At 45.2% G+C, this 52,918-nt stretch overlaps 2 long non-coding RNA genes across 3 annotated transcripts; both read right to left on the bottom strand.

Moving 5' to 3' along the window:
• Window positions 1–1,248: 1,248 nt before the first annotated feature.
• On the bottom strand, window positions 1,249–7,960 carry LOC130151795 (uncharacterized). The gene is made up of 3 exons (XR_008822716.1): window positions 7,792–7,960; window positions 6,483–6,571; window positions 1,249–5,678 (listed from the first exon to the last, which is right to left on the bottom strand). It is a non-coding gene; the product is annotated as an uncharacterized LOC130151795 (long non-coding RNA).
• Window positions 7,961–8,354: 394 nt separating this feature from the next.
• LOC130151881 (uncharacterized) lies at window positions 8,355–27,316 on the bottom strand. Of its 2 annotated transcripts, none has more exons than XR_008822785.1 (4): window positions 27,196–27,316; window positions 26,303–26,454; window positions 9,233–10,169; window positions 8,355–8,571 (listed from the first exon to the last, which is right to left on the bottom strand). It is a non-coding gene; the product is annotated as an uncharacterized LOC130151881 (long non-coding RNA). The 2 variants fall into 2 exon arrangements; XR_008822784.1 differs by having other exon boundaries at window positions 27,227–27,316.
• Window positions 27,317–52,918: the final 25,602 nt, after the last annotated feature.

The raw sequence follows: 52,918 nt of genomic DNA, 5'->3' as shown, positions 1-52,918 counted from the left end.
AGTGCAATAAATTAACTATCTGCTGGTGGAGAGAGCCTCACACTGAAACTGAAATTGGCCCTATAGGTCTGGGAAGGATCCTCTAGCTTGTTTCTCTCCTGCCCAAACAACAAAAAAAGAACCTTTGGGGGCATTTATCATCAAACTTTTGAAAGCTTGTCTGCCATTTGGTTTTAGGTTGGTGAAAGTATTTTGAAAAGAAAACACAGGCTCACCTGTCAGTTAAGTGTTACTGAAAATGCTACACCCTGGACTTCTGAGGGGGTTCTGGCATCGTGGTGCACAGAAGTGTCCTGGGCAGCTAGCGACACCTCATTCTGGTCCGAGCCTGTGACTAGCTGTCAGTGCAAGGTGAGTAAACTTGAGCCTCACACATAGTGACATTGTTGCAGATCAACAGGCCCCTCTGCATGGGCTGAGCAGTGGCACTTGCCCTATGTATATCTGCAGGAATTGTAAGGTGACAACATTTATCCTAGACAATTTCCTCCTGGAACTATATAAAGATGCCTTACTTTGTCTGCCATGCTCTAAGAGCACCTGCATGAACAGCTACCATGACACAGTGGGTAGGTGAGTACCCTGCATGTATTTTAAGTGAACTGGTTGTTCATAGAAGACTTATCTGATCCATTTTTCCAAGCAACTGCATTCACTGAAGAGTGAAATGAATAACCTGGTTAATCTGTTGCTGCTGTCATAGCTATTATCACTGCTTTTATTACCATTATTGCTATTATTTTTTATTTATCAAATTACTGCCAAGCAAGAAGGTCTCCTTGTTCCAGTCATTGATCCCAGAGAGGATACTGTCCAAATAGAGAACACAGAAGAGAAGAGATGAATTAAATGCACAAGCAGATTGTGTGGCATGGTGGCAGCCAGCATCACATCAACTGCACAGCACGATGGCTGTCGGGTTTCTGGAGGGAAGGCAGGGCGCTGCCTGCAAGGGGTTGAGCTGAAGAGGAGGAAAGGTGGTGGGAGAGGGAAGTCGCTGAGATTTGCATTGGTAGGCTTTTACTCATATAGCCTGTCTTTCCAAGGTGATGAATGCCAATTCAATGTGAGAAAATGTAGAAGTCCCTCTTCCAATCCAAACAAAACTCATTGAACCAAAGTTTGTCAAATGATGGTGTCAGAGCAGATAAAACTAAGCTCCTTGTATGAAAAAAAAGCATCACTAAAAATAAAACCAGATCATTTCTTATCCTTGTTTGTCACCCATTCTTCAGCTATCAGGCACTGTGTTAGAGAAATTACTGGGAGCATCTGGAAACACCATCTGCTTGCATTTACTAGCTGGTTCTTTTGTCCAGGTTCATTATCACTGATCCTTTATAAATAAGTAGCGTTCCAAAAATACTTCTGTGTAGCAAACCTCACCATTTCCTCATGGCTTGGCTTTGCAGCACTTGATTGTGCATGTTCCCTCCTTGCCCCTGCTGGGACAAGCTCAGTGACAGTCATTCGAGGGCAGGGCCTTTAGTTAACAGACAAAACTTTTTTTTTTTTTTCAGACAGACAGGAATGTGATCCTTCATCAGGGCGTTCTTCAATACCAAGAGGGCAACCCAGTCTTATGTGTCAAGCTCCAATGGATCAGATAAAACCCTAGCCAAATGCATGTCAGCACCAGCTCAAGACATTTTAACATGCCTTTATACTCAGTGGGCTATGACCTCATTAGGGTTATTCAACAGCAATCACAGCTACAGCTTCGTGGTGGGTCACAATGGTATTATGCAGACATACCCCCCAGTAAGTGGAAATCAGCTCAGTTTCACTAGCAGAGTAGCTGTCTGCAAAACCCACCTGGAAAACAGCCAGTTGCATCTCTGCTCTGCTGTGCCTTCTTGACTTCTTTAAATCCAAATATGAGCATAGGCTATAATTATCTCAGAGGCTTGCCTAGTGACAGACAGTGCAATCACCCAGCAGCAGCAGCAGAACATGGGATGGATCCCACAGCAGACATCAAGAGAAGATTGTCAATGATTTCAGTTGGCCCATTAGAAACACCCCTGAAGTCCATGGGATTCTTTCCATAGAAGCTTCTTGCTGTTTGGTGGAGCCCAAGTAGAGAGGGGATGGTTGTATAGACAATTAACTTTTCCTGTATATGTCAAAGGGCAGAGGAGAGGAGGTGCTGTGCTTCTATACTTCTTGAATTCTTTCTACCTACCAGGTCTTGAGCTCAAGCCTAGGTTTTTTCCCAGCACTTCAAGTGCCTAAAGCAATGCCCAGAAAGACAAAGCTAAAGGATATGAGGGACAGAGAGATCAACTTTACATTTCTGTAATTCCCCCTGGATAGAGCACTTGTTTATTTAGGAGAAGAGTTGCCTTTGCTTAGTTTCCCATATGACAATTCTCTGCTCAGTCTTATCTTGGAGTGACTCACAGGATGGGTCAAAAGGTGAAGAGAAACTTTATGGTAACCTCCTCATAACCCTCTCATAAAGTCTGTTTTCTTTGGACTCTTTGTTTGTATTTGTAATCAGTGGGCAATTTCCCCTCATGTCTGTTTTCCACCCTTCTTTTTTTTTAATTGAAAACTTGGTGAAGTTAATGTTCCTTTTGTACCGAAAGCCCTCCCCCTTCCTGCCTCGCATGTCGTGTGCATTCATTCAATTCCCCTCAGGCCATATCTTCAGCTACTGAAAAATGGCAAAACTCCATTGCCTCCATAGGGATGTCCATCAGTGCTCCAGGAGGGCTGCTGACCTGCCCCAAGGAAGAGCAGTGTCCTAGCATGGCTGGTGGTGGCTGGCTGGAGTCCCCAGGGGCTCTTACCCTACCTGTGGATGGATGTTTCCTGACTGCCTCCAAACATAAAATTACTCCTGCTTGAGGTAATATATTCTGATACCCTGAAATACTTCTCAGTCTGGCATTGGGCTGGAGAGGTTTGTAGTTAACAGCAGGGCCTCTCAAGCAGTGTTCTTGGGAAAGATGCCAAAAGCATCCCAGCAATGCATTTCCTCTTCAATCACAAGTCAGGTCTCCCCCTGGCCATCCAGCCACTAAATACAGGTCTCAGAAGCAAAGTGCTCACCCACTCCACTTTGCACATCCTTTCGCTACGTGGGTTTGACCACCAGCCTGTCCGAGTTAACAGTCATGACTCTGAATCATTGCTGCTGCCAGGAGAAGACTGACTACCTGGCAAGTGGGTCACCCCCAGCTCCCAGGCTCCTGAGTACCTAGCAAAGCCAATGCTCTTCAGGACATCCTTCAGTGTGCATCTGATTTTCAATGTAGGTTTAAAGACCATTAAAGCTAATAGAACTGAGCATGTGGATATCATTAAACATGCTTCAGTTCCTTGCTGGTAGATTTAAGCAGATATACAAGTATTTTGTTGAACAGAGACTTGTGAACACCAACCTAGCAGGACGTTTTTATTTATTGTTCAAATACTAAGAGTTGATCTTAGTCCTACAGAAGCATACCTATCTGCTGCAATGGACACATACCAAATTGAGACAGAAGAGCAAAGTGTTTTTCCTAGCTTTTTTCATTTATCAGTGACCAAGCATGTGCAGATGCCTGGGGGATGAGTCTGGAAAGTGCAGAGAAAACAAATGCACAGAGCAAAATGGAAACAGTCCTTGCTTTTACAGTTACACAGAGCAGTATCACCTCAGTGTTAGCAGCAGCAAACTTTTCCACTCCCCATCTGCTAGCATTCATTTTAATTCCTGCAGTAGTGTACTATGGAAAATATGGAGTCAGGGAGTCCTCAGTTTTTTAACTCATTTGTTTCTCTTCACCCATAGAGGAAATGTTTCTGTTTCTACAGTATGTCCATTTTCAATGGCTTGGTTTTCATCACCAAAGGAAAAGAAGTGGGAAAAAAAGCAGCAGATGTTTTTCTACAGACCTAATGTCTGAGTCACAGTCAGGAAGAGGGTAATGAACCTTGTTCCAAATGGCACCAGTGTTGTGTCTTTCCTGACAGGTTTTTTCTTGCAGCCAGATATAGGAAAAGTAGGTTGTCAGTTAAAAATGAACAGATTTTATGCTCTCCATACTTAACCGCTCACTTCAAGCTACAGACAAACCTCCCAGCAAGCTGCCCCTCTCTGAAGCTGCTATAAAATTCCAAAGTAATTCATAGCAACTCAACCATTGCTTGTAAATTGGTCGGGCCTTTGACATTTTAGGCCTTGATTCAAGAAATATGGTTAATCGGGACTTAGCAGGACAAAGCAAAAATCTTTATATCAAGCACATGCTTTTAGAATGTTTCAGGAGTGAAACCAAAGTTTCTGTCTAGTCAGGAAATATTTATGAATAGAAACTGATTTGGAGGACTCTTTCTCAAATGTTGACTTCTTAAGAAGACCCTCCTTTTGTAATCCCTTTTCAGAAGAACGTCAGCACATTTCTCAGGCACTGGCTGCCATCAGAACAAATGTTTTTCTCAGAAGTATGAAAAAGTACAGCATCTGTTCAAAGTCTGCTGAACAAATGAAGTTAAAGACCATGAGAGGTCATCAAATGGAAAACAAGAGTTTCTTCCCTGCAATCATTAACTTTGCCTTCATTGTTGCTGCTCTCTCCATCAGGAATAATGTGAGATGAGCACCTAATCTGTTACAGAGATCTGGTATCTGAATGCCAAACTTTTTGCTGCTCCTTTGAAAGGTGATTTGAACAAATGGTTAGAGTGGTCTTGCAAAAAATTATGCAAAAATATTCAAGCAGATAAACTAGGGAAGCTCTTGGCATCAACAAATCAAATCAACAAGTCCTGGTAGTTTGGGCCATATGATCTAAAGAGGCTGGCTTGACTATGCAGTGCCCTGTTGTAAAAAGCTAATAGCAAAAATAATGCTATAGATCAGGAATCTCCACCAGGCCTTCCGGCTTTCCAACAGGTAGCAGGTCCCACAGAAGTTATTATCTTTTGTTTTAAAATAATAAACTGTTCTCTCTTGGATAAAGGCAGAGAAGCAGATTAAAAACTAGGTAAGATAGATTTAAAGATCACTGCTTTTTTCAATCAAGAAGGGTTCTGGAACTGTGTATATTGTAAAAGACTAAAAAAAAACAGATCAAAATAAAACCAGCTAGTGCCTTTATTCCTAAGTGGCCTGGTTATTTTGAACTGCATATGCCTACACTGCACTCCGTAAGGAACAAGCTAGGCGTAAGTGGCCAGCGGGTGCAAAAGCACCTATCTCAGACTTGCCACCTCCTGACACACCGCATTTCCATGGTGTGCTGCACATTAAGGAAAACAGAAACAGAAATAAGCAGCAATAAAACATTTTTCAATTAACAAGTGATTACATCTCTGTAATTTTGCTGATTATGTAAGCAAAAACTAAGTATATTTGAACCAGCTGCCTAGTATGCTGGAGGGATGATGCCCATCGATGAGACCGTGCAGAGCCATGCTCCCATCCTGCTGGCATGTCGGCAGCTGCAGGAGCACAGTCCTGCCCTTTCCATCCCTGCAACACCCCATATGAGACTGATACACCTGAAATAACGAGCATCCACTAATTGGTTTACAGCATAGTAGCAGGGAAGAGTGCCATGTCAGCAAATTCAAGGTCTGACTCACCAAGCCTTGCTAGGTGACCAGTGCCACTGGCTATGTCACCCAGGAGCTGCAAAGGGTTCACTGTGCATCCTGCATTTGTGTGCTTGCCGGTCCAGGTCTTTCTGATAGAGAAATAGAAACAAGAGAGGAAACAAACTGGGGTGTCTGTGTTACTCGGAGGAGCAACACATGTGTTCAGGCTGACATGGGATTAATCTCAGAAGATGGCAGGAAGAAGGTCACTGTAAGGGACAGCTTGGGGCTCAGGGGCTAGATGCCGTTTTTAACACCGCTGCTGTTCTGGCGAGAGCAGACTCCCTTTTAACCATATAATACCTCACCCATGCCCACATTCCCACCCTGTTGTCCTTGCTGTCTATTGAAAGGGCAAGTGTTGACGGTGGGATGGCATGCCTGCACACCAGAGCCCCTTTGAGCAATACGCCTGCCGAGGAGGAGCCAGCCCAGGCTTGAGCACAGGCAGGGGTGGCCTGCCTGGTCTTCAGTCCCATCACTGCTGTCTCCCTGCCTGCTGCAGACCATGGCCATGCTGTGCTCAGGGCTGGGCTGCAGCCTGAAGCTGGAAACAAGTTTTGGGGACAGCCAGCTGCAGCCTGTGCGCCCGCTGTCATCCTCTGGTGTGACTTTTAGCTTAGCCTCTTCTCTCATGCAGTTATTGCTCGCAGCACCTGCAGAGCCAGAGCAGGGTGCCAGCACCTATCTCCAGCTGAGGCTCTGGCTAATGGCATTTACAACTAGTTAAGAATAATAGTTAAGAATAACAGAAATTAAACTTTATCTGCTACACATGACTTGCACCTAAAACACGTGCATCACACCACATATGCGGTCATAAACCAAATCATCTGAATGCTTACACACTTCCCAAACTGCTGTGTAAAATCCAAAATGCTGTATAAACATACCTCATACATCACTCGTGGGTGACAAGCAAATTCTCATAACAACGGGCCTGTTGTTTCCTAAGTAACAAATGTATGCCAGAGGGAAGTAGCTAAAAAACAGAGATGTTAGAAAAACCTAAGTGCAAACCAGGGGGCAAAGCATGAAGAAAAAATAAAAGAGGCCAAATTAACAACTTCAGGCATCTACTAACAGGACTATTATTGCAACAGAAGTGAAATTCAACCCAACAAATAGCACTGATAGGCAGTGTTTAGCTAGTGCAGGAATATATCTTGACAGCTGCAGAACGGTTCCTTGAACAGCTAATCATGACGGCACATTTCCAGGAGCCAGGCTTTGGTCCCCCAGCTTTGCACCTGCCTGCACACATCCCAGTGCTGAGCTTTCACTTTGAATTGTAGGTCGGGATGAAACCCCCGACTGATGCTGAATATAGTCCAAGAGCTCAAAGAACAGTGCTGAAAGGGCTGTAACCTCAGCAAGCTACTAAACAAGGGTGATTTCTGTCTTGCTGCAGCAAAAGGTTTTTCATTATTTTGATAATGGTTTCAGTAAGAATACCAGAACAATCTTTCTTGTAAAAATTACCCAAAACCAATCTATAATCTCTCTGATGTGGCTGCCTTATAAAAAACTGTTTTCAGCATCTTTAAATAACTTTTTCCCCTTATTTTTTTGCAAAAATAGATGAAGTTTTTGATCCTCTTTAGAAATGTCATTTTCTATCAAGTGGGAAGAGTGTTCCCAGTTCTGCAAGCACTTGTTACCCGGTGTGCCTTATTACCAAGTCCAGTCCCATAAAATTCCACAAAACTGTTCATAAACCTAAATATTTACAGGACCAAAGTCACAGCTTTTCTGGAAGGGTTCCTAAATGTTTCTGTGTGGATCACAGCTGGTCTAAGGTAACATGGTCCCTCTAGACACATAGGTGTGATTGGTTCTCAAATCTAGCATAACTGTTCAATGAACAGAAATTTCCTGTTTTAGAAGTACTCCAAAGTGAAAAAAAAAGAATTGAAAAAGTATATATCTGTCAGCAAAACAGAGCATGCAGCACTACCTTGGGCCTTCTCATGCATGTGGATTAGGAACACGCTTTTCTGAAACCATATTATGCACAGTCCTGTTTTCCTTTTTGTAATTATTCACCTTGCTATTTGTGCACGCTTGGGAAAAATGTGGGACCCCCAAGGTGGGCAAAATAACAGTGCTAAGCTCTCAGGAATCCCAAGAAACCACTGTGGACTGTAGGGTGAACACCCAGGTCCTCTTCCAAAGGCCTCTTGAGGCTGCATTTGTACTCACTCTTCTTGTTCACTGCCTCCAGGCCAGGGTGACCACTTGACGTGTGGCTGTGACCAAGGAGCAGAAAGGCACCCTTGACTCAAATTAAAGCCATGACTGTGAGGAGCCGCTCGTCTGCAGGCTCAGCCCCTTCCTGCCGTTGCCCAGCTCCATGCCCAGGGTACTGCGGGGCTGGGCAGCCCTTCTCCCTGCAAAGGACAGAACGAGGCTTCAGCCACCCTTGGACCATGAGCTGGAGCTCTGCAACCTGTGCACAGACCCAACTGCTTCGCGGGGAGCTGGGCAGCAGGTGTGCTTAGTGTGGCACCGCAGCATGCGCAGAACGCTGCCACCTGCCCCTGGCCTGTCCCATGTCTGGCACTGCCATGGCCCTTCTGCACTGCCAGAGGAGCCCAGCGTCACCCTCAAGAGGATAAGGACAGAGACCACAAATCACGGTGCACTTTCCATGCATCATGGTGCATTTCCCTGTCCAGTGATTTACAAAACCAGCAGAGCAGAAGAGCTTACAGTATGTGAAACACAAATGACTATAAGATGTAACAGTTTTCAACTTACATTTTTAAGGCTGTGATCTCTTCCTCCAAGTTGCACATCCACAACTGTGACATTTGGATGACTGCCAAGGTAAAAGCTTGACAGACTCTTGACAGAAAAACAACCACTACAACCAAGGGGGAGTGACCGGTACTTAATGATTTAGTACAATTAAGACACAGTCCTGGCTTATTTTTCAGCCTGGTGGACATACTGAGTCCACTTACTAATGGTTTCACATGCCTGAAAAATAGGAAACAATTTATTAGAGATCAGCTTTTGAACCATGTACTTATTTTTCATAACACTGCTAGTATGGAGCCCCAGGTGATTGCTCCAGCTTTAGCTCACATTCCCACACTGGATTCCAATAACTTGTAGGAGTCATGACATGAATTCGTAAAATTTACACAGATGCTAGCAATGCAAAACCTCCAGCTGCGTCACTTTCCAGCCTGGAAAGTCCCTGATGACCAGCAGGGGAGCAATCCACCACCCCAGCCTGCTCAGGAAAACCAGGAATGTTTGAGGACCCACCTATCCCACAGGACATCTCACTGCCCCACTTTTGGAGTCTTCTCAGCCACAGCAAAAATGTTCATGCATCGCCCCGAACGCCGAGCTACACCACTCCCATGGCCCCACTGAAAGGATGGATATTCCCCTAGGCGGGCTGTCGACAGTATGCACCACACAAAAGGGCTGGGAAGGCCCCCCAGACACTGGCCAGTGAGGTCAAGCAAGGACAAGGTGACATGTGGTGGGACTGCACAAATGAGGCAAAAAGCCGTATCTCCATGCTGAAGCTGGTGAGCAGGGATGCTCCCCCAGCCACTGCCCTTCCTCCTGCTCCCCACATGGAGGAAGAGGTGCAAAGGTACTGGGTGCAGGACCCATTTCTTACCTCTGCCGTCAGCTGCAGCAGGTCTTGGAAACTTGGATCTGCCCCGCATGCCTGGAGGCATTCCTAGAAGATCCTTCAACTGTTGGTGGTATTTTCTGGAGTCAAAGGCTTAGTGCCTGGGTGATACAGTGGGAATAGAGGATTGTGGAGCTCTTCTGGTGCACAGATGCAAGCTCCAGTTACCAGCCCAGTGCATGCAGCCATGGCAGTGTCACCGCATCGTGCGCCTCTTATACACCCATCCAGGCAAGCAGCCCACGAGCAGCAGGTAAGGGTGCATGCTGCACAGCAGCCCTCTCTGTCGAGCACAAGGGACCATGGGCAGTGACAGGGCTGGGAGCCTGCTCTCGGTGAGGATGCAGGTGTAACAGCATTAACAGCTTGTTTATTCATGCTGGATCCTCCTAATTTCTCTGGGAGAATCCAGATGTCCCAACAAACCATCAGTGCAGCAGTTCTTATATCAGCCATGGAATTAGCCAGGTCTCTGTTTTAGCAACCTGTATGTAATTGCAATGGACACTCAGATGTTTTGGCAACCAGATGCAAACAGCTAAAACCAGTAAGCAAGTCTCTGCTCTTTTCCTACCTCTTGCATCCACACTGCAGGTGTCCCAGTGGCTTTGCACAGTATAAGGGCTCCTGCCAGCAGGGAAGCAATTTCTCCCCTGGGAACCCAAGGCTGCGCTCACAAGCCTTCCCACCAGCTCCACCACCTAGCCTTGCTTGGTCTGACCTCTGATCCTTGTGAAGGTCCTGCCAGTCTCAGAGATTATTTAGATCACAAAACCTTCATTCACAGAACTCTGCTTTCCAGTGCTTTCCGGCACTGCAGTAGTACTTGTATCTCCTGACATACTCAGGGGCTTGCTCAGGTGCATTGCTCCCTTCCCAGTCTTCTGCAGCAAGGTCAGAGGCTTGTTCTCCACTTTTCAGTCTGAGTGCAGAAACAAGAAGAGGCAAGAAAAAAATAATTGACATATTACCTTCAAACAGTTCAGATCCGAACATCAGTAAAGGAAAGCTGAAAGGTGCTCTTCTGCTCTTTCTGCTGCTGCTTGAAGGACTCAGAACAAGCAATCCCAGCACTCCTTTCAGCTTCAGAAAAAGCCCCAGTTTGAAGACTGCGATGATATGAGATAGTGATGATCCCCAGACAGAATGCAGATTCAGAAGATTAACCCACAAAACTGTTAGACTGTAATGGTAAAGATTTGGCATTGCCATTAGAGCTTTGCAATAGGAGTCCTGTAATGGTGATGGTGTCAAACCAAACCTTGCAGTTAGCAGAGGTGAAGTTACTGGGGTTTACCCTTTATCATCTTGTCCTCGTTGAGAGTAAAGTCCCATGTAACCTTATCAGATGTAGCAGACACCTCTAGCTGCCACGCAAGCACAGCTGAATACCTCAGGGATGCAACCTTGATGGGCTGCAGCATGCTTTTCCAAGCTGTGATGTGACCATAAGTCATATTAGAGCATGTAAGGAGAAGAAGAAAGCAAAAGATGCAGGCCATACAAAGTGCTAAGGGGGCATGACTTTCCACAGCCTGGCACCTCACCATGCATCTAAGTTTGAAGAGGGTACCAAATACCACCCTGTCAGGATGGCATGACTTTATGCCTTTCGGGTACTGTTGAGAATGATGAAACAGAAGAAACAGAGTTAGGGGGGTCATTTGCAGAAAATAAGTGTGTTTGTCTCCCCTTCTTTCTGTCTCTCCCCCCATGTTTCTGTGGGTAGGACTAAGAATTTGATGATCTATGTTCTCATCCATGTGCTAGATCCTCCTCTGCAGCATCTCTCCCAAAATCAAGGTCACTCACAAGGATAAAGGCAAGAGTCACAGACAGATAGGACCTTGGATCTCTGGTCTTGTGCCAAAAAGATGCATTATTTTCATTTTTGCATGATTTCTTTTTTACATTACAGGCACATATTTGGTGACAACATAGTTGCAACAAGTTATCCTATTTTGGGAAACATGAATAGAGAAAATGCCATACTCAGTCAGTTACAGCACATGTTATACATCAGTGACCACCAGAAACAGGAACATTTGTTACTCAAAAAGACCATACTTCAGAATCAAATTACTGGTTTTATCTTGTGCCTAATGTGAATGATAAAAATTATAATCCCCTTTTTTTTACACTACAAATCAGCTCCACTGAAACCGTCTCATGTTCAGGTTCTCTTTGCAGCATTGTGTTAAAGACTGCTAGCTGAACATAAAACTGATATCCAAACCATCTGCTCACCAGCATTTCATCTCTTTTGCTCTAATCTCCTCACACGTAGGAAAATTATCCAGCTGTCTGTCTGAATACATGGACATATGGGATCTCAAATGTGCAAGGATTTGCAATGTCCTTCCTGCTGCCAAAGAATTCCTGTGCACATTACCTGTACATGTAAACCTTATCCTTCTCTGCAACAGAAAAACTACCTGCACTGTGAGAGTCAGATCATGGGATTTACACTAATAAATGCTGATCCAACTTCCTGTCAAGCGTTTATCTTCTTCTAATAAAACTTCTTTTGATTTCAACACATAAAATTGTAATAAAGCATTTTTAGATGACACTAAGATATTGGTCCTTCAGCCAAAGTTAACAGAAATAAAGATTGTGGAAATCAAAATTTCTTTTACTGAGAAAATGTATGAAAAACATAATATAAAATGGATATGACTGCTACATTACCAGTAAGAGAACAGCCAAACCTGTCTATGGTTTATCCAGAATCCTGTCCTGCCTACTTTAAAATAGCAAAAGGCTTGAATTAAAGTGATCTGTTAAGTTCTGAAATCCGTTACCATGAAAAAGCCTTTCCAACAGTAACAAGTAAGTCAGTCACTACTATAGGTCCCAGAACCTTCTCCCTTCAGCTATTGCTAGAGCAAATGGGGAACTGTTTCTTTCCTTTCAGAGGTACATGTAGCATCCCCAGTGGCAGCAAAGAGTTAAAACCCAGACATTCACGCCTCCAGTTTAGAGGCCAAAAATTACTTCACATTCTTGGGAGTAAACTAATTGCCAGATGCATATGAGAGTAGATCCATGTGTAAAAACACAGTACAGAAACATTCCTAATTAAGTAAGGGTTGTACAGCCAAAGCACCCATACTGCCTAAGGTTCCTGCAGGACCTACCAAAATACCCAGCTCACCCAGCCCAGCCAGTAAATTAACTATTTGCACTTAGTATAAATGCAAATTTATTAACAACAGAGGTTGTAGAGGGCAAGGCTGCAATGGCTTCGGGTTCATTTCCGAACAAAAGCCAGGGAGTGAGGCCAGGAGGGCTGCGCCCCGCGGCACTTTTCACGGCACAGCAGCACCATGGGGTCAGGCATGAGGCACATCCACTCTGGACCCATGGGACAGAGTCTGGGTCAGACCTGGAGGTCAAGTGGCAGGTCCTTGGCTCTGCTCAGAGGTGGCACAAGCTGAGCCACAGCAGGGTACTGCCTGAGCAGGGGTGCTGCCGGCTGGCATCGCTGTGTGGCATCCAGGTGGATGCTCAATGTCCTTCTTCAGTGGAAGGGGAGGTTAGTCTCTGTGGGGGGAGGCAGTGAGGAGGTAATGCCACGGGGGAAGGACAAACCTGGCCGAAACACTTCTAGCCCCAGCACTGGCACCGAGCTGTTGGCCAGGTGTCTTTCTCCTCCACCCATACCCCCCTCACCTGTCCAGAGGAGACCCATGGCTTCAAGGAGGGAACAGCAAGAACTTCTCATGTGGCTGCCTTTCCCCTCAGGCCTTGTTTTCTGTTTGAATTTGTTTGCCTTCGGTGTCCAGCCTTCAGTTCCTGTTATTCAACAGGATTAAATAACCCTTCACAGCCCTGGATTTTATCCCCGAGCAGGAATTCACAGGCTATAAGCAAGCTATTTTTCAGACTGCTTTCCTTGTTGTTAAGCTATGCTAAATTTACCAAGCCTGAAGACACTCACAGTAAGGGATTTGCTCCTGTACTTGACTGCCTTGTGTGTCCTTTCCTCCAGGTATCTGAGTTTTGTCAGAACCTCTAACAATTTTCTATGCCATCTTTCAAGATGAGCCTGTTTGTCTGGTATCCTCAGATAACCTCACCTTCTCTTCATTTGTCATCCAAACACGTTTGAGCAAAGGAAGGGCAGACAGAAAACATTTGATTTATCTTTATAGCCCTGATTGATTTAGTGTCATCCACAGGGACAATAAATGGGACCTGGAGGGGTATAAAAGTAGGAGATTTAGTTTAGATTAATATTAGCCTTTCTTGCCACAGTGGAAACTCTGCAAAATCTGCTGGGACCGCTATCCTCTGTAGTCCTGCAATCCTCCTCCAGAAGTGTCATTTCCAGGACCCTGCTCCACCTCAGATAAGCCAGGCCTGAGTTAGCCTTTCCACAGAATTTAATTACTTTCAGTCCCACCAAAATGTGATGCCCATCACTCCTCTACAAGTGCCATGTGAGATGATCAGTGGTATCTAGGCAGGCAGAAATTCATCTCAGGTGGTGACTTGAAGCAGCAATACCCTTGTTGCCATGCTTTTTGCCCTGTGCTGTTACTTCCCGGAAACTCCTAAATTAAATCCTGACCTGATATGCACGAATACTTTTTTTCCATGCTGCGTGTTTTATGAATGTCATCATGAACTCACCTGCAGAGGCACAATTGTAGCTGCACCAACATCATTGCTATGGGTTTGCAATAACCACAGACTTAGACAATGGCAGAGCCTGGAAGGCTCCTCTGGAGATCACCTAGTCAATCCCCAGCTCAGAGCACAGTCAGATGGAGCAAGTTGCTCACGGCCACGTGCAGTCTTTAAGATCTCTGAAGACAGAGGCTCCACAGGCTGTCTGGACAACCTGTGCCCGCAGTGGACCAGCCTCCTAAGGCATCCCAGCAAGCCTTTAGTCTTCTTTGCTGCAAGGGCACATTTCATGATCAAGTCATTGCCCACCAATGCAATGGTGGACCAAAGCAGAGGTGCAAATGGTCAGCCCCCAGCCTTTGCAGGTGCCTGAGCTTGTTCCTCCCTAGGGCAGGACTTTGCGCTTTCCCTTTGTTGAACTTGATGAGGGACCTCCCAGCCTATTCCCCAGCCTATGGAGGTCCTGGATGTCAGCACTGCCCTCTGGTACCAAACACAAACTAAAATGCCAACACAGGTAATTTGCCTTCGTGATCCCCACAAACTAACTGATCCTAATATAGGGCAAAGCCAAATGTCAGCATGAGAACAAATGCAAAGTTTGGGCTTCCTAATGTCTTTTATCTCCTGCTTAGCCCATGGAATACATTATATGCAAATTTTCATCTTGCATCTTTTTTCCACATTGTATACGTCTGGTAGACAGGCTCAGTGGAGCATCCTGGAGAAAACAAGTGTAATTCTGTGTAAGTGTAAAATAAGTGTAAGAATAATGAATAATTATTTCATTGCAAATCATTTCAAAATAATGAATAAAAAGAATAATGAAAAATGAGGCACAAATCAAAACTATGGAGCCCTGATTCAGTTTGGGGGAAAAGTTTTGGAGAGACAGGAGGGTGGGATTTGTGGACCTTCTGTAGAGCTTGCTGGTTGTGACCCAGTACGTGACAAGTGGTGGCAAAGCAGTGAGCACCTAAACTTGTCCCTAACAGTCTGCTTCTGAAATAATTAAAATGCCACAGTGTTTATGGCAGAGGCCAATCCTGAAATACAGGCAAAGTCTAATAGGTCTGGGCAAGTCCAAATGTGACTTCTTGAACTCAGTGTCCAAAATCAATCTTTAGGGACAAGCTGGCTCCTCACACCTCTTCATGACTCTTGCAGTGCATAACTTTTTCCTGTTTCTTTTAAAATAAAGCCAACTAGACAGTTCCCAGGGGTGCAGAGCAGGCGTCGAAATGCTGAGCAAATGTAAATGCTTGCCAAGGTGTGTGCTGCTCTGGCAGGACCCTGGTCCAGGATTCCCACTTCTCCTGCTTCACCAGAACTTATTTCAGTCTAACAGTCAGGACTATTCAGTTATTCAGACTTGCACAGGCTACAATGGCACCCCAAAGCTGCAGTAAGACTCGGGACTTCTCTGGGACAAGACCTTGATCCCAGCCCAGAAAATTCAAATAAAGGGTCCATGTTTGTCTCTTTGGTGACCAGCTTCCCTAGCAGATTCAGCATGCAACAGCATGAATCATTGCTCAGTGTACTCTGAGCTCATGTCACTGGTAGCCAACCACATGATTTCTTAATCTAATATAATGAAATCAATGGAATAATAGGAAACCCTTTCATTTTTAACAGCACAAACACCAGCTGATTTCATTGTGTGCTGGCAAGCAGAGCTATTAGCTGTCAAAACAAAACAAAACAAAAAAGAAAATTGCTACAGAATAGAAAAATTGTTTTCTAATGATCTGTCCTAACGTTCAGGCTGGGTGAAGTTGAAGATTTAAAAATGCTTCTTTTACTTGAAGTTTCTGATGCCTTCCCCTCTCTTTTTCTCTCTTTCACACATGCACACGTACTCACACATCATATTTCAGCTCATGACCCTGCTATTCCAAAGCATGAACATGATACAGAAAAATCATAAATGTAAATCAAAACCCTATCAGTGACGTTTGATGCCCTGTCTCTCAGCTGAGACACAACAGTGATTAGATATGTAAAAATGCCTTCTCTTCACCTAAATTACTTGCTTTCTCATCAAAGTATTTAGGAGAGCAGATTTTGGTGGCTGTGGTAGGAACATTCCTCCAAGAAAAAATTTCACTCATTCAAAAACCATCCTGAATACTTTACTTTCTGAAACAGAAACAGCAAATCACGTGAAGGACATGCTTGTGGGAGCCAGCAGACTCTGGGTATCAAGTGCAGAGAAGTACCTGATGAAAAGGAGGAATAATTTTATTGCACAGAGGAAACATGGTGCTCCTGTTGTTCCCCGCTAGCTGCAAGGAAGCAGAATGCCCCTCTGGCATGTTCTGTGCTGGGGATGGCTCCACATGCTGCACTGCTCTCCAGACCCAGGATGACATAGCCTTTTCAAGGCTCTACTGTGGGAAACTGGAAAGAAAATACCAAAACTCTCTTCTTCCCAGACATGGAGAAAAAGACAGAAAAATCAGAGCACTTGTTGTCAGCATTCTTCTGCTTGTAGATCCTTCAAAGACATAAAAAAATCTTCTAGCGCTGCCAAGGAAATAATCCAAACGGAAATGTGGGCTGCTCTTAAAGCTTTCACACAAGTTATGTCAGTCACCTTCACATAATGGCAGAGAAGCCAAGCCCTTCAGCATGGCTGTTTCCCCCAGATTTCTTCATCCCTTATGATTTCAGCCTTCAAAGGCATCCCTAAGTCCAGTTTACATCAGCACAGGCACGCCCTGAGCTAAAACATCCCTGAAGGTCCAGGCAAGAGCAAGGAACATCTGTGAATCAGGTAGACTTAACTGGTTTTGTGGTACCTCTTCTCCCCACAGCCACTGCAGCAAGCAGATTTCAGTTCGAGGGGGGAACCTGGCACAATGAGGAACACTTGGGTCAAAGGGAAGGCTAATGCATCTGCTGTAGAAGTGCGATTTGGTCATAGCTTTATTTTACCAGCAAGCAAGGGTATCGTTTCTGAGAGAGCATGAACAGATTTTCTTGTGCTACAACAGAAATCATCCTGTACTGGCTGACTTGTGAGGGGTGATGCTCAGGAGACAGATGAAGTTACTGGACAGGGTTGTTGGCGGTCGATGGTGTGTGGTATAGAGCCGTAGGAGAGCAGGACATGCCGCTCCAGGGATGCACGTGGAAGCTGCACAGTGCACCTTGCATGTGGGATTACTGAAGAGCATCTGGTTAGGATCACAGAGTCCAAGCTGTTTTGCATGAGTGGTTGTTTGAAATAAATAAGTGTTGCATATCCCCTCGCAGTGATTGCCTCACAAGCTGTTGTTGAGAGGGAAATGTAAGCATGCTGTGTCTGAGTTAGTTTTCAGAGGGTTAGCCGAGTTATCTGGCACTAGCAGCCCAAAATACATTTGGTGTACATGCCTAACTTACAGTGCGGCTGTTCCAGGGCTGTGTATATTGCTAAATAATTTTCCCATTGTTTCACTGGTTACGTTGCTCTCATTATTTGGCTTGGCTTTTGTTTTATGTCCCAGTCCCTTTACAACCTGTCTCATGGAAAATGCATAGCCCTTTCCTGAATCTAATTTGAAAGACCCTTTTTTTTGCCCACACTTTTTTGAATCTCCCACCTCCCTAGTGATTTTGAATGTCCTGTCTTACCTACAGAAAAATAATTCTATGGCTTCAAAAAGAAAAGGTTAAGGAGGGATTGTAAAATTTTATGATTTTATATATGGAATAGCCTATATACAGGTCCTCTCTACAGGATCACTTTATACACAAGAAAAGGAGGTCGAAAGGTCTGGTTCATGACAGAAGCAGTTCTTTGTGCAGGCTGCACACCAACCTGGGCACCTGGCAAGGTGTGTGCCCTGGCTGATGTGGCAGGGGGCAAACACCTGGGGGGCTGCAGGACCCCAGACATGCTCTCACAGCATTTCTGCCAGACCCGAGGAATTAACTGCTCTCAGCACCTCACAGTCACAAGCTGCCTGCCACTGGTGGGGTGTCCTACCCCAGGGGGCTGCCAGACTGCACCGAGGTCTGTGCTGGGCAGCAATGGGGAGATGCTGCCCCTGCCCCGCTGCCTGACATTGCTGCTGATGGCTGAGCTCCGGGGGAACCAGTACCTCTGCCTTAGTGAGGCTGGAATTTTCAGCGGCCCCAGGCCTTGGGCACAGCCTGGAGGCTCTTATGTCCTCAGCTCCAGGGTCCCCTACCTAGTCAACTGTCCCAAAATGGGCACCCATGCTGTTGGTGTGGCATGCCAGCTGGCACAGGAGCCAAAAGTCTGTATTTTTAGGACTTCCAGACCCTGATCATTCTACCTGGTGACTTTCAGTGGAGCAGGGGAAACCTGGACTATCCAAGTAACTTAGGCAGGTTTAAGTCCAGGTCCTATGGCTTGCAGTCTCCCAGTTCACTATCACCAAGACTTAACTGGGAACTGGGAACTGGCAGTCTAGAAGCTCCAGGATCCCCTCTCTAGGGGAACTGGGAAAGAAGTTAGACTTTTGGGAACTTAGGGTCCTGCAACTGCAGGAGCTTCAGCTCTCTGGAGACCACTGAGCAGGCTGCGAAGAAGTAAGGACACCATCCAGCATGGTGGCAAGAGAAGAAATGAACCCATCAGCACCCCAAAGGCTATCCCAGTGACTTGCTGGGACTCTGTGGAAGCACCTTGCTGCAAGTGAGCTGCCTGCACACTGCATACAGGGGTGAGCCTGGGGAGAAGGATCCGTGGGGAACTGAGGAGGTGGACTTCTCCTAAGCATTAGGAAGTACAGTCCTGCAGCTGCCCAAAGTAGGGCACTGGAGACACCTAAAACACAAGGCTCACAGACTGTGATGGGGGGTGTTGCTGGGCCCTGATCTGGGGGGCCCGACCACACACTGGCTCGCTGGGCTGCCAGGAGCACGGGCACACGTGGTGCTGAGGCAAGGTGCTCTGCATGTCAGCCATACTGCAGCTGCCCCGCTCCGCATGGTCACATAGCCTGCACTTCTCCATCAGCTGCTCTGCACCTTTTGGAGCAGACCTTCTGATAGAGATCTGAAATGAAGCCCATCCTTTTCTTCTGAACAAGAGAAGATTCCCATTAATCTTTCCTGCGTGGAGGCAGGCCCCTCTGCCCTCTTGCAGAGCTGTACCAGGGTTCCTGCTCTGTTACCCACCTCCATCTCCCATGGACTCAGCATCGGACAGCCTGGGAGCTGCTGACCCCACTGTGTCGGTATCTGCTGCCCTGTGATGTCCGGCTGGAGAAGTGGCTGGGATTTCTTGGAGCCTTATGGCTGCAAGGTTGAGGTCAGGATGTATTTGGTTTGTTGACTTTCTCCATTCCTGAAGAGGCTGCTGTTCAACACTTCCAGGTGTCAGGTCTTTCTTAGAGAGTCAGCTCCAGCTGGGAGACTGCTATTGTACTCAGCCCCATTGGAGCTGTAGGAGAGAAAGAGAATCTGCTTGGTGAGTGACTGAGAGTTGCTGGCTGGTTGCTGGAAAGCCTCTAGGTACATCCAAACTTTCAATAGACCTGGAGCTGGAGACAAGTTAAAAAAAAAAAAAAAAACAACCATGCTGCTGTGGTGCACCTCTTACAAGGTGCTTGGGATGCTGTTTGGACCCAGTATGACATAATCTAATATGCAACCAAGGATCTGATTCAAATGTAGAACACACAAGGTTAAAGATTTCTCTTCCCTTATTCTTACAGGCAGTCCCTGGAAGTTTAGGCAGGAGCAGTCCAAATTTCTTACAAGATGCAGATGGATAACAGTGCCCAGAGTCTCTTCCATGTTGCACTGGGTGTAGAGTGCCTACTCTGACACTTCTACATTTCTCAGTTTCCCAAAAATAATTTTTAGTTGGTCCAGCACTAGCACAGTTTGACAGTATGAAATCTACCCCGTCCAACATGTCATTGCTGCGCTTGGCACCGGTCAATGTGCTGACAGTCATGCAGGCGTCCTATGCACCAGGGCGTCCATGAGCCAAGTGTGAGCACTTCCTACAGACCTAAGAAGGAGAGGACTTGTGGAGAAACTTGTTTTGACATGGTTGACATTTTGTTGGAAAGAAGGCTTCCTAGAGTTACCAAACTTTACTGACACAAGCCTGTTGGTGGTATGTGGTGAAAGGAGAGGACAAAGAGAGAGAGGGTGAGAGCAAACTGCAGTTCTTGAACGACAGTGGGGATACTGCTACCTGACAAACCATGGGTTGGAAATATTTATGGTGAAGAGTTTGGGTTGGCCTTCAGTGGCCAGACGGGATTTCAGATCCCAGAATAGGTCAAAGGCAACATCAAGAGAAAAGAAATTTGGAGAAAGAAAAAAATCAACAACTAGGAGAAGCCTGTTGTGTATTTTACAGGTTGATGGTATCTGTATCACCATCATGGCAGCACATCTATTACAGGTATTTAACATTTGCCTTCTTCCTTTTTAATCTTAACTTCCATACCAGCACTTCCCTGTGATCACGCAGACCTTCACAGCTGTCACCAGCTGAGCACGCCACTGCTGGGACCTTCACTGGCCAACCAGGGTGGGACAACAGTGTACATAAGGCCAAGGTCAGCAGTCGGTGCTGCATCCAGAGAGACACACCACACAGAAGTACATACATCAGAAAAGACAGTCCCCTTAAAAGTCCAAGGCAGAACACCAGTAACAGCATTCACAAAAAACCCAGTAGAGAATACGTCTGAGTCACATCTGGAGTCAAGGGCCCTTCCCCTTCTCTCATCTCTTGACTTTGCTGGCACTGGTAGGAGGAAGCATGGATGCTAACACAGCACTCCTGATTATGTGCCACCAGTCATCACTCCTCCCTCTCTAAAAGTAAACGTGGGGCCCCTCTAGGCCAACTTCACCAGGTGTGAAAGAAAGACAAGTTTGTTGTGCTCAGGTTTTTTTTGCTGGGACAACACTTGTTCCACATCCATATTGTCTGAAACCTCACCTTTTACCTTTTGGTTACACATCTGACTACCGAGCATTTTCCTGCCTCTTGCACAGCATTCCTGAAGGGTGTTCCAGCGCCAGGCCCCTGGCAAGAACAGTGCAAGACAGGGTGGGAAGACGGTGGGAAGGGAAATCCTGGGTTCATTAAAACTTCCTTGGCAAAACTTTTCCAGAAACTGCCTGCTCTCTTGCCATGCTGCCACAGGTCCAGTTCAGCTGAGTGACTAATGAGCAAGGCAAAGAACCGTCAGCTGTAGCTCAGAGGCTGGAGTGACAGCCAGAGAGAGGTCTTCTCCTCAGAGGACAGAAAAATGTTTGACGCTTGGCCAGCCTATGAATCTTTCCAAAAGAAGCCTTTGATGTCTAGGACCTGGTGGTACTCTAGGGCCCTGGTTTGACAGAGATCTAAGTCATATAGAGACCATAAATCACAGAAATACAGGGCTGGAAAGGATCTCAGGAGAACACCTTCCCCACCCCATGCACACAGGCAAGATAACTATATCTTGGCCTTTCCTGTCAGATGTATGTCTGGTCTGTCCTTAATCTCCAGTCACAAAAGTAACAGGTCTTTCTCGGTGTTCTCCTCCAGTACTGGATTTTCCTAACAGTAAATGGTATTTCCTAATGACTAACCTGAATCACTTTTGTCATAAATTAAACCAGTCATTCCCGTATCCTTATGGGCACAATTCATCACAGTCTTTCATAGTAATGTTTTAAGTACTGTAAGTCTTTCATTATCTCCCATATTAGGATCCTTCCTTTCTAGATCAAAAAAACCCCAACACACCAGTTCCTTGAACCTTTCCTGACAGGTCATGTGTTCCAAACATCTCATCATCCTTGTTGCTTTCCTCTGGCTCTTCTCCAGTTAGTTTCTATGCTTCATGAAGTCCATGGCCCCAAAGCAGACACAGTGCTCCAGTCAAGACCTCACCCACACTGAGCAAATCTGAAAAATTACCTCCTGTGGATTACACAACACATCTGTTATTAAATGTCAGTACAAGACTGGCTGTGGCGTTCTTTCTACTTTTTTTACAACACCCTATCATTAGGTTATTAATTAAAAAATTGTTAGTCCTTACAGATGCATCATCACCTTCACCTTCTGTCCTGTAGTACTGCTTAAATGTGTTGCTAAATCAAGACCCAGATTGGAAGTCATCCATGGAAATGAATGCTGTAATTGCAGCAGCAAGAATGGTATAATAAAAGCAGCAAGAAACAAGTCACAGACTGAGTACTGGTGTGCTTAGACTTCAGAGAGCTAATATGCCTATGACTTTGCTTTTGGTAGAAATCTGTAGAGTTCTTGGCAATATTCCTAACAGATGTTATGTGCATGCATATTTTTATTCATGAGCAGTTCCCTCACCCAATCTTATCAGCATCTGTAAGAACAGGATCCTAAATCTTGCCCCTGTCTTGCACAAGCAGGGGTCAGAGCATGTATCTGTAGACCTTTCAAGGGTGTGGATGTGCAGACAGTGACAGCAACCTAAGAAAATAGGCACCAAAGATTTTAAAATATAGCCCCCAGTTTTGACTTACGAAGTTTTCGTCTCCTAATCATACATAGTGTGGTAGGCATTTGATATACAGAGTACAGATGCTGAGTGCTGTTGAGTGGGGACTGCCTGAGATGACTCCTGCTCAATTAAATTCTGTAAAAGTTTCTATCCCTTAACCAGTGAATATTTGCTTATTCCTGGTTTATGAAGTAATATTTGGCTCTATAATGGTTCAATAAATATTGTGCTGTAACTGCTTCCATCTTAATCAGTTTGCTTCAAAATAAGATTTCTATAAATCTTGATAATGCAGGGAGTGGACTGAAAGATGTTTGGGTACATTTTGTTTCCACATAAAATATGTTTTATATGCTACCCAGCAAAAACACCCACAAAAGACACAGGCAGGTCTTTGTAAGGACTATAGGAACCATATTCAGAAAAAAAAAAATCCTTTGTCTTTGTTACTGTATTCATATCACTTGTCCCCAGAAAGCAAAAATAAAGCATAGACCTAGGAAAGCCCAGAAAGACAAGAGGATTGAATGCATCTAGACACTTCAGCTAGACCAAGGTCACTGGTGACCCTGAATATTTAGACATATGACACATACATAAAAGGATACTTGAACCATCAAGAAACAGAAGATTAATCATCTGTTTCTCTTTCCTTTCTTTCCCCAGGGGGAAAAAAAAAAAAAAAAAAAAAAAAAAAAAAAAAGCCTTGCAGTGATTCTTCCCCCCTCACAATTGATTCTTCTATTAACCCACCGTAAAGCACCAGACTTCAACTGGAAGGAATGGGTAGCTTCTAGTTTACAGTAGCAGTTAGTAAAAGGGGTACCTAGGCATTGAAAGAGGGATTCCCTTTGCTGCTTCAGCATTTTAACAAGTGCTGGTGGTCTCTGAAAAACTGAGGTTTCATAAACCCAGGACAGGGAAAGGACAGGGACAGAGCAGATCTCAAGCAGAGAAATTCCCATAGGAGCAATTATGGCAAGGAAAAATAGCTTGAGACTAAGCTCTTTTTGAACTGTTCTCTTCAAAGTCCCCAAGAAAGGATATTTGAACTCCATACAATGAGCATGTAGGTGGCTCAAGCCACAGGACTGCTGGATTTGACAGATGCAAGGGATCAGAAGACTGGAAGAGGTTCTCCAGTTTAACACCATTACTTATATATCTCTGTGAACTCAGAGATTGCAGGTTTCACCTGGACTATACACTGCTCTGCATCCTTTCTATGGCTAACATGACAACAATACCTTGGCACCAAGAAATGTCAAATACAGCTTGTATCTTCAGCTGAGGGTCTCACCTCTTCTTCCAGTCTTTCACTGCTGTGAAGCTGGACAAGATTTCACAGAACTGAAGCATACAGAATTATTCCTTCTCTTTTACCTCCTGTCACAGGACCATTTGCTCTGCTATACATAAGTCCCAGCTTCTGTCATCCACTTTATGTTATATCAGATGAGCCCTTGCTTGCTGAGATGAGCTGTGAATAAAAGTAGGCAGCTGGTCTGAATCCTCTCTTCCAAGTAATGCAAGTTGGAAGACACGTCTAAGAGAGCTCCTACACACTGACAGCTAAAAACAGAACGGGACTTTTTTCTTTTTTCTGTTTTAATGAACTGGTTTTTAACAAACCAAATGGGTTTGGATTCTTTGCAGAGATCTTTCTTTGCTCAGAGTCAACCTTGGCAAGCATCTCATCAAACTCAACTCATGAAATTCACTCTGAAGATCAAACACTGGTGTCCTTGTTCCCCTGCAGAGTGTGGATTTGATTTGAAAGTCCATGTGATCACTAAGCAAACACCTCACATAAATTGCAGGGCAGATTTGTTTCTAGTAGCTGAGATAACCTGCTTCACCTGCCACTTGCAAGCTGGAAAGTTCAGCTCCATAAACCATGGAGGAGCCAAAAGTATTCGGGAGTTTCTCTGAAAGCAAAACCGTGGTGGAATGGTTCAGCATGACTGACATGGTACCTCTCCCCCAGTCACTACTGATCAAAGCCATGGCCTTTTGAAAATTCCAAAGAAAATCTTTGTATCGTGACATTGTCCATCAGCTCTGCCCTTTACTATAACAGCAATTTGCAACTACCCACCAGTACCACTGATGTGTTCAGGAGGAAGTACGGGAAGATCCCTTGAAAACAGACTGACCCAAACATGGCACACTAGTAAAAGAAAAAGCCAGCATATTAGGTTAATTGTTTCTGCTGGAAAAAGCACAGACGCAGTACCTCTGGCAAATAAGATAAATGATGCATGTAAGGTCTGATTTAAGACACAGCAAAGTCAAAGGCTCTCAGAAGTCTGGCAGGCTTTGGATAAGGTCCTCACACTGATTCACACACAGCAGGGGAAGAGCTGAAGCCCCTGCTGTGCACTGCCATTTACTGTGCCTGTCTCCTTCAGTCACTTACAGCTGCCTTCCCTCTAGACATGGAAAAAATTGACCCCATCAGTCTAAAGACCACATCTTGATGTTTCACCACATTTTGGATGTAATACACTACCTCATCTATTATTGTGACTTAGATTAAAGGCATCTAAGTCCCATGGAGCTAGTGGGAGTTTGGCCTTGGTTTCCGTTAAAAAGCGATGAGGCAGCACTGTTTCCTCTCTTCTTTTTTTTTTTTTTCTTTTCCTGAAGACACATCCATCCGCTTGTATTTTATTTACTGTTAGTTTGTTTGGGGAGTTTGTTTGTTTCCAGGGGAATACTAAGCAAGAGAGTAACAGTCATTTACCAGCCCATTCTCACAAGTACCATTACACCCATGGTCGCACCAAGCAATCTGCCTGTACCACCGCAGGGCAGTGATCCTAAATATATGCAGTAATGAAACTTGTTTCTGTTGGTTCTTTCATCGTATCTGTGATAATATAGTTAATCTGCACAGGGTTAACACCACCTTTTGCAACTCAGATTTCTTGTACTTTGCAACATCATAGAATCATGAAGCCATATTCACAGGAGCATAGGTGTGAACACCAGGAGTCTGGGGAGAGTTAGAAACGATTTGTTCTCATGACCATGTGTGGGAGCAGGTGACTGTCCTCTGGAAGCTGAGCTGATTTCCTCGTGGAAGAGACTTGCACAAACCCCTCCTACACATGTGGTGGTCCAGCAGTGGGATTCCTCTGAGCTTCTTCCACCTTTCATCTGGGGAGGATGGAGATCAGTCATCACTAATAACAGACTAATTGGAATCAAGCGTCCCTTCATTGTGTTGAGCATCTTTAAAAAGATGGTAATGCTGTGACCAGCCAGCTCAGACATTGAATTTCCAGCAGACAGCAAAGTTTTGGGTCATTTGCAAGTTTGACTTAGTCACCCCAGAACAAAACACTTTATTTATTCTGCATAATCTAGCTTTCTATTTCATGACTTATAAAGGGCATATTCCTCTGACTGCATATTTGAAAGGGTGTGTTCACCATAGATGTTGTTTATTAACATTTCTGCATTCCTGTCAGCTTTTATCTCCTCCTTGCAATTAAAATGACAGTCAAGAAAGACAGAGAGTACTTTAATTTATGAGACTTCTAGAAACAGTAAGGCAAAGATTTCCAAAACAAAAAGATTTGTTTGACCCATTTACCTGTCAAATTACTATTTTCAAACTGGGTTTTCCCACTACACTTTGTTGCAACTGAAAGATGCTTTCTGTTACATATAGTTATTCCATTCCAATGCTTTTTTTATGATGATCACAGAAAAATAATTTTCACAAAGTCCATATGCATCAGGAAACACTGTGTTTTTAACTACAAGTGAAAAAAAATCAATGTTTTTCCCTTCCACACTTTCAAATAGTTCAGTCCAGCTACCAGCCTGTGTAGCTTGTCTGTCACTGATTCCTTTTATTTCTACTCAACACCCATTCATCCCCATTAATCAGGAGGATGGGTTCTTTCTGGTATTTTCATGAAGAGAGTGTTTCCAATGTGAAACCCACCTCTTCAGTGAAGGTAGAGTCAGCTCACTCCAGGCCACCTCAGACATCAGCACTTCCCTCCTTCGATTCTCAGAGAGTCTGAATCCCGTCCCACCACTCTCCAAGACTCTCCCAATTCTCTCTTGAACTCAATCCTTAACTGAAGAGCATGACTGCAGAAACCAGAACGGACCAGGTAGGGTAACAAAGTCAGAAGCAAGTATAACTCCACTAAAACACAGGTTAAGACAATGCTTGAAGTTTTACTTTCTTTTAAACTTTTAATACGCAAGAAAACAGTGTAATGACATCTGCCTTGCTAACACTGTGTACAGCCTCCTTTATGTTACTACTCAAAGCATGAATCATATAAGTGACATCCTTACACCGAAGTGTTTACCTCAGTGCATTGTCTGCATCATACATTAGTTTGCTTTTACAGGGCTGGAAATTAATTTTGGCACTGATGTTGTTATACTTTGCAAGGTTATAACTTGAAGACTTACAGGTGAATTGCAAGATTTTCGCGAACCAGAAAACCTGTAAAACAGTACAAAAACAGTTCCCCAAAACAGAGAAGCAAATACTGAGTCTGATAGCTCAGATAACCTCTCTTAATACAACTGGAAGATGTTTTATGTTTGCACTTCAGATATTTAGATACATGTCCTGCAATAAAGATCCTCTATCTTCTTTAGTCTTGCAATAAGGCTGTAAGACATCTCGTCCAAAGTCTGGAACAACCGGTGGAAAACCTCTCATAGACTGTTGTGGTTTAACCCCAGCTGGCAGCTAAGCCCCACGCAGCTGCTCACCCACTCTCCCCACAGTGGGATGGGGGAGAGGAATACGAAAGTAAAAGTGAGAAAGCTCGTGAGATAAAGACAGTTTAACAGGTAAAGTAAAAGCCACACACAAGCAAAGCAAAACAAGGAATTCATTCACCACTTCCCATGGGCAGGCAGGGGTTCAGCCATCCCCGGGAAAGCCGGGCTCCATCACCCGTAACCATTACTTGGGAAGACAAATGCCATAATGCTGAATGTCCCCCCGCCCCCTTCCTTCCTCTTCCCCCAGTTTATATACTCAGCATGACGTCCCATGGTATGGAATATCCCTTTGGCCAGCTGGGGTCAGCTGTCCTGGCTGTGTCCCCTCCCAGTTCCCCGTGCCCCTCCAGCCCTCTCGCTGGCAGGGCCCCAGAACCTGGAAAGTCCTTGACTGAGTATAAACATGACCCAGCCAGAGCCAAACCCATCAGTGTGCCACCAACAGTGTTCTCACACCAAATCTAAAACACAGCGCTGCACCAGCCACTAAGGAGAAAATTAACTCTGCCCCAGCCAAAACCAGGACACCAGCTCTGCAGAGCCCTTGGCTGAGCCCCTGGGTACCGCAGGCTGCTTTATGCATTTCAGCTACAGCCCCCTTGATGGGACACTGAGAGCTACAAAAATGAGGCTTCCAGTGGCTGTTCTTATGAGCCCAGTCCTTCGGCATGGCTTCTTCCACCACCACTCCAGTGTGCAAGGAGGCCTTTCACAGCCTCGTTGAAAGGAATGGGACAGCATGGAAAGCCACAGCCCAGAGATTCAAGTTTGGGAGAATCAAGCAGCACTGTGATGGGGCAGGGAAGTGGCACTGCAAAGATTTTTGTTAAATCCAAACAGGTGTCTGAAAGAGCAGGCAAGTTCATGGTATGATGAGGGAGAGTGGGAAAGTGATCTGTGAAAGACTTTGGGACATGTGAAAGGAGAGGGCTATTACAGCCAGGAGGGTAACTGGAAACTGGGACAAGATGCAGCAGGAATGTGGCTGAACAACACTTTATCAGTTTTTTGATAAGATGGATGTCTTTTAGACAGAGGAATATGAGTCAGCCAAATCTCTCTGGACATCTCTATGATATCACATGGGAATTATTAACTAAAACTGCGAAAATGGGAATCTGCACAGAAACGGTTAAGAGATGAGGACATTTCTGGGGAGATGACAATGGAATTTTCTGCAAAGAAATGTAATGAATTGGAACAGTTCTCTCAGGAATAAGTATGAGGCTAAGTATAAATTCAAGATGGTCACTGGCAGAGAAAAAGGAGCATCCGGTAGTATTTATTGATGTAAAAAAGCTGGGAGCATTATTAGCATAAAGGCTCATGATGCCGTATGGGCCAAACCCAATGACCTAGAGGGTCAGGCCAATTAAACAAAACAAAGTTTTATATTCTACAAAGTCCAGGCTTATGCACATAGGGACAAGTTACCCAAGCTTTTGCAATCATCAGGAGTTCTGCCAGCTGAAAACGAGCATGGAAGACGACCTGTGTGTACAGGTTGCATGGTGACTCAGAGCTCTGACCTGGCTCTTCCCACTCAGCTTCCAAAGCCAAACTGGGCATGAGAGGGGAAAAGGCAGGCACAGGAGAGTGCAGGAGAGGAATTTCCAAAAAAGACAAGTAGTAGATAGTACTGTCCATGGGGCATGGGCAGCCCTTTGGAGACCTCACAGGGTTGCTCTATACAGCTTTCCTTGGCCAGGTTCATGTTGAAGAAGCAGATTCAGTGAACACGAAGCAGGTGCTGACCATGGGATTACTGGGCAGGCTGTCTTAAGACACCAGGCTAGACAGCTCTGGCTTTTCAACCAAAGGAAAGCCAAGGCTGAGAATAGACATGACTGTCCTTTGTAAATGCAGCAGTAGAGTAAAAACCAGAGGGGGAAAGCAGCAGATTGAGCCAAGTACAAAGCTCAAATGTGTATAAACTAGACATAAGTACCCTTACCCTGGAAATCACAAGCCTGCTTCTCACTACTAGAGGACCCCTGTGCTGAAGCAGTCTCCAAATAGGTGCAGCAAGGATAAGAAATCTCTCTGCTTCCCGGAGGGGCCTAGGTAAAAGCTTGGACATAGTTTAACAATGGTTGTAGATAAAAGGACTGACCTTCATGACCCAGAATTTTTTTCCAGGTCCACTCGAGCTGAAGAGGAAGTGCCAAGAAGTCAACAAAAGTTAGAAAGATATGGATGACACATGCTTACAGAAGCAAAAATGGAAGAAGGAAAGACTGTTAAAATACAGGGAGGAAGTCCTGGTGGACTGCAGTTGTTTATAAGCAGTAGTATTTGCCTGTGAGAGTCTATGCATATATAGCTACAGCCATAATTAAACCCCACACCCTTTAGCCCTTGATTTTAAGTTCCTATTAACTCAAAAAATCCAGGAAGGCAATTAAAAACGCTATTTCTTTCCTCCTCAGTTAATGACATGGGAATAGAAGTGACCCTACCTGTGCCAGTTTGCATCATGGCAAGTCTGCATCCTTGCTGTGCAGTGCAGAGCCTGCATGGTGGTACCAGCTCCCAGCAACACTTTTCTCCTGTAGGGAGCAGTCCTACAGGACATCCTTCTGCACAGTCATCTGCAGTTCATTATCTCTGCAAAGAGGAAATGGAGCATTATATGATGTTGAATTACAAAATATCCCTAATCATCTTGTGTAAAGGAGCAGAGAGTGAATACAAATTGACTGCAAAGTAAATAAATTCCAGAGAAAGTACAAAAGCAACAATACTGAATTTATTAAACCTGACCCTTTTTTGGGGTGTTGGTTTTTTGTGTTTTTTTTTTAACAAAAGTTTCAAAAATCTCCAGGAAAAAGTAATGGGTTATACTATATTTGTTCCACTTGGATAGTGAGCTTCCTGAAAACTATGAAATAGCATGGACCACAGTTTTGGCTCCTCAGGAAAAAGTCATCACTCGTTGATAAAGAAATCCCTAAAGGACCTGTACCCAGTGCTTTGGTGTTTTGCTTAAAGTCTGCTTGGTCAGGGAGGAAGGGCAGGAGCAGAGCTGCCTGCCCCATTACTCATTGCTGGCAAGAGGACAGGAATCAATGTTTGCAAATCTACAGCGTGCTGAAAGAAGATATTTACTGAACTGAAACGAAAGGTTAACTGACAAGGACTATGCCTTTTTTCAGAATATTTGTACAAAGTAGACCAATGTCTAGGTCTATGAAAATAGTCATACGTGCAATGAGTTTAGTAGGATTAGTAACGGCTGATCGGTTTGTGGACCTGGAGTGACTATGCATAGCTTTTAAACCCAAACTTAGAGTAATTGTGCCATTTTCTTGATTAGATCTAACTGTGAGGTAAGAATTAGCAATGGTGGCAAACCTGCATGGAGAAATGCAGGTTGAAGTGGACTCCAAACTGCACTTGGCTCCTCCATGTTATCAAGCCTTACTTTGGCAGGATTTTCCTCTGGATAAAGGATCAGGTTCCTGTACGCCATCCCTGTCCTGCTGCTGGTTTCTGCCACAGGTATGATGGTCCCAAGGACTGGAAGAACAGGCAGAGAGATACAGAGATGTGATGGGAATGTTGCTGTTCAACATAAAGAAAGAGCTAAAATGGGGAAAGGGCTATAGTGAGGGATGAAGGAAGAATGCACTTGTTGCAAGCCCTTCTCATGAGTAGATGCACACTCTTTCCTATACTATGGGGTTATGGTGAGTAGGGAATAGCTGCCCATGGTAGGCGGTGTGCAAGCATCAGTGATGAAGAGGCAGCCATGTGGGTCCTCGCACAACAGCTGTGCACTGCCCTCATTATTGACACCTTTGTGCTGAGAGGGAGCAGGATTTTATCCACCTTCCAGTGAGAAATGATCTACCAGCCTTGCCATGACAGATCATATAATAAACCATAACTATGTGTCTTTGATTCATTGTAAGATGTACTGCCTATGCCAAACACCTTGGCAGGAGTGCCAGCTATCGAGGAGTGAAGATTTGACAGCTATGAGATCAAATAAAAAATGGGTACAATGTATCATCCAAAATAGTGACATTTTAAATTTCTTTTCTTTGTGTGGTCTCAGAAAAGGATAGGACTGGCTGGCTGTCCATGGAGGAAGGTTGTTATTGTTTGTTTATTGAAGTCCTATGGATCACTATTTAACATGCACTCTGGCTTAACAAAAATAAAAGTTTCTGTATTTATAACTTGTCGGTTTTAGAATGGTTTTCATTCTGCTGTTTTTCCACCTTTTCCTTCTCTCTTTGGCAAGAGAAAACAAAGTTGGGGGGAGGATGGAGAGAAAGTGCAAAAATAGAAAGGAGACCTTGTCTGCTGAAATTCAAAAGAGAAACCAAGGCTACATTTTTCATATGGCTGTTTCTTTGGAAGAATTGAGCACTGAGATTTCAAGAAAAGGACTGATTTCCACTGAGAAAAAGAGACTGAGGTTTTTTCCCTTTGAAAAACTTTTGTTGGCTTCATCCAATACTTCTCGAAGAGGTAACCAGAGAAACATAAAAACACATGTTTTCTAGTTCATAATTACAATTACTTCTCTCTAAAACTCATGCACCGCTGCAAGACTGTCTAATGCTGTAGTGCCTGGGGGCAGGATGGAAGTGAGTGTTGGTGTGTACCTTAATCTCAGGAGGAAAATATCCCTTTCAATATTTTTCACATCTACTCAAAAATACCTAAACCCACCTTGATTCTCTGCACTCCATGCACGCCAAGAAGAGAGCCAAGAACTCTAAGGATATTCTTCTCTCCAAATAACATATTTCTCCACTCAAAAGGGGAAAAAAATAATTGCCATCAGTATGACAGACTTCCAGGAAACAGTGGAATTAATTTATAGTTGACGCGGTCCAAGCTCTGTTTCTTTAGGCACTGGCAAGAAGGAGGCTACTTTACCTCTCTATTTACATAACTAATGAACATAGGAGACTGCTTAACAACGTCTCATCAAGCAGCATGAGACTCACCTTCCTAAAAGCAGACTTACCAAGATGTGGTGCAATCATTTAGCTCTGTTTTAATGTGTGTTAGTAGAGGAAAGTTTGACTTTACTTTACATTATAAGACATACTTTTTCCATGTTCTTTAAAGGAATCAGGTTTTTTAAAGGTACATTTTTATTTAATGCTAATGATCCATTTTTCCCTTTCTACTCAAGAAGCCTTTTATCTATTATTTCCTCATTAAAAACTTATTATGCTAAGAGTACACTAAAATATGTTGCATTTTCCCCATTCTGTTTTATCAAAAAGATCTTAGGTAATGGCAAAAGTGGTTTGGCTTGAGGGAAGAGATAGAGATCAAATGCAAGAAAGAAATTACAAAGACAGGCTCTAAGATGTTGCATTAAATGAACTCAAACATCACAATTGCCACCTCAGAGTTTAACCCCCTGAAGGAATGAACCAGCAGCCACTGCCTTCTCCAGAGGGCTTATTCCAGAGGCAGCTCATATGCAAAGGACAGCATCCTGTCACCCCAAACACGATAACCAGTTTGCACCATATTACACCTGCTCAGTATGAAACCAGGCCCCTCTGAGCACAAGACAAAAGAAGGGACAGAAAGGAGAGAGCCTGGTGGCCTCCCATACCTGACGGCAGCCACAGGCAGGGAGGGCAGGGATGGGCTCAGGGGCAGCGCTCCCTGCCACAGTGAGTTTGGTCTCATAGGTAAGTGATGGGCAGAGAGGGGGGCAACTGGTTCTGGCTTCTGCCCAAGGGCAAACCAGTCCCTCCCAAGACACCTCGGTAGCTGCTTGTTGTTTTACAGATGCCCATAGCAAAGCCCCAGCTCTCTGTCTACTGAAGTTTTAATTTAAAAGTGGCTCAAGCTGCTTGGAGAAGCACCTGGCTTTCCAGGCAAATTACTAGAATAGTTTCTTCACATTAATTTTTCCCTTCCCCCTGAAGCCAGCAGTTGACATCTGGAAAACATAGAAAACAAAGAGAAAATTGTCATTTCAAGGAGATGAGTAACTCCACCCCATCTGTGTGGGTGCTGCAGGCTGCCCGTCTTCCTGTGCCGCAGAGCCGGGAAGCTCTGCAGGAGCGGGACCAGCATCCCGGCAGTGCACCGCGTGTCCCCCCAGATACCTCGGTACGCCTTGCGTCAAAGGGAACGGGAACCTCTTGGCCCCTCTGAAAGAGCATCCTGTGGGGTTCTGCTAAAACAAATAACTATTTTAGGTGCTGGGTGGCGTGACTCAGTTCTAGGAGCGGATGATTGTGGTATGAGAGGGAAGTCAGTGCCTTGCTGAAAGAAGCTACTCTCAATATGTTGGCACAGCGTTCTGCTGAGAGCTGAAGGTAGTCCTGCCAACACCTTATAGCCACAAGAGATCCTTCTCCACCTTATGGGGAACATGGACATCAGTGGCAGGGGGAGCATGCAGTGTGGTCTTTGTCACCAGCCCTGGCCCTCTGCATCCAGCCCGGCTGCTGGCTCAGGGCTTCGCACCAGTGCCTGTCCGAGAGACTTCAAGCATCACAGCTCTGTGTCAGCCTGTTTCAGTGCATGGGTTTGAAATGCAGGGCTGCATGCTCAAATGCACAGGAGTGAAAGGAAAGGGATTTAAAGACGAGAAAGTGTGAGACATGAATAGGCAGGAGACACACAAGCCCTTTCTCCCAGGTCTCTGTGTCACGCATTTGCAAAGCTGTGCTGCCTGCCTGCACTTTGTCAGGCATACCTGCCGTCTCACCAGTGAGGTGTTTTCTTGTCCTCTGCCAACTCCTTGCACGCTGTTAAATCAGCTTTGCTTTTTTCTCATCTTTTCTCTTCTTGGGCCCCTCACTTCAACAGGGACATAGAGGTGCTGGAACGTCTCTGGAGAAGGGCAATGGAGATGATGAAGGGTCTGGAACACAAGTCTCATGAGGAGCATCTGAGGGAACTGGGGGTGTTTAGCCTGGAGAAAAGGAGGCTCAGGGGGACCTTATTGCTCTCTACAGCTACCTGAGAGGAGGCTGTAGGCAAGTGGGGGTCAGTGTCTTCTCCCAAGTAACAAATGACACAACAAGAGGAAATGGCCTCAAGTTACACCAGGGGAGGTTTAGAGTCGTTGTTAGGAAAACTTTCTTCCCTGCAAGGGTGGTGAAGCATTGGAACAGGCTGCCCAGGGAGGCGGTGGAATCACCATCCCTGGGAGTGTTCCAAAAATGTGTAGGTGAGGTGCTTAGTGGCACGGTTTAGTGGTGGACTTGGCAGTCCTGGGTTAATGGTTGGACTTGATGATCTTAAAGGCGTTTTCCAGCCTAAATGGTTCTGTGATTCTATGGTTCTTCTCAAGTCCACCAGCCTGGGACTGCCAGGAAGAGGACTCCTTGCTGCTCCATCACCACTGCCCTCCATGGCCTTGGGAAGATCACTGCACGTCACTGCCTTCTTGTGACCCTGTGAAACAGGGGAAGGAACATCCTTTTGCTTCACAGACATAGCAGTAGGGTAAAAAAAGAAAATGTCCATAGGTGTTTAGGGTCTGCAGCACGAGTGCCATACATACAGTGGAGATCTTTATTTAGAGACAAGAGGTGCTAGAAAGGCGTAAGATTGTTTCATCACCCAAAGAAAATTCAGTGTACATGATGTGGAGACATGGGATTTCTCCTCTCCAGTACCACTTGTGTGCAGCACATTAGGTTTAGCCTGCCTGTGCAGGCTGCACCGAGCAGACGTGATGCTGGCCACCCCAAGAAGGCAGTGACGCCCTGCAGTCTGTTTCTGCTCTTCCAGGGCTGGTAGCTGAGGAAAAGCACAGCATAAACAACATCATCTGGTCCCTGGGTTCCCCACAGCTTACTGTGCAGGTGAATCTAAGCAACCCAATGCTTCATGTGTAAAACTGAGAAACACAGCAGGATGCACAAGAGCTGTGTGAACCTGCGTGTGTTTGCACAGTGGGGAAGAGGCAGACAGGGAACCCGCTCCTCTCCTGTTTTACTCTGCCAGTCTAAGCAATTTGCTTCTAGCGCAATGGCTGCATGGCCAGGAGCAGGCTGGGATCCCAGATATCGCTGTGCTTTGGCCCCTCTGGGGGTAGGATATGGCATGGTGCCACACTCATGTGGCTGGCCAGCTTCCAGAGCAGAACCAGCACTCATCCTGGGAGCAGGCTGGGAACAGGAGCTGAGGAGCGTGTGTCCAGCTGCACCCCTATGTGGGAATGCGTCCCCTTCCTTCCAGACTTTAAAAACATGTTTGATAAAAAGTCTCGGAGTCCAAGACTGCAGCAAGAGCAGGGATGAGACAGGACCTGCCCAGACATGTGACTGTCATCATTTTTGGCACACAGTGAAGTACAAAAAACCACATGCTATGCCTAGGAACTCATAAAAAATAAATCAACTTAGTCTTACTGTAAGTGTATTCTAACCTTTACATAAAAGGTTAATGGGAAAATTATTTAAACCTTGTAGAAACGGGCTGGTTTTGACTTGTCTGAGTGACAATGGAAAGGGAGGATGAGGAACATCTAGCACTGTTTTACTACAGACTTAAAAGAATGTTAAAGTAAGATCCACAGCCAGGCATTTCAAAACAATGCGTAATATTCTGTGGTAAGAACTTACAGTAATAATTAAATCACTTTTTCTTCTAACAGTGCTGGTATTGTAGATGAGCTCAAAGTCAAATTCATGCCAACAAATGGTTTAACAAGGGACATTGCACTGGTTGTGTAATGACACGTAGGAGGACTGCTACTGGTAGTCCAACAAAGCCTGAGCCATTCCAGCATGCAGAAGGATTAGATGATGCTCAAGTGTCCCACTCAGTCCTTCACGCCCAGAGAGGGAGCTTGCTTTTGGACAGAACTGTGGGAGAGAGCAGTGTGATCAGCAGGAGGCAGGAGGAGGCCTCGCAGGTGGCTATGTGATGCTCAGAGATGAGGAATAGGTGTCATGTGGTACAAGAAACATACCTATGCCATGTATAAGGAGGCTTTTCTGACAAAGGGCATGGCATAATAAAAAATTATTAAACTAGACTCAAAAAAAGCGTAGCAACTTTGAAGGGAACCCTCAGACTCTTCAGCCGGTGATGGGAAGTTGCTGGAGAAGAAGCGGGTGAGAGCTCTGGCTGGTGGGCAGGAGAAGAGCAGCTGGAAGGTATGTGGGGGCCGAGGGCAAGAGGCAGAGAGGGTGTGCAAGGCAGAAGGTACAGGCAGGTACATCAGAGGCTCAAGAAGCAGGAGGTAAAAAGCAGGGGACTCTTTTCCTTTGAACCATCATGTCCCGAGGGTTTCCTGTTGCTTGTTTCCTCCTCCAAGCTCCCAATAAGAAAGCTTTAAGTACCTCAGAAGAACAGAGAAGGAAAATCCAGAGGACCCACATGAGAGACCTCCGAAGCAGACCAAAGACATACTCGCCTGGAAAGTGATCCCCTGAGGCTGTTGCCAAACAATACTGTGCATACAGCATAAAACGCTCTTACCTGCATTCTGGGAAACTTTCAGAAGACAAGTGCGTAAAACATGATCAGTGCCGCCTTCTGCTGTTAAATCAACAACAACAAAAAGTAGCATGATGATTAATTTGGCTAGCTTGGTTTGCTTTATATATGGTCTTCCAGAATGCCAGCTGCACAGATGCTGAGGCAAAACCAAACAAAAGATGTTTTTTCCCTGTAGGATGTGAGGGAAACCACAGATTCAGATTCAAACCCCAGTTTTCCCTTCAGGCTCTGGTTCTGAACTTGATCCCCAAAACTCTGGGGGATCAGCTAACCTGCAGTCACACCTGCTGCAGTAAGGTTTGGCTCAGGGCATAGGAAAAACGGAAGATCTCAACAAGATTTTGTAAATTCTCATTCCTTTCTAGACCCTGGTTTTGTTCAGGCTTACCCTAAGCCTGACCCAGTTCTGAAGACTGGCATCACAGTGCAGAATACACCAGGGAGACACAGCATCTGCTTTCTCTGAACATCTCCTTAGGAAAAAATAAGTTTTGCTAGAAGCCAAAGCTTGCCCATTTTTATGTAACATCTGGTCTGAGTCCATTGCATCCCGTCCCCTGTCACCAAGCTCTAGCCTGGTATGAAGAACATTATTTCTCTTTAGCTCTGATGCACCTCTGTAACAATCCTAAAAAGTGGAGATGACCATTCTGTTGAGCAAAGGAAAATCATCCCTACCAATAGTGGAATAGCAGAATAGCTGTCCAAACAAAAATTAATTTCCTGCGCTGGCATGTCTCACCCAATTAATCTTGCAGCAGTCTGGCCAAAGTCAGACTGCATTTGCTCAGTCTTTATTTTCAGCCAGAACTAAACGTGTTGGACCAAAGTTGCTTACTTGGAAGTCATAACAACTTCTCAGGAAATTAGATTGTAGGAACTTCAGAAAACTGAGATGAAAGTATATCTCTGAGCCTGTGTCTTCCTACTTTAGCAAAAAAGGATGGCATACAATCATGTGAAGAAGTCTTTTTACTTCCTTGGGCAGGGTAAGCTTATAACCATGGTTTTTAAGTGTTGCCTAAAGAGCCAACCTGTCCAATGCTCTTTTTTACATCTTCTTGGCTGACATATAAAGCTTGGATAAAGCTTGGAGCCAGGATTTCCAGTTATCCAGAAAGCCAGAAATGGTGCTCAGATTTATTCCAAATGAAACTCTCACTGCAATATTTCAAAGCCATCTGTGCAGCTTCTGACCAACCAAACTCCCTCACCCTGGAGGACAGGCTATGGCACAGTATGATGATAACCCAATGCTTTCTATTTGCTGTCCGTGACTTCAGCTAAAAAAACTGCAGCATTACACATCCCATGGCATGTCCACAAAATCTTGCCGTGCCAGCGAGAGGTAAGAGCCTGGAAAGCATCTCTACCTCATGAAAATCACAGACCCATTGCTGTGACATCCTATGAGTTCATATCCCCAGAAGGGAATAAATTAAACCATTAAATTAAACGAGGAATGCCTTCATTTTTCTGAAAGCCTCATCCATAGCTCCCTGTAAGTCTTTACACGGAGTTATTGCAGACTAACCCAGTAGCTGTGCTGTGCACACGCCACATTTCCTTGACAATCTCCATTATAAGACCCTCTTGCATCTTAATCAGAAGTTTACCTCTCTTTAAACCCTTTGACAAAGATTTGCATGCTGTGAAGATGGTTGATCTCATCTGAACTTTAAGCAACTAACTAGGTTAACCCTTGTGTAATGGAGGGAAGCAGCGCTGTGAGAGGCTGAGGAGCCCCCCTCAGAGACAGCTGTCTGTGAGCACTGGGACCTTTCCTCCCTGTGTGTCTCTGTGTCAGGGCTGAGGAGGAGGTGCAGGACCTGCAGCTGCTGTTGCTGGATGCTCATGGCTGCAGGGAGGCTCCAGATCACAGTAGCAGGATGTAGTTATAGGGGTCCCTTAGGATGGAGAGGGATTGGCATGCAAAAAGTAGGAACAAATTCCATGTTTTAAATGCAAAAGTAGAGAAACAGTGAAAGGAACAGATTGAGAAAAAGTGCTGAGGAGTAACTGGGGATGTGGGACTGACAACCCAAATCAGGAGACAGATTTGGGAGAAAGGGGAGGAAAAGGGAGAGGTGTATGCCATAAGTCAGTGCAGCTGTGGGGCATGTCGGGGGGTCAGGTGAAAGCTAACTAAGATAAACTAATAGGTAGAAAAAGAAACTTAGATTGGGAGACAAGATAAGGGGAAGACTGAGATGTGGAAGAGAGAAAAGGTCTGGAGCTGGCAGCAAAGCAGTACAGAGGTAGAAGCTTGGACTACGAGAAACAGGAGGCTGGAGTCAGTGAAGAGATCCTAAGAGAAAGATGATGCTATCAAAGGCTCAAGGCTGGTTGGTGTGGCACAGGAAAGCTTAAACCTAGCTTTTCATAACCACCCAATGCTTGACTTATCAGCTTGACTGCACACATAGCCCAGAAGACTCAATGAAGGGCTGACATCCATGTCTGGCTGGTGTGACTTTTGAGTTGGACAAGCCACCAGGAAAGGCCATCTCAGGTAAGTACCTTTGGCAAGTCTGTGCCAGTCAGGAACAGAGCCCTAAAGACAGGAATGAAGCCCACCTCAAGTCTCGCAGGTGTCTATCAGTGCCTGCCTGCTGTGATGCTGAAGAGCTTCTCCGCAGCTGGGGCACCTTCCACAGTGACCGCCCTCTCCATGAGCACAGCAAGCGGAGGACTGTCATGTACTACCTTTCCCTCCGCACCTCCAGAGAAAGAGGTGGCCCAAGGGCTGCAGTGCAGCATCAGAGGAAGCTCTCCAGAGCCTGGCAGAGAGGATGAGAAGCATGCATGCAACAAGGCTAAACTGGCAGCCAGAGCCTCTCTCGTTTCAGAAACCTCATGACACATCTGCAAGCTCAGAATATCCTTTCTCCACCACAGTGCCGTTCCTCCAGAAGGTGCTGCCGCTCATTCTGGGAACAAAACACAAGCTGCCTGCCTAGTGGCCGGCCAGCTGCTCTGCTGGTGCCTGGCCAGGAGTGCTCCCCAACTGCCTGTGGCTCTGCGGCATGGCATGTGCACTGCCTGCAGCCTGCCTTCTGCTGGCAAAGTCACATGCCCTGTTGCTCTGAGCTGTCATCCCCCAGCCTGGAGCCAGATGGGGACGGGGCACCCTCTGTCTCCATGGGGTTTTCCCAGGTTGAAGGATCCCCCAGCAGCCTTCTGTCCCCCCCAAGCCACTGGAAGGACTGCAGCCAGCCCCATACCATCCTCCAAGCAGGTCTCACACATCTCACAGTGACCTGAGGGCCCCCATGGGGCAAGGAGTGTACACAAATCAGTCCAGGTGGATGGTGTGCAGATGAGCAATGGAGGTGAGCAGGCAATGGCACCAAGATGATCATTCTCCATCCACGTAGCCAAAAATTCTCAGGGACTCCAAACTGACTCTTTCTTCCTGCTGACAGCTGGGTTCAGGTCAGGCATGGGACCAGGTCCTTTCACTGAGGCAGAAGGGATGGACATCTCTGGAGCTTGTCACTGCCTGTGGCTGAACAGGCAGCTCTGCAGGGTGCCTCTGCATCAGCACCCCAGGTGATGCTTGGGTATCGATATTTCAGGGCACCGTCCTCAGAAACCTAAAGGTAGCCTCAGCTAGAAAGGCCAAGCATCTAACGCTTCCCATTGCTTATACAAACGCAGTTTGGCAGTGTGTGGTGGGGGTTATCCCCCTTTTAACTGGCTGGAGACATCTCCCAGAAAGACAGCATAAAGCAGACCCTGAGGCACACATACCCCCAGCCCTACACGCTGCCACTGTCTCAGCTGTCTCTAAAAGCTCTTTGAAGGACAGCAATGACTTTGCAGCAGCCAGCGACATCTCCCTGCCCGAAGCATGCTGGGCCAGCTGCTCTGCGGGCAGCATCCCCACGGGGCAGAGCCGGTGAAGCAATTTGACTCACTCATAAATTGCCTGTCAAGAAACAGCTGGAGGCATTCAGCGGCGCTGGGGTGCTGGATGCGGAGCCTCCTCAGGGCTGTGAAAGGCTTACTCTAGGGTTTTGTGATGGGCCACATCCTTCAGAGCCAAAAGTCATGGGGGTTGTGGCCAAACAGATGGGCTTCACTGGGAGGAGGGGGAGGCCACCTGAGGAAGGGTAACAGGAGCCAACACCAAACATGTGTAGGGCTCCTTAGCAACGTGAGATTAGCCTAAACATGCCATTGCATTGCAGACCTCCGGATATTCACACATTCTCCCTTACTCACACACACTGAAACTCTCCCTGGACTCCAGCGCCTTCAGTGGCCTCCCTCCAGCAGCCTCCCTGTGCTGCTCCATCCTGCTCAACAGCGGCCACGAGCCAAGTCCCGGCATCCCTTGCTGCCTTCCCACACCAAGTAACATCATGTCAAACACCAAATACACCTCAGTCTGCCCCTTCTTTTCACCCTGGGATATTAGAGGCTGTCCCACATCACTCATCTATGAAAGGAAGGGGAAAGTCAGAGCAGGCGTTGCTAGATGGGTACAAGTACCACCAGCAATGTGCAAACCATGTCATCAGCAAACCTTAAGTGCTGATGGCTTGAGGTCACCCAGAAACAACCACAGTCAGCAGTGCCTGTCATGACTGCTGTTGATGCTGATGTTAATTCAGAAAATCCTTACAGAGCAAAGGACTCCATTAACACCGTCCATTAATTCGCCCCCCTCCAGCTGGGTTGCCCTTCAGCTGCAGTCCTTTGCCATGCCCAGCACTTCTGCATGCATTCAGTGGGTGCTCACTGCCTGTCCCACCTGAGAGGCCCATGGTAGACCCATGGTGAGGAGCAAGCCAGGGAGACTTCTCCTGGGAAACACAACCACGGACAGGGCCATGCTCAGCATTTGCTTCCTTCCCATATATAAAAGCCTCGTCACCCTAGGCCTGACATGCACACCACAGAGCTCTCTCTGCCCCTCAAAGATTTCTGCTTGGCTTGTCGCCGCTCATTGCAAAGCTGTGTCTCCTCTCTGGATTTCCTTTCGCCATGCGTGCAAAGCTTGTCCTCCTGCCACTACCTTCCCCGGCTGTACCAATGCCCATGGCAGTCTAACACTGTCCCATGTATGCAGGCGTGTGTGAACTGAGCAGGGCTAGTGAAACCCCCGCCTCTCCCTCCCTATCTGTACCATGTGTTCAAAACCAAAACAGTCTTAAGGCATCTCTGCTCCATTGTCTGGGTGCTATCACCAGCTGCATGTACAGTTTTTGTTTCTGCTAGCTGCTATCCACTGTTTTAATGTCACTGATGAGCAGAAAGAGCTAGGCAGAGAAAAGGAATAGGGAGCAAATACAGAAATTGAGGAGAAGGCAATAGAGCAGAAAGGTGGAAGGAAAAACCCTTAAAATAGTTGGAAACAGGCAGAAAAGAAAAAAAAGAAGAAAAGGCAGATGGTGATGGGAAATTGGAAGAGGAAAACAAAAATAGAGGATAGAAAGTGTAAAGCAACAGGAAACTGAGGAAGCAAAAAATGGAGTGAATGAAGAAGTAATAGTAGTCAGTCCCACCTTGAGAGAGAAAGCTGTGTGATCAGTACACAGCAAATAGCTCAGTCATGAGGCAGTATGTGCTGCCCTTTCTGTGGGACTGGGGCAGTCATTTGTCACAGGGAGGATCAAAGGCACCCAAAGAATCTTTTGAGGGAGTTATCCCAACAGGACCAGAGATAAAATCTGTTCTGCAAGAAAGGTCATTAAATCAGTTATGGGAAAGCTGATCTGTTCCAAGTCCACGCTCAGTTCATTTGGCAGTAACGTGCTCGGGTGCCCACGTCCCTCTCACTGCACTCGCCTGGGGAGTGCAGATGGGCTGATGAGGGAGTTGAGAGCACACCAGCAACACAGCTTTCTGCCTCCGTGCTCCCTCTGAAAGGGAGGCCAGATCTACACTACATGCAGAAATCTGTGCTCTCTTCCAATGATTATCCAACTAGTTTTAAAGTTGGTCTTTCACAAAATAAAAGGCTATTTGAACTTTACTTCATATAATTCTTTTCATTACAAAGATGTAAATCTTACAATTAAAGCCCATGATTTACTAATTTAAGGAATACTAAATGAAAGCAATGCTGATACATTAAATGTTAAATCAGAGGAAATGAGTAAAACCCACTTTATCCTCTTTATAATCTTCTGAGTACACATGCTACGGACCAAATTCCAACTGAGTTATCTCCATGCAGTACCACACACGGAAGGAGGTTGCAGGCACGGATATGAGAAGTTGCAGAAGCTGTGCTAAGTTTTCTGAGGGAGTTCACAACAATGGTGCTTTTGTTTCTGTGAGGACAAATACTCTGCTGAAGCACATGGCTACTGGCACACACTAGGCTGGCTAGATCAGAAAATGCTGGAGCTCTTCTTTTGAAGCTTCAGCTTTCTGTGTTCTGAGTAAATAAAGACATGGGTTTTTTGAAGGAGATTTTACTAATCTGAAATATGTAGGGTAAGGTTTTCCAAAAATTCCCAAGTGGTGTAAAGCAACGCTTCTTGCTTTCTAGCAGAGCACTAAGGTTCCTGCACTGCCTGGACATGTTCTAAAGCGCCACCACAAACCAGAAAATGCTCCAAATTGCACTCATACTTCGTTGGCAAACAGCCAGCCAAGAGCCAAGAGAGGAGACACGCGGTGGAACCATGGCCTCCGAGTCACCGGTGTGGTGCTGCAGGAGCGTAACTGGGGTCGGAGTCACCAGTGTGGCGCTGCAGGAGCATAACTGGGGTCAGAAGTCAGTTCCTCACTGCCTACAGCTAATGCCAAGCAGTCAGTTGTGGCATTCAGCAAAAACGAATTGAAATTTATAAAATATGACATAAGTTTGGGCCTGACATGAACATTGGAAACATTCTTGTTGCAGATTCTGTAACCACAATATTAAGTAATAGTATTCAGCCTTGACTTAGAGTATATAGGGAAGGTTCACAGCTGCTGTAAACCAATATCCTTACACAGGTATCAGAATTTGCTTCCTCAGAAATGGCTTTCAGAGAGCAATGGGAATTTGCACCACATGAATCTCTGCCCCTGGGTGCCCACTCCTTACATGCTGAACCAGTAAAAATGTCCTTAGCGTTAAAGGCTATGCTGAAACAGCAAAGTCATAATCTTCGGGATATGCCATTAATGAAAAGACACGTTATCAAGAGATCAAGATATTTGCAATATAAAGACTACTTCTGATCCATTAAGGCATTTTGTAGGTCTTGGTTTAAAGCACTACTTGAACATTTCCAAAAAAAAAAAAACAAACCAACAAAAAAAACCAAACCAGGAAAGTGACAATAACATGCAAATTAGACTTGACTAAAGGCAAGTAAAGTAACTAGTTAATTAAATCTCTTTAAACAAGAGATTTAAACTTTAGCAAGGAATGGGATTCATTTTGTTTTAGAGCAGCAAAAGCATAAGGGCATTTGAAGGTATAAAATGGAGAAGGGAAAATCTTTTCATGGCATCAGATGCAAAAACATCTTTCCATCCCCACACATATGCAGTTAAAGAAAAGTACAATGTCAATGTAAGGTTGTTGTGTCAAGAAAAAACAATACAAACTGCTATCTTGCTGTTTTCTTGTGCATATTTCTTAATTAGCAGATCTTCAATCTTGTGTATCACAGCCTTTTTATCACCTTGCATTGAGGGAAGTTAACTTCCATTATATAAAAGTGTGGTTTGTCACGTTGTGGTTGATGGATGCAGTTGTGGGGGCGTGATGCTGTTAGGTGGTACTGCTCAAGGGTTCCCCAGTCAAGGTTTAAAGAGCTTCTAGTATTTCCTCACTGGCACTGGGGAAAGGAGTGTCAGGACCCTCCTGACCCTGGCAGCAGTGTTTCTCATTTCTGCTGTTTCTCATGTTGTTACCTTGTCAGTGTAGCCTACAAGGCTACACTAGGCTGCAAAAGGGTATCAGCAATTCTTAAGCATTTCTTCAACATGACACTTCAAGCATGCCTCTTGTTCAAATCCATCGTGTGTGATGTTGTCTTGAAGCTGGACTACAGAGCTGCTGCACTTCAACATCTTAGCTCCCCCCTAGTGCAAAGCCCTTCCCCTTCCTCACACCACGTATCATCCTAGACACTGGTAGTCCAGTCTCTGAGATGGTAGCCACTGGGATTCATCTTTACAGACACTCCTGCCTTATGTGCTTTCAGTAACAGGTGAGGGGACTGACTGCAAGCACACAGACTCTCCTATCCATGTCATTACCACATCCACACTGTGCCTTGGTTAATTCATTGTGGGCATGCTCTTGGGCTTATTTGAGGTCCATCTGTTGGAGCAGGACTGCATTCTTTTGGAGGAGAGGGGCTGGTTCTCTCATTTCTGGTTTTCTTCCTCTGGTTGTGTCTAGCTGGGTGTCTTTTTCAGGTCTCACTCTGTACCTGTGAGGCAATTTCATACCTTAAGCTGTGATGGTGTCCCTTCGGTTCTACATCTCATGGTGGCAGATCTGTTTTAGACACAGTTGGCCAAAGCTTTAGCAATGTGTTAAGAGGAATGTGAAACTGACATTTCTAAAAACAAACTCAGTAACCACCTCATCTATTTTCAGTGTCTAAACTGAAAAAGAATGAAAGAATGTAATATGTAAACATACAGTATCAATTGCCATAAGCTATTTCAAAGTGATTTTTATCTTTGAATTTCAATATTAAAAGCTGTTAGTCATAAAAGCACAGAAAATGTTTATTTTCTTTAAATGCAAAAGCATTTTTTAGATTCTTAGGAGCTGATATTTGTGGAGAGCTGCATTCAAGTCTTGAGATATTAAATCCAACATGATTTAAATTCATACTCATATAGTTCTAAATAGTGAAGCTAAACAGTATGTTATTCTTTCTCCAAAGCAGTAACTTTTCCATTTGTCACATCTGGCTTTTAAAAGCATCAGTTTCGGCATTGGGTAGACTTCATTAACATAGAAGATGAAATCACTTTGTGACAAATACTCAGTGTACTGCTATATGCTATTATTCCAAAGCCTAACAGCAAACCTCAGTCTTTACAAGCAGAACACTGGCCAAACTGCTTAGTTACCAAATGTGTTTGCATTTGTGTTTACAAACCAAACACATCCCTTCCTTCTTTTAATTTTAAAAAATAATAATAATCCTTGTATTTTATTAAACTAACCCTGCACTTGCTGACCAAAGGTTGGAGGGAAGAATATCCCTTCTAGTGAATCACTAAAATTAGTGACTACATTTATCCCCACCATCCCTGTGCCACACCCTGTGTCAGTGGAGACATCTCCTCGCCATTCAGAAACAATTATTCTCTTCTGGGTAAGAACACAATCCACGCTAGCAAAATCAGTTAGTCTTTGGCAACTGTATGTTTGTGGTCACTAGAAAAGCTCCCATTGTTTCTGGTGTAAGTAGAGGTAATAACTCTTCCTTATCTGACAGGGTTATTGTGAACTGACTTATGTTTGTGAGAAAGTCAGCTATTCAGTGCAGTCTGCAGGAGAAAAGCCTGTCAATAAACCAGGGATGCAGCTCTGCAGAGGATGCTGAGAACTGCCTGGGAAGTGGGATGGACTGACCCAGCAGAGAGGAGATACCAATGGGATCCAAATGTTCGGCAGGAATTCAGTGCTTTGGAGCCTGATCTCTCTGAAAGCTCATGGAAAACTAGCAAAAAAACCACCCCAGTATCATCATGTTACAACAAGACCGGCCAAGCAAGAGCAACAGACTGACTGACTGGCCAATACTGTAACATCATCTTTTCCGAGGAGGCTCTGTTAGAAAACAAAAGTGCACACTGGGGGCAACCCTCATCAACTGTGACTGTCTGTACTCATGCAGAGCCTTTGAAGAAAAACCACAAGCCCCCATGTGGGCTTAGGGCCTTCTCTGTGTATGACACAGCTAAATGAGCAGAAAAGGGGCTCTTTCTGCTACTTTCCCTCGCAAAGGCTTTTCCAGGCTTCACTGTCCTTGAAGGAGGAATGACGCAGTATAGCTTCAACGGAAAACATGTAAATAGATGTAATATCAAACACATATTTATCCAAGTGCTGAACTTACCCCACCATATTATCATTTTCCCTGGCACGTTACCATACAGTTACAAAATTCCTTCTGGGTCTGTAGGGGAGACTCCTGTATCCCATGATTGGTGGCAGAATTCCCATCCACTTCAGCCGGGCTGAAGTTTCACCCAGTCTCTCCTATGGACTTTTTCTGCCTGGAGGGGGAAAGTTTGTGCTCACATTTTGTCTCACAGGCTGGTTCCTATGTACACTGAGTTACACCAAGCCATGGCTTGATTCCGCGCTGTCCCTCAGGTGCACCTCCCCACCTTTTTGCACCTACAAGCCACAGCAGCAGAAGCTGAAGGAGCGTCCTACTGCTTTCAGTAAAAACACTTCTGTGTCCTTTGGATTTTGCAGTTTCATTATTCTGAGTCGGTCTCTTTATTTTTTTATTCCTCAGCCTGTATTTCAAAGTACATTGTCCCCTGCATGACCTGAAGTAAATTAAAAAGTACCATATGCTACAGGACTTATAAAAAGAAAAAGTGCATACATTACCTGAGCAAATATGCAGAAAATAAGTCCATTGTGGGGCTCCCTCCTTACAGAAAACCCACTCTTGTGGTGATACATAACGTGGATACATCAGACATGTATTCTTCTTTCTCCTTGCCATGCACAAAATAAATTAGGGGCTAAAACTCAGTAATGTGAGATAAAGACAAAAGCAACAGCTCAAGCTGCTGTATCCCAAGGCGGATCACAGGAATCTCTGCTATCCACTGTATCAGGCAGGCTGGTGGAAGCCATGCACCCCCAGTTCCCTCCTCTGCTCCCCAGCACAGGGGGCTGAATCGGCAAAAGCAGAGCCCTGCCAGATGCGGGAACACAGGGATGCTGCACCTCATCCTGCTGCTGGGGCGGCAGGAAGGAGCACCCCATCCCTGCAGGGGTACACCTGGGTACTGCTAAGGCCAGCCAACAGGGAAAACCACCGGTAAAGCTGCTGCAGCAACCCAGAGAGGAGGAGGAGTTCTGTCTCCATCCCAAAGTGTCCTGTGTTCACAGTGGGGCGCCCAGCCCCTCCAAAGTGCTAGCGCCAGTAAAACTACATGCTGATAGAGGTCTGATCCAGGTGTCCCCCCTGCTGCCAAGGAGCATGTTCCTTGTGGAGCCACATGATCCCTCTGCCCATGCGAACCATCACCTTGCACCCCTAAAGGGACCCACTCGGGCCCCCATGCACCCAGCCAGCTCTGGGAGAACCTCCCTGGGATGCTAAAGCTGCCAGCTCCCATGCCATCTCAGGGATGTGCCAAAGAGGGCTCTGTCTCCACTCACACTGGCCACTGAGGGTGGCCACCATAACTGGTAAGGTCGTGAAGACCTGGATGACTTTATTTTTAATATGCTTTCCCTAGGAGGAGAAAAAATACCACACTGAGAAACAAGTTGTGCAAAAACTGAACAGACACATGCAACGCTTTGCAAAGAAGGTCTGACTTCAGGATTAGATCATTTTAATATGCAACAATAGCAGTTTGCCAAAATACTTGCCCTGTTAAGTCTCTCTCTAGCAAAGGACTACATGCTGGAACCTGCATGCTGTATGGCAAGCCACATTACTTTCTATAAAATCAGATTTATCTCCTTACTTTATTTATAAGTGGTCAGCTGATCAGTTCAATTAAACCACCCTTAACTGATGTTTATTGGTGTGAACAGGAGTTAAAGCCTCAAACCCAAAAAAAAGGGTGAAGATTTGCTTTTACAAAATGAAGTCAAATGAAAAGTACTCTAGGCATAGGTTTGAAGATCTTTTGTCAAAGGTACAAAACCCATCTACCGCCTGTGTTTCAAATAATTTAAAACTATTATGCAGAAGGACTGCCTAGCTATCTAACTGAATAAAAACCTAGCACAAAAAGTAGTATTGCCACCAAAAAAAGGGGTATTAGTAGCAATCACAGAGTCTTTAGGGAATGGGGAAGATGAACTAGTCAATAAGGAAGCCTATGATTAAGACTTCAGGAAGGTCAGGTATAGGAATCAAAAAGGCAAGGAGTTGGAAAGAAAAAGCAAGTTTTTTCTATCATACACAGAAAGAGTAGGACTGGTGGGCAGAACGGAGAAGGTTGAAATGAAGGATAATCTAGACAAGGCCCAAAACCTGAGTTTTAAATAAAGATGGTGATCTTGAACATGGGAGCAAAGTTGTGATGGCCCATAACAGTAGTTAGAAATGGTAGTTGCTCAAAACCAGGGTGTAAGAAAATTGGAAAGAAGATAATGCATGAAATGTAGATGGCACAAATGTTCCTTCCCCTGTAATCCTAGAGAAACTAGCACCTGGAACTGGGAAACGGTGAAGTCAAAGCAACTAAAGGCATTGTGACAAGTGGAAAAGGCAATAAAACCTGAAGTGCATTTAGAAGGGTTAACATGATTTTGGGGGTACAAGATAACTGATATCTGGAAGAAGAAAATGTAAGAGGTTTATTCCTTTTGGCCTCGAGTAGAACATTTCCTACGGCGTTGCTTGCGGAGATTGCTGCAAGCGACAGCGGACTAAAAGCAAAGGAGAACAGACTGCACAAAAAGGGGCACAGCTGTGTTGAAAGGAGGTTATTAGTGGAGTTTATCCAATGGAACATGTTGGATCTTACGGTAACACTTTCAGGAATGACCTGAATGACTTGCTGCAGTTTGTCATGTGTTAAATGTAATTTGCTGCTAACACAACACAGAAACGAACTGCCAAGAGAGAAGGACTGTGATATCATTTGAGAAAAACTGGGTGACCTTGAAGTCTAGAGCAGTAGAAATGGAATTAAAAGTACAAGGTCATATACTTAATGCCTTATAAGAAGGATCTCTGCTATAGATGAGGAGTTTGTTTGTGTGAAACAACTGAGAAGACTTAAGTGTATTATTTAGGGTGATGTCCGGCCACAGATTATGGTGCATCCTTAAGAAAAGCAGATGCTATAATGACATGAATCAGATATTTCCAATACAAGAAGTAATGAACTAATGACATTACACAAAACTCTTTTCACACCTAATTTGTACTGCTGTGCACAATTTTGGTGACCTCTACTCTGAAAAAAGTAAATTAAATTGGAGCAAGGCTAAGTAAGGTTGTGGGGTCATCAAAGGACCAGAGAAGTTATTCTATATGAAAAGAAGAGAAAACCAAGGCTGAATGCATACAATTGCTCTCTAAAAATATATCAGTTGGAACACACCAGGGGTGGGAAATAATTTTTTTAAATGATAAGGAAATGGCAGCACAAAAACCCGTCAGTAGAAATGGCCCTTCAGTCCTGCAGCCATCTATGAAACAAGACTTGGGACAGCTACGTAGGTTTAAAACAGAGCCTGATCCACTTACCATACTGGTTGCTTTCAGTAGTCAGAGATACAACTCAAGAGTTCATGGGGTCACTTCCAGTCCTGTGATGTGACATTGTGAAGCATTGGTGGAGCACAGCATGGCCCCTAGACCACCCCAGGTGGGAGAGGAGAAAGGGAAGGGAGGGGAGGGGATCCTATGCTGTTTGAACTTAAATGCAGGGCTGCCTAGGTTGAACAATAAAGAAGCAGAAGGAAAATTTACCTCTGAAATGCAGTTCTCATTTCACTGTAAAGGTCATTGGCTTCCAACCCCACCCAAAGCAGCTGTGCTGCAGTTTTTCAAACCAAGCCCAAAACTTGTGACTGTTTTTGGCTGGAGGAGAGAACAGAAAACTGCTTGAAAGGAATGCTTGGAAGGAACAGAGAGGGTGGGAGAAGCAAGCTCCACATGCTGGGCTGGTCGGGGAGGATGCAAAGGGGCATCCCAGAGCTGGTGTAATGAAGATCCAGCAATAGTTAGAAATACCTGAAAATCAAGAGCAAAAAAGTAAAGGTAGACAACATGCAGCAAAAGTTCAAGCTCTGTGTGTGCCTGACACAAACAGCATAGGCATCCCTGAATACCATACCTCTTCAAAGGCTTTTTTTTTTTGAGAGAACTGAAATTTACAACTCATCTGGGATTTATTTTATTTTATTTTGTAAGGAAGTGCTCTACATTTCATCTGATCACTTGCAAATGGAAGGAAGAGGTTGGATGTGTTTAGGAATCCCCCAATACATGTTTTACAAATAACCCTGCAACTCACCTTCATCATGGCTCTGCTCCGCATGAGTCACCAGCACACATAAAAGACAAGGAAGTACAGGGTTAACGAAAAACAGCCTGCTTGCAGACTTAATTCTAATGTTAACAATTAAAGAAAACAGAAGATAAAGTATTCCTTCCAAAGCAAAAATGCTCTGTTTGTTCAGAGCAAGCCAAAATCAAAACAGGAATAATCTATTCCCCACAGCATTGCAGAGGAAGACAAATATAGAATAAGTGCTATGCATAGGAAAAGTTCTGGATTTTCTATAGCGCTAGCAATAATAGCGGGAACTGTACACATTGATAATGGAAGTAACTCCCAGATATGGTTGGTCTCTTAAGTGGGTCTCCATATACACTAGCCATAGCTCACTCCATGACCTTACAGATTTTCTCAACATCCAGCAGGGATTTGCTGGTGAGTGTCCAGCAGAGTGGGCATTCCCTGGATACTGCCGTCAGCATTCCCATTTGAGATGCCCTCTCAATTTAGTAGGCTCCTTCATTTCAAAGATGTGGTTTTTCTAGTTTTCCTGGGTCTTCTCACCTGGTAATGTAGGGCTTGATGGGAAACACAGAAACTGGGAAGAGGAGACCCTGCAGAGGCAAGGGCAGCAAAGCCTGACCACCTAACAAGAAGTGTCTGCCTTTTGTGGCACATCTTCTAATCACAGTGTATGGCAATCATTACAGGTATCCTTTACTCTCTACTTCTCCTCAGCAGGCTTCTTTGGCCATAGGGTCCCAGATTATTCCAGCAGCATAAAGAAATGTCTTTTCCAGCTAGATCTCTCCTGTTGGTGCATACCACTGTAAGGATGCCCAGTGCTGCCTGTACAAATACAGCACTACCAATGAAACTGCTATACCATGAGTAATGCACAAAACACACCACACCCTCTGCTGATGCTCCAAAGCCTTCTGAAGCTGCCACACCAATGCAGCAGCCTTGGCACCATTTTGGATTTCCCCAGAAAATGGGTGGAATGCAGGCCTGGCCATAAGCCACCTAATGCAGCTTTGTCCCAGCAAGTAATCAAGAAAATCAGCTGTCAGTCACAAAGACTGTGTCAAACCCTACAGAGGAGCTCTTGGAGAGCCCTCACCAGGGTGAACATCCCCTTGGGGGTCTTCCATCAGTACCATGGACTAGGGCTGCCCTGGGGCCACCCTGGGGCATGGGGCTGGGGGTGACCCCCTGTAAGAACACTGCAGCACCAGCTAACTCACCGTCAGCTCTGTGTCACTCCATTGTTTGGGTATACTTATGGGCACTGTGGTGTGATGGTGGTGGACAGCCTGTGTCAGCTTAATGGGGGTGAACAGAGCACCGTATGGAAACCGCCTTATACGCTTGGGTGGTTGGAGCTTACTTGAGAGAGACCAGAAAGAGAAGAACAGAATAACCTGAGATGTAAATCACTCGGGTGAAGTACATACATTTTGAAAGGCCAACACCAGGTGGAGAAGAATCCCACCCTTAACTGCTACATCAGATGTTGGCCTACAAAGGCAGATGAGAGCTGGTGAAGCCAATTCTTGCTCTCAAAGACTTTGCCATTGGGGATGAGCGATCCCGGTTGGCTACTCTGCAGCAAAGGAGCTGTGCTGCTGGGACAGCTGGACCCTGCTCCTGGGATGGAGCACCATGCTGCCAGGCAGGTACTCTGCTAGCACAGTCAGCACTATCTGCCCAAAAGTATTGCTACATGGGGTGACCCTTCCTCACATTTCTCCCAAGGGTGGCTGTGCTGGCAAAGCTCCTCTGAAGAAGCCTGAGCATAACATCCCATCCTGTCACATTCCCTACACCAGTCAGAACAGGATTTTATGCAGCCGGAATAGATTCAGTACCCTGGGGCATCTGTTTCAAAATAAATCTACAGACCCTACCTGTGAATATCTTGTGTGTACAGACAGAGACAGAGAAGTCAATCAATCAATCAATGTACCTATCGATCTTAGTGAGCATCCCCCATCCCTTACCCTCTGCTCAAATGACCAAATATTCAGCAGTCAGGTCAACGAAAGGCAGTCTCTGCTGCAAGTCTACATCACACTCACAGCCCTGGATCTACCACCATAACCGTGCTGCTATCCCATCTGGACAAGCGTAATTTTTTTGCACACATACTCCATCAGAAAGCATTGCTGCCACAGTCACCCAGGAAGGAGGCTCCTGCAGCAGAAAGACAGGAATT

The sequence above is a fragment of the Falco biarmicus genome, chromosome 6, assembly GCF_023638135.1.
Source record: "Falco biarmicus isolate bFalBia1 chromosome 6, bFalBia1.pri, whole genome shotgun sequence".
NCBI lineage: Eukaryota > Metazoa > Chordata > Aves > Falconiformes > Falconidae > Falco > Falco biarmicus.
Note: the sequence above shows the minus strand (reverse complement) of the source record. Positions and strands in the feature narration are given on the sequence as shown.